Consider the following 71851-nt stretch of genomic DNA (forward strand, 5'->3'; position numbering starts at 1 on the left):
ATTCCCGCCGGGTGCAGCGGTCCTGGCAGTATCTGGTGGACTGGGAAGGCTACGGTCCCGAGGAGCGCTCCTGGGTTCCTGCCAAAGACATACTGGACCCTGACCTCATTCGTCAGTTCAGGGCCCTCCACCCTGAGAGAGCTGGTAGGAACGTCAGGAGCCGTTCCTAGGGGGGGGATTCTGTCAGGATTTGGCCAGGGTTGTTCCGGTTTTTGGTCACTAGATGCCACCATTGTGCCTTTTGACCTTTTTGTTTTCCCTTGATCCCCATTATTATTTGCACCTGTGCCTCGTTTCCCCTGATTGTATTTAAACCCTTTGTTTTCCTCAGTCCTTTGCTCTGTGTTTGTATGTTAGCACCCAGCCCTAGTTCTCTGTGAACTCTTGTTGATCCCTGTGGACTCTCTTGTGGAATTCTGTTTTTTGTTCTTGTTTGTTTTTTTGAGTAATTTTTTGAGGCTTTTTGTGCTATACCTTCCACCTTGTGGATTTACCTTTTTGTCTTGGAGGATTACCTTTGTTCTTGTGGAATTCCTTTTGAGGTTGTGGAGTTACATGTTTTCTTGAAGAACTTCACTTTTTACTTCATTAAATACACCGTCTCAAGTACTGCTGTGTCTGCCTCATCTTCTGGGTTCTGCCAACTATTCGTGGCTCAGTTGGTTAAGTGACTGTTTCTCACTCCGGAGACCTGGGTTCGTAACCGGGTCCTGACATCTACCTTTTAAAAATAAGTCCCTCTGTAGCCATTGATTTAGTTTCTTCTGGGTTTTTTTAATAAGAGGGTTAAAATTTAGTAAGCCTCTAGACTTCTGATCCTTTGTAATGGTTATGCCTAAATATGTAAGTTCTTCTTTTACTGGAATACCATAATATGGTGTCACACAATCTTTGACAGCATGAGTTCACATTTCATAATGTTAAGAAATAGACCAGACGCTTTGGAAAAGGATTGTATCACATTGATCGATATGGGAATTTGGTTAGCGTCCTTCAGAAAAAGTGTAGTATCGTCAGCCAGCTGGCTTATAATAATTTATTTACCAGCTATGGAAATACCTTGTACAGGACTATTATTTAAATAATTTGCAAGAAGTTGGGTGATTAATAAAAACAGGTACGGAGAGATAGGACAACCTTGCCTAATTCCTCTCTTTAACTCAAATCTAGGTGAGGTGCCATATTTCAATTTGATAGAGCTGTTAACATTTGCATAGAGTCTTAATAGCCTTACAGAAGAAATCCCCAAAGCCAAGTCTCTCAAGGGAGTGGAAGAGAAACTGATGCTCTACTGTGTCAAATGCTTTCTAAAAATCAAAAAATAATATGAAGCTATTCTCAGTTATTAGGTCTGTTTAGTCAAGTACGTCTAATACTAGTCTGACATTGTTAGAAATATGTCTGTTCCTCATGAAGCCAGACTGTTTCATCAATGATTGCATCCAGAACTTCTTAATTCTTTTTGCAAGTAGTGAGGCTAATATCTTATAGTCATTATTAAGAAGACAAATTGGACGCCAGTTATTGATGAGCAGCATTTCTTTTTTAGGCTTTAGGTATCAGTGTTATTAACCCCTGACTCATTGTAGGAGGGAGAACATTGTTTTTAATACTCTCTAAAAAGACTTCGAATAGGAAGGGAGCTACTTGTTCAGAAAATAATTTGTAAAATTCTGATGTAATTCCATCAACACCTGGTGATTTATTGTTCTTTAGATGTTTGATAGACTCTATAATCTCTTCAACTTTGATGGGTTCATCACACTGTTTAGATTCTATATCACTGATAGAGTGAACATTATTCAGTGAGTTAAAAAACATATCTGTGGATTCCTGACAGTACATAGAGCTATACAATTTTCTGTAAAATATAAATGATATCAATGTAAATAGCCTTATGGTCTGTGAGGGGAGTAGTACAAATATTTGTAGTAACACACTCACTATCAATACATTTGGATATAAGCCAAAAATCTTTCCTGGATTGTCTGGAGCCTGTTTTGTTACTCCAAGTGAATGATCTTTCGGCCGGAAACCTCTCTCTCCATATATCAGTAAGATCAAACTTTTCCATAAAAAGTATTAAACCCAAATTCTGATTGGTTGGCCTACCTGGGGGCCATCTATCAGTTGAATTATCTATTGTAATGTTAAAGTCCCCTCCTATCAATAATAACGAATTGGGAAATTTAGATAACCAATGAAGTATATGTTTCTCTATAGATTCAAGCAACTCATCATTCTCATGTTTGGTGTTGTACCCGTATAAGTTTACAGTAATGAGTGTAATGTCATTGTAACTGATCACAAGACAAAACAATAACCGTGTAAAGTCAGAGCAGACCTGTATGCCATTTAAAACAGTATCTTAGTTACTGTATACATAAAACATAAATTCAGCTTTCAATCTTCTTCGTAAGTTTATAAACAAAATAGGATTTCTGGTCATACAAGAACAAACTAATGAATTGAAATACCTGAGTATTCCTTTAAAATATTCACCTGATACTTGTTAGGTAAACAACATAAGGAAAATGAGAATACCATGGCTGAAACCATCAACCTGTTCCTTCTGGTGAGATTTTAGGGAGGAATATGGATTTCTGAACCGTTGATGAAACCTCGTCCTCCCACGAAGTAAGCAGCCTTCCCCTCACTTCGTGCTATCTTGATCGTTGGCCACAACTTGTTCCTTCTTTCTATGTCTTCCGGGCTGAGATGCTCGGCGAAACGCATACCATGGCTCTGAAGGAAGGCGTTCTTCCTTGCCGCTTTCCAGACAGCATCCCTGTAGAATCTGGTAGTGAATAGGATGAGGATACCCCTGGGTCTTGAATCGCTTTGCTGTTGCTTCTTGCCGAGGCGATGTACAACGTCGATGTTATCACCAACTTTGTTCTTCTCTGCAGGCAAAACTTCTTGGAAGATACGGATAGCCTCTCCTCGCACATCTTCATTCTCCACCTCTGGCAAGCCGTAGAGTCTCAGGTTCCATTTTCTTGTGTATTGTTCCAGATCAGTGAGACGTCTATGGTAGACATTGTTATTCTTTTCCACTCTTTCCACATGTTTTTCAACTTTTGCCACTCTCGTTTTCACATCATTAATTTCACCACATGCAAACTCGTCTTTTTCAAGCCTTCGATAACCATGGTGTTCGCGCCTACCATTTTCTCAATGGCGTCACACCTGGAGTTGATGAGTAAGGAGAGGGTAGCCACGATGTCAGAGTTCATGTTGGGTTTTTTGGAGGGTGGAGGTTTGCACGGAGTAACCGGTAAAGAGGGGAATTCGTCATCTTCAGCATTCGAAAGCATGATATTATCCATAGGCCAAGTGTAGTTATGACAGTTGTCTATAAGCACGTTTCTCTCTTGTTGATTAGCAATAGAACGGCTAACTTTTTCCTTTCTTTTTTTGTCACGACTTTGCATGGACATGCTGAAATAAATTATTCAATTATCATTCCAGTCACAGGAAAGGTCTTATATCTTGAACAAATAAAAATAATAATGACTAAACTTAAAAAAAAAAAACATTTTCACAATCTTTCTGAAGTTTGGTACGGAGCTCGGTAAAAAAGCGTCTGTTCAAGCAGCCATCTTGGCCAATTCCGGTTAGTGATTGTCTTATTTCACTGTAGCCTCTAGCCCTGCTCAATATGCCTTAGCTAACCCTTTAGTTCCACCTCCCACACATGCGGTGACCTCACCTGGTTTACCTCACCTTCACCACCTGGGGGCAGCCTGTCAGAAGGTCCAGGACCGAGTTGCACAGGGCGGGGTCGAGACCCAGAGTCTCGAGCTTAATGACGAGATTGGAGGGTACTATGGTGTTAAATGCTGAGCGGAAGTCAATGAACAGAATTCTGACATAGGTATTCCTCTTCTCCAGGTGGAATAGGGCAGTGTGCAGTGTGATGGCGATTGCATCGTCAGTGGACCTATTGGGGCGGTAAGCAAATTGGAGAGGGTCTAGGGTATCAGGTAGGGTGGAGGTGATATGATCCTTGACTAGTTTCTCAAAGCACTTCATGATGACAGAAGTGAGTGCAATGGGGCGATAGTAATTTAGTTCAATTACCTTTGCTTTCTTGGGAACAAGAACAATGGTGGTCACCTTGAAGCATGTGGGGACAACACACTGGATAGGGATTGGTTGAATATGTCCCTAAATACACCTGCCAGCCTACAAATTGATCCCGCTCCAGAGTACAGGCCTTGTTGCAATGCTCATTCCTTCGACGATAAACGTGAATCCGACCATCACCCCTGGTGAGACAAAACCGCGACTCGTCAGTGAAGAGCACTTTTTGCCATTCCTGTCTGGTCCACCGACAGTGGGTTTGTGCTAGAGGTCGACCGATTAATCAGAATGGCCAATTAATTAGGGCCGATTTCAAGTTTTCATAACAATCGGTAATTTATGTTGATTTTTTTTTAGATATTTAAAACATTAAATATATTTTCTTGAATTACAATGATTTCCTTTTCAGACAAAGTGGATGATACTACCTCCTATAAATATTACTGCTTATACAAATTCGTACTCCTAAAAATGTGCCTTTAGAAGTGAACAAGCAATTACCAAGTTAGTGTCTTCCTCATTATTGTCCACCTCCCCACAGAAGTGGCACAGTTGGCTCAGGTCATGTAGCAAAACATGTCAAGTAGTCTATACATCTCTACATGTATTTTTCTGAGCAAACAGGGAACAGGGGAATAGTATAGGTTTCTTGTAACATAATTATTTAAATACATGTGTTTTAGTGGCCATCTAGTCAGAAGTTGGATCAATGATAACCTTGAAAGACCCTTATGTTTATTTTATCTACAATTATATCTACAATTATAAATTGAACATACCAGTGTTGGAGGAGAGTGACTGCTATTTCTTCTCTCATGATGTTAACATCTTTGACCGTATTTGAAAAGGATCAGGGGAGAATCAATGTACCTTTAGCACATCAAATATATCTGAAGTTATCAATTTGTACAGTTTAATGCTGAAACCATAAATACATGTTATGGTAGATGTCGTATTACATGATAATCTACCATGTTCTAAAATGTAACATATACAGTCAATTACCCCACATAGCCCGGTTCCTCTCTAGGTTTCTTCCTAGGTTTTGGCCTTTCTAGGGAGTTTTTTCCTAGCCACCGTGCTTTTACACCTGCATTGTTTGCTGTTTGGGGTTTTAGGCTGGGTTTCTGTACAGCACTTTGAGATATCAGCTGATGTACGAAGGGCTATATAAATAAATTTGATTTGATTTGATATACAATATGTAGAAAACTGCTACCTAACCTGTTCACTGCTAGTAAAAGCACAACAAACATGTTTTTATTATAAACATAGAGCAACAGGTAGAAGTGTATTCCAAGACCAAAAGTAAATCAGAATCAAAGTGGTTAGGTGGTTATTGAATCAGCATTTACAAACAGCAAGGGACTTTGCAGTTATGATGCCTGCAGCTCAACTCATTCAACCAATTAGGCAACCGTACACAGCAAAGTCTTGGTGATTGTCCACTGAATCATTAAGGAGAAGACAACTTCAATATTGACACAATTGTAGATCACAGAAAAAGAAAAACAGTACATCACTTTATCCAGACCAAGAGGTATTAAGGAGCTGGTCATTTTCTGGGCCTGTAGGCTAGAATTAGAATCCTGAACATAATGTGAGCTGCAATAGGGAGGCCATCCAGGGTGCAAATCAGTGGAGGGGAATCTGAGAATGCAGGGATTCCAGCAGGGTGTGAGTTGAAGTAGTCAAATCTGGAGCTGACATGGCTCTGACTGAGCATCTTGGGGAAATCGCTAGATGGTGTGGAAGAAGAAGCAGAACGTTCATGTTAGGGCTAAAATGTAAATGACGTGATCATCTTGGATTATCTAACATCTGAGAATGGGCAGGCATTCCCTCGTATGAAGAGCATCTACATCTTGCTGATTATGTGCTGTCATCCAGGTGGAAATGTCACCTGAATATCTGATGCAGGAAAAGAGATACATTGAGTGTCCTGTGGATATGTATATGTACTGTACATCTGTGTATGTGTATATATATCTTGGTATATATATTTTTATTTTATTATTATCATTATTGTGTTTTGTGGTTGAGGGGTGGGGGGTGGGGGAGGTTGATGGGGATGGTGGAAGTGCTAGGGGTGTCCTATTGAGGGCAAAGGGACCTATTGGGGAGGGGATTCTTCTTGGAGGCACATTCAGTCATAGTTTTGTTTGTTATATTATTATACTTTTCCCCCCTTCTTTTTTCTGTTATTATAACAGTTTACTGTGATTATGGATATACACTCATGTTGACTTATATATTTGAACTAGTTTTTTTTGCTCAGAGTACAAATGTTAGATTTTTTATTATTATTACTACTACTACTGTACCTACATTCTTAAAAACAAAAACAGAAAAAGTGTAAAAAAATGTCGGAAAAGCTTTGAGGAAATAGCACGATGGGATGGGGGATTGAGGAATGGGTAGAGAGAACAGTAGAGGGCTCTGAAAACTATTATTGCTGAAATAACCACTTCCTTTTGTGACTAGAGTCTAATAGTTCCAGTGGCACACATCAGGGGGCATGATAGGTCACCAAATGATGCCAGGCCTTAGGTCACCAAATGTGCCAGGCCTTGCAGTCCCAAGATAGAAGGGGGGAGAGAATTTCGGCAGACAAGAAAATGGCCTTGCCAAAATCCTCCCTCCCTTCTAATTTCCTTAATTTTGTGGCTAGAGTCAAATACCTTCTGTGGCACACATCTAAGTAAAATACTTTCTATAGAAAAACTTTATGTAGGCAACTGAAATGAATAGTTGATGTATGTGTGTTATATTAAACAGAGGAAGGAGTAAAATGTAGGCAAGACATGTGAGAGATAATGAATTTTAGCAAATAGATTTATTTAGACTAATACACTTGAAACAAATAGCCAAACCGAAAGCTGCAGATATTACTGGTGCCTCGCCCGCGATAAAATCGAGTTAAATAATTAAATTAAACGCAGCCAAACGTGTTCAGAAATCTCAACGAGCAACAAGTTGCAGCAATGGAGAATTGAGTGCGTGCACGTTCACGCGAAAGGTGGGTGTCTGGTAGTGGGAGTTTATCAGCACAGCCCGGCCATCGACAAGTGCCAATATACCCCCCAAACACCTGCTTTTCCGGCATTATCACTTCATAAATACATAACCATACTTAGCGGACTGATGCGATGTCATGTCACATCGCATTTGGAGCTGCTGTCTGGAAGTAATTTTACAAAATGTATGAATCTATTGATCTTGTTATATACAGAAGTAATGATACATGATAGCGTGGCCGAGCGGTCTAAGGCGCTGGATTAAGGCTCCAGTCTCTTCGGGGGCGTGGGTTCGAATCCCACCGCTGTCAGGAAAATTTTTCGGATCGCGGGCTCTACTTCGGCAGTCCAGTCCAGTGAGTTTGAAATCACTACTCCTTATGGATTATATGAAACATTTTAACACAATTTCATGTTAAACGCCTTTGCGACATCTGTAGGCTAAAACGTAAACCTTTTATCGCTTTGCATTGTGGGAATCCAAACAGCAGCTCCTCCCCACGTGTCTCTGTGGAGCCAAGCAACGACAGCGCTCAGATAGCCACCGTTACTCACTTCTTTAAAGCTCGTTCAACAAGTATTTCAACATAGCAAATCCATTAACATACGTCAATGAAATAAACTGAGGAGAACGGTGAAGTGTGCAGGTGAGATCTAGCCCTTAACTTTTATTGAATACAGGGAAAACTCACCAAATCGAGGCCTGGCAAATGACTTCTAATTATATTTGATAGCTTGCAAGCTAGAGTTTCGAGCAAACCTTAGCCAACACAACCGGGTAAATTGCTAGCCAGTACTTAAGTAAACAGACATATCTGAATATTTAGCCGGTTAACCATATCATGAGATATAGCTAGTTAGCCATAATTACTTAACGTTATAGATTTTTTACGTGTTACTCGTTATTTTACGGATTCGTTTTGTTTTTAGCATTGGTTTGGCTCAAACGGTTTGATCGAATAAGTAGCTCACCAATACAGCCGCTATGCTACTTGTCACGTTGTCAATGTAAATTAGCTAACTAATGTACGGTAGCTAGTTAATTTAGCGACCTTAAACTTATAATGAACTGCGAGGACTACTCACGATAAAATGTATTACTTGGTGGTGGGCTGTTAAATGAATGGTTAGATTTCTTCAAGACGATCGATCTGAGAGGTGCTGTTTTTTTGTTTAACATTTCGTGCATATGTATTTCTTATAAACATCAGTTTGTTGGCAATGTCAATTCTTACACATTTTTTCAAAATACTTACTTTTAAGTTCGCTAGTTGGACAGGCAAACGGCGCAGAGTACTACCGAGCAACTCGTAATATCATGTACGTTACTATCACAGATTTCACCGGATGTATAATTGTGAAGCATCCGCTTGGCGTTTCCATTCGCTACCAAATATGGGAGAAGATGGAACAAAAAATTGATTTTGGTTCACACTCTGCTAATTTTCTCACCGATGAAGCATTTGATCTATACAGTTTTCTGTTCCCAAAACTATAATATGTTACGAACAGAGTGGACTTTACCCTTTGCCAAAGTTTTTAAAAGTTGTTTAGGAGTACCAAGGCGAATTGAGTTATTGCACACGCTCACTTCAGAGTAGGCGTTCCTTAACATAAATATGCTAATAGTGGTAGAACGCGCAAATAGGATCTTGCTAGCTCGTGCTTGGCTCTGCCCACCTTGCTTGGTCTGCCAACTATGACTCAAATGACCCATTTGAAACAACAGGCAACAGGGATCTCTTGGCTTCGGTATAACAAATCTTTGGTATTAGCTCTGCTGATCACATCTGCCAATCACGTTATCCGTATTTATCCTTATTTAAGATAGTAGACAGAGATCTACGTCAGACAAACTGTTATCAGTGTGTATTTTTCTTGTTGTAATCAAACTATTTAGTTATAGAAATGGATATAATGTTCACCTTTTATTTAACCAGGTAAGCCAGTTGAGAGCAAGTTCTCATTTACAACTGCGATCTGGCCAAGATAAAGCAAAGCAGTGCCTCAGAAACAACAGATAACATGGGATAAACAAACATACAGACAATAACAATTGAAAAATCTGTATACAGTGTGTGCAAATGAGGTAAGGCAATAAATAGGACAATAGTGGTGAAGTAATTACAATTTAGCAATTAACACTGGAGTTATAGAAGTGCAGATTTATTTTACCTTTATTTAACTACACAAGTCAGTTAAGAACAAATCCTTATTTTCAATGACAGCCTAGGAACAGGTAAGCCTTGTTCAAGGGCAGACCGACAGATTTGTACCTTGTCAGCTTGGGGATTTGAACTTGAAACTTTTTGGTTACTAGTCCAACACTCTAACCACTAGGTTACGCTTCCGCCCCAAAGTGTAGCCTAGTACACACTCTTTTGGTGTGCAAAAGAGCAGAAAAACTAATATGGGGATGGGGTAGGTATTTGGTTGGATGGGCTATTTACAGATGGGCTGTGTACTGCTGCAGCGATCGGTAAGCTGCTCAGATAGCTGATGCTTAAAGTTAGTGAGGGAGATATGTCTCCAACTTCAGCATTTTTTGCAATTCGTTCCAGTCATTGGCAGCAGAAAACTGGAAGGAAAGGTGGCCAAAGTAGGTGTTGGCTTTGGGGATAACCAGTGAAATATACCTGCTGGAGATCCTGCTATGGGTGGGTGTTGCTATGGTGACCAGTGAGCTGAGATAAGGCAGAGCTTTACCGAGCAAAGACTTAAAGATGACCTGTAGCCAGTGGGTTTGGCGACGAGTATGAAGCGAGGGCCAGCCAACGAGAGCATACAGGTTGCAGTGTTGGGTAATATATGGGGCTTTGGTGACAAAACGGATGGCACTGTGATAGACTGCATCCAATTTGTTGAGTAGAGTGTTGGAGGCTATTTTGTAAATGACATCGTCGAGGATCGGTAGGATGGTCAGTTTTATGAAGGTATGTTTGCAGGCATGAGTGAAGGAGGCTTTGTTGCGAAATAGGAAGCCAATTCTAGATTTAATTTTGGATTGGAGATGCTTAATGTGAGTCTGGAAGGAGAGTTTACAGTCTAGCCAGACAGCTAGGTATTTGTAGTTGTCGATGAAGACTGCTTCACAGTATTGTCTCTTGTCGATGGCGGTTATGATATTGATACTGTCAATGTAAGATGTAAAATTACTCCCAATTTAGAACACAGCAACCTTAGTAATTTAGCTAGCTTGCTACTTAACTAGCTAGTTCCAACAAGCATATCTGTTGCTAATGTCATTCTGGGGCAAGGAGCGTTTTAGCTATTAGTGTATTCCAAGTAATAATTTAAGACTACAAAAATCTAATGGACAAGTAGTGTAAATCTCATAGTCATCAAGGCAGGACCCAATCATTTAATTCAGACTGACAAATAAGAAATGCCACATTATCCCTGTCAATAGTTGGAGTAGGATGATTGCGGAGCACCCTGCCTCAGACTGTCAGGAGGTTCAATTTCTAGCTCGCAATTTACATTTATTTTCTGTGACTTTTTTTTATTCATTCTTGTCTCGCACTTTTGTCTCACATGATCTATTCAGCTCCCCTATGTCCTGCTCCCAGAGCTCAACCAAGTGCTCTTCACCAAGTTTGGGCTGGTTCACTTGCATGTGAGAACCATCCTACTGCAGTTTGAACTAGCCTTTCCGTCACTATATAGACATTGAGACCATATATGTATTTGCCTGTTGTTTTTTGTTTGTGGGTTTAGTTTTAGACAGTCTAATGCATTTTAGAGTTGAAACACTCCAACTACAGATACACATGCTTGTTTGAGCATCTCAAAAACTACATTTATTATTGAATCAGTTTAGCGGGTGACAGATTATTATTATTATTATTATTATTAGTGGGGAGAATTCTATTGTTCCTGTCAGGAGCCCAGGCTTTTGAAATAGATCAGGGGTGTAAAACTCATTCCATGGAGAGCCTAGTATCTGTGTGTTTTTGTTTTCAATTAAGACCTAGACAACCAGGAGGGGGAAGTTCTTTACTATTTAGTGACTGTAATTCATCATGGGAGGAGCGAAAACCCAAAGACACTCAGCCCTCCATGGAATGAGTTTGACATGTGCCATAGATGAGAGTTCCGGTCTCTGGACCACACACAGCTTAGATTGCATTCTGCTAAGGCACTTGTCGCTCTCTACATCAGTCAGTTACATTGGTGACCAGGGGAGGTCCTTTCGATACGCCTATGGGGCCTGGGCACATGCATGCTCCTGGAGAGAAAGGGTAATACTGCACGAGTTGATGACAGTTTGATGGTCTCCATCAGAAGTCCAGGCTTTTGGCGTAGATTGTAAAGTGCTCATTTCTGGATTGCAGTATTTTAAGATTGTGCCCCCCACGGCACTTGATCTACACTGAGTGTACAAACATGAACACCTGCTCTCTCCATGACATAGACTGACCAGGTGAATCCAGTTGAAAGCTTATTGATGTCACTTGTTAAATACACTTCAATCAGTGTAGATGAAGGAGAGGGGACAGTTTAAAGAAGGATTTTAAAGCCTTGAGACAATTGAGACATGGATTGTGTATGTGTGCCATTCAGAGGGTGAATGGGCAAAACAACAGATTTAAGTGCCTTTGAATGGGATATTGTACTAGGTGACAAGCAACACTGCTGGGTTATCATGCTCAACAGTTTCCTGTGTATATCAAGAATATTCCACCACCTAAAGGACATCCAGCCAACTTGACAAAACTGTGGGAAGCAATGGTGTCAACATGGGCCAGCTTTCGTCACCTTGTAGAGTCCATGCCCCGACAAATTGAGGCTGTTCTGAGGGCAAAAGGGGTACAACTCAATATTAGGTTCACTATATTTAGATATTTCAAATACTGCCTGAGACATCTTTGCTATGTGTCTCTGTACTCAATAAATGGTGAAACACTTTCTGATGGTGTTATTGGTTTGAATTTATATGAAACGTACATTATGGAAAACCTGTCTCGCACTGTCATGATTAGTAGAATAATGAATGGATTGGCAAGACTTTAGCTCAGACAACTTTTAGGTTAGTAGGAAAGTTTAGGTTAGTAGGAAAGTTAATCATTTAAACACTTAAATATACTCACATTTAGTATTTCATGTTCATTTCCCAACTGTTTTTTCTGTAATCCTACAGGCTCTATTCTCCGTATCTTATATTCTAATGCATCCATCATTATGCATGTCCACAATGGTATTGGAGAACACTCATCTTATTACAGAGCACTTTGTACAACTGTTTTTAGAGAAGATTATATTGCAAGGTATGCTATGTGTGTAGGCTATGCCATCTGTATTAGCTAATTAGCACATGACACACACCCCTTTCCATCTACATGCATTTATTTGGGTTTCTATGCAAAGTACAGTGTCTTCAGAAAGTAATCAGGCCCCTTGACTTTTTTCCACATTTTGTTATGTTTACAGCCTTATTCTAAAATGGATTAAGTAAATACAAATCCTCAGCAATCTACACACCCCATAATCACAGAGCCAAAAGTTGTTTGTTTATTTTTTGCAAATGTATTAAAAATTAACATACCTTATTTACATAAGTATTCAGATCCTTTGCTATGAAAATTGAGCTCAGGTGGATCCTGTTTCCATTGATCATCATTGATGTTTCTATAACTTGATTGGAGTCCATGTGTGATAAATTCAATTGATTAGACATGATTTGAAAAGGACCACACCTGTCTATATAAGGTCCCACACTTGACAGTACAGGTTCAGAGTAAAAACAAGCCATGAGGTCGAATGATTTGTCCGTAGAGCAGCGAGACATGATTGTGTCGAGGCACAGATCTGGGGAAGGGTAGCAAAACATTTTTGCAGCATTGAAGGTGCCCAAGAACACATTGGCCTCCATCATTCTTAAATGGAAGAAGATTGGAACCACCAAGACTCTTCCTAGAGCTGGCTGTTAGGCCAAACTGAGCAATCAGGGGAGATGGGCCTTGGTCAGGGAGGTGAACAAGAACCTGATGGTCACTGACAGAGCTCCAGAGTTCCTCTGGAGATAGGAGAACCCTCTAGGAGGACAACCATCTCTGCAGCAGGCCTTTATGGTAGAGTGGCCAGACTGAAGCCACTCCTCAGTAAAAGGCACATGACAGCTCGCATGGAGTTTGCCAAAGGGCAAATAAAGATTCTTTGGCCTGATGAAACCAAGATTGAACTTTTTGGCCTGAATGCCAAGTGTCACGTCTGGAGGAAACCTGGCACCATCCCTACGGTGAAGCATGTTGGTGGCAGCATCATCTGTGGAGATGTTTTTCAGCGGCAGGGACTTGGAGACAAGTCAGGATTGAGACAAAGAAGAACCAAGCAAAGTACAGAGAGATCCTTGATGAAAACATTCCCCAGAGCGTTCAGGACCGCAGACTGGGGTGAGGGTTCACCTTTCAACAGGACAACGATCCTACGCATACAGCCAAGACAATGCAGGAGTGGCTTCAGGACCAGTCCATGCATGTCCTTGAGTGGGCCAGCCAAAGCCTGGACTTAAACCTGATCTAACATCTCTGCAGAGACCTGAAAATAGCTGTGAGGCAATGCTCCCCATTCAACCTGACAGTGCTTGAAAGGATCTGCAGATCTGCAATACCCAAGAGAACTCTGATGCTGTAATCGCTGCCAAAGGTGCTTTTTAAAATTTATTTTATTTTTATTTCACCTTTATTTAACCAGGTAGGCTAGTTGAGAACAAGTTCTCATTTGCAACTGCGACCTGGCCAAGATAAAGCATAGCAGTGTGAGCAGACAACACAGAGTTACACATGGAGTAAACAATTAACAAGTCAATAACAAAGTAGAAAAAAAGGGGAGTCTATATACAATGTGTGCAAAAGGCATGAGGAGGTAGGTGAATAATTACAATTTTGCAGATTAACACTGGAGTGATAAATGATCAGATGGTCATGTACAGGTAGAGAGATATTGGTGTGCAAAAGAGCAGAAAAGTAAATAAATAAAAACAGTATGGGGATGAGGTAGGTGAAAATGGGTGGGCTATTTACCAATAGACTATGTACAGCTGCAGCGATCGGTTAGCTGCTCAGATAGCTGATGTTTGAAGTTGGTGAGGGAGATAAAAGTCTCCAGCTTCAGCAATTTTTTTTTTTTTTTTTTTGCAGTTCGTTCCAGTCACAGGCAGCAGAGTACTGGAACGAAAGGCGGCCAAATGAGGTGTTGGCTTTAGGGATGATCAGTGGTGTTGCCATCGTGACCAGTGATCTGAGATAAGGCAGAGCTTTACCTGGCATGGACTTGTAGATGACCTGGAGCCAGTGGGTCTGGCGACGAATATGTAGCGAGGGCCAGCCGACTAGAGCATACAAGTCGCAGTGGTGGGTGGTATAAGGTGCTTTGGTGGCAAAACGGATGGCACTGTGATAGACTGCATCCAGTTTGCTGAGTAGAGTGTTGGAAGCCATTTTGTAGATGACATCGCCGAAGACGAGGATCGGTAGGATTGTCCGTTTTACTAGGGTAAGCTTGGCGGCGTGAGTGAAGGAGGCTTTGTTGCGGAATAGAAAGCCGACTCTTGATTTGATTTTCGATTGGAGATGTTTGATATGAGTCTGGAAGGAGAGTTTGCAGTCTAGCCAGACACCTAGGTACTTATAGATGTCCACATATTCAAGGTCGGAGCCATCCAGGGTGGTGATGCTAGTCGGGCATGCGGGTGCAGGCAGCGATCGGTTGAAAAGCATGCATTTGGTTTTACTAGCGTTTAAGAGCAGTTGGAGGCCACGGAAGGAGTGTTGTATGGCATTGAAGCTCGTTTGGAGGTTAGATAGCACAGTGTCCAATGACGGGCCGAAAGTATATAGAATGGTGTCGTCTGCGTAGAGGTGGATCAGGGAATCGCCCGCAGCAAGAGCAACATCATTGATATATACAGAGAAAAGAGTCGGCCCGAGAATTGAACCCTGTGGCACCCCCATAGAGACTGCCAGAGGACCGGACAGCATGCCCTCCGATTTGACACACTGAACTCTGTCTGCAAAGTAATTGGTGAAACAGGCAAGGCAGTCATCCGATAAACCGAGGCTACTGAGTCTGCCGATAAGAATATGGTGATTGACAGAGTCGAAAGCCTTGGCAAGGTTGATGAAGACGGCTGCACAGTACTGTCTTTTATCGATGGCGGTTATGATATCGTTTAGTACCTTGAGTGTGGCTGAGGTGCACCCGTGACCGGCTCGGAAACCAGATTGCACAGCGGAGAAGGTACGGTGGGATTTGAGATGGTCAGTGACCTGTTTGTTGACTTGGCTTTCGAAGACCTTAGATAGGCAGGGCAGGATGGATATAGGTCTGTAACAGTTTGGGTCCAGGGTGTCTCCCCCTTTGAAGAGGGGGATGACTGCGGCAGCTTTCCAATCCTTGGGGATCTCAGACGATATGAAAGAGAGGTTGAACAGGCTGGTAATAGGGGTTGCGACAATGGCGGCGGATAGTTTCAGAAATAGAGGGTCCAGATTGTCAAGCCCAGCTGATTTGTACGGGTCCAGGTTTTGCAGCTCTTTCAGAACATCTGCTATCTGGATTTGGGTAAAGGAGAACCTGGAGAGGCTTGGGCGAGGAGCTGCGGGGGGGGGGAGCTGTTGGCCGAGGTTGGAGTAGCCAGGCGGAAGGCATGGCCAGCCGTTGAGAAATGCTTTTTGAAGTTTTTGATAATCATGGATTTATCGGTGGTGACAGTGTTACCTAGCCTCAGTGCAGTGGGCAGCTGGGAGGAGGTGCTCTTGTTCTCCATGGACTTCAGTGTCCCAGAACTTTTTGGAGTTGGAGCTGCAGGATGCAAACTTCTGCCTGAAGAAGCTGGCCTTAGCTTTCCTGACTGACTGCGTGTATTGGTTCCTGACTTCCCTGAACAGTTGCATATCACGGGGACTATTCGATGCTATTGCAGTCCGCCACAGGATGTTTTTGTGCTGGTCGAGGGCAGTCAGGTCTGGAGTGAACCAAGGGCTGTATCTGTTCTTAGTTCTGCATTTTTTTAACAGAGCATGCTTATCTAAAATGGTGAGGAAGTTACTTTTAAAGAATGACCAGGCATCCTCAACTGACGGGATGAGGTGAATGTCCTTCCAGGATACCCGGGCCAGGTCGATTAGAAAGGCCTGCTCACAGAAGTGTTTTAGGGAGCATTTGACAGTGATGAGGGGTGGTCGTTTGACTGCGGCTCCGTGGCGGATACAGGCAATGAGGCAGTGATCGCTGAGATCCTGGTTGAAGACAGCGGAGGTGTATTTGGAGGGCCAGTTGGTCAGGATGACGTCTATGAGGGTGCCCTTGTTTACAGAGTTAGGGTTATACCTGGTGGGTTCCTTGATGATTTGTGAGATTGAGGGCATCTAGCTTAGATTGTAGGACTGCCGGGGTGTTAAGCATATCCCAGTTTAGGTCACCTAACAGAACAAACTCTGAAGCTAGATGGGGGGCGATCAATTCACAAATGGTGTCCAGGGCACAGCTGGGAGCTGAGGGGGGTCGGTAGCAGGCGGCAACAGTGAGAGACTTATTTCTGGAGAGAGTAATTTTCAAAATTAGTATTTCGAACTGTTTGGGTATGGACCTGGAAAGTATGACATTACTTTGCAGGCAATCTCTGCAGTAGACTGCAACTCCTCCCCCTTTGGCAGTTCTATCTTGACGGAAGATGTTATGCTTCAACAAAGTACTGAGTAAAGGCTCTGAATACTGATGTAAATGTGATATTTCAGTTTTTTTATTTTAAATAAATTTGGTAGAATTTCTAAAAACCTGTTTTTGCTTTGCCATTACGGGGTAGTGTGTGTGTGTGTGGATTGATGAAGGGGGCGAAAACAATTCAATACATTTTAGATTGAGGCTGTAACGTAACAAAATGTGGAAATGTCAAGGGGTCTGAATACTTTCAGAAGGTACTGTATGATTGAATGTTTCTTCAAGCCTGCCGGTACAGTGCATTCGGAAAGTATTCAGACCCCTTTTTCCAAATTCTGTTCTAAATGGATTAAAAAAAAAAAAATTCTTCGCCAATCTACACACAATTTTTTTTTTTTTTTTCAAAAGTATTCAAAAGCCTGATTTGTTTGAGTGCTGCTGAGGTTTCTAGAAGGTTCTCCAATGTCCACAGAGGAACTCAGGAGCTCTTGTCAGTGGCCTTCGGGTTCTTGGTCACCAGCCTGACCAAGACCCTTCTCCCCCGATTGCTTCAAATCAAATTTGATTTGTCACATACACATGGTTAGCAGATGTTAATGCGAGTGTAGCGAAATGCTTGTGCTTCTAGTTCCGACAATGCAGTGATAACCAACAAGTAATCTAACTAACAATTCCAAAACTACTGTCTTATACACAGTGTAAGGGGATAAGGAATATGTACATAAGGATATATGAATGAGTGATGGTACAGAGCAGCATACAGTAGATGGTATCGAGTACAGTATATACATATGAGATGAGTATGTAGACAAAGTAAACAAAGTGGCATAGTTAAAGTGGCTAGTGATACATGTATTACATAAGGATGCAGTCAATGATGTAGAGTACAGTATATACATATGCGATGAATAATGTAGGGTAAGTAACATTATATAAGGTAGCATTGTTTAAAGTGGCTAGTGATATATTTACATCATTTCCCATTATTAAAATGGCTGGAGTTGGGTCAGTGTCAATGACAGTGTGTTGGCAGCAGCCACTCAATGTTAGTGGTGGCTGTTTAACAGTCTGATGGCCTTGAGATAGAAGCTGTTTTTCAGTCTCTCGGTCCCAGCTTTGATGCACCTGTACTGACCTTGCCTTCTGGATGATAGCGGGGTGAACAGGCAGTGGTTCGGGTGGTTGATGTCCTTGATGGTCTTTATGGCCTTCCTGTAACAACGGGTGGTGTAGGTGTCCTGGAGGGCAGGTAGTTTGCCCCCGGTGATGCGTTGTGCAGTCCTCACTACCCTCTGGAGAGCCTTACGGTTGAGGGCGGAGCAGTTGCCGTATCAGGCGGTGATACAGCCCGCCAGGATGCTCTCGATTGTGCATCTGTAGAAGTTTGTGAGTGCTTTTGGTGACAAGCCGAATTTCTTCAGCCTCCTGAGGTTGAATAGGCGCTGCTGCGCCTTCTTCACGACGCTGTCAGTGTGAGTGGACCAATTCAGTTTGTCTGTGATGTGTATGCCGAGGAACTTAAAACTAGCTACCCTCTCCACTACTGTTCCATCGATGTGGATAGGGGGTGTTCCCTCTGCTGTTTCCTGAAGTCCACAATCATCTCCTTAGTTTTGTTGACGTTGAGTGTGAGGTTATTTTCCTGACACCACACTCCGAGGGCCCTCACCTCCTCCCTGTAGGCCGTCTCGTCGTTGTTGGTAATCAAGCCTACCACTGTTGTGTCGTCCGCAAACTTGATGATTGAGTTGGAGGCGTGCGTGGCCACGCAGTCGTAGGTGAACAGGGAGTACAGGAGAGGGCTCAGAACGCACCCTTGTGGGGCCCCCGTGTTGAGGATCAGCGGGGAGGAGATGTTGTTGCCTACCCTCACCACCTGGGGGCGGCCCGTCAGGAAGTCCAGTACCCAGTTGCACAGGGCGGGGTCGAGACCCAGGGTCTCGAGCTTGATGACGAGCTTGGAGGGTACTATGGTGTTGAATGCCGAGCTGTAGTCGATGAACAGCATTCTCACATAGGTCTCTAGGAGTCTTGGTGGTTCCAGACTTCTTCCATATAAGAATAATGGAGGCCACTGTGTTCTTCTGGGCCTTCAATGCTGCAGACATTGTTTTGGTACCCTTCCCCAGATCTTTGTCCCAACACAACCATGATTCAAAAATGTAATTTATTGACAGATGGCTAATGAAACACATTGACATTTACAGTAGCCAGCTAGGCTAGTCAAACTGACTTTTGCTAGCTTTCAATAAATTGGCTAAGTGGTCAAGACAATTCGTATTGCATGCTGCGTATTTCAAGTGCACTCAAACAGATATTTATCTTATTTCAGTCTGGGAGCTAGCTATATCTGTTCCTCTTCATCAGACAGCAGCTTGTGTTTTCCGAAGAAACTGTTCATGTTTTAGATTGAAGCAGCCCATTGGCTGCCTTCATCGCGTGGTGTATGTTCAGGATTTCTGATTGGTTCCAAGTTTAGCTGTTTGGCAAATTTGCTAGAGCTGACAGTGTTGAAATATACTTAATGTGCAAGAATTTAAGGTGCAAACAAATTGTATAGTCATCATAAGAATGTTTTACTGTCATATACCAAAAAATGTGCTCCTCCCTTGACGGGGTTCGATCAACTTCAAGTTTTTCAGCTTCGGCCCACAACTTATACACGTTACATCATTGCACAAGTGTTAGCTAGCAAGCTAAATGGCTAAAATAGCCATGTTTCTGATGTGATGTGTCTGTCTAACGAGCTCGATGGTACTGGAATGTCAGAGTTTTGAATGATCTATTGACTGCTAGCTAGATAGCCAGTGTCACTGTTTCTGGCTCACACAACGTTAGCTATTAACAATTCCTTTAACGTTAAATTTACTACTGTCCTATTACGTCACCATATTTTGGCAGCATCACTCGGTCACACACTCACATCAGACAATGGTCACAAGCATAGTTATAAAAATGAGCTGTGTGTGCGGTACGTAGGCTGATGTGATTGGTCAAAAGACCAAATAGTGAATAATTGCTCAGAATTGGACAACCTGGCTCAACACAGCCATAGTAATGAGTAGTGACACTGTATTTACGTTGCTACTTATCTACCCCTGTTAGTTTGTCGGTCACTAAGCATCACTGTTATTCTAGGTTGGCTCTCCGGAGGTCTCCTGCTGCTCTTCTATGACATCTCCCCTTCCCCTCACCATGGCTAGCGGGGAGGACGATGACCCCGTCATACAAGAGGTGAGTGACTAGTTTCCCCAGCACTCCTGTTTACCAGTCTATTTCTTCTAAAACCTAGGTTTTATCATCTTGGCGAGAAAGATGAGTGATGGAAAGAATATGAACCCAAGATTCCTCTCTTTCTGTCTCTTTTAGATTGATGTATACCTGGCTAAAAGCCTTGCGGACAAGCTCTATCTGTTCCAGGTAGGTTCTGCATCTACTCTGCAACAAGCTGTATGGATTTGATATGTTCCTGGTTAAGATCTTGTACAGCTATCTTATCTTAATTGATCTTGTTTTTTTTCTCCTTCATAGTATCCAGTACGCCCTTCCTCTATGACCTATGATGATATCACTCATCTGTCTGCCAAGATCAAGCCCAAGCAGCAGAAGGTGTGACTGGGCTCCCTTGTTTAAGATATTTTCATCTCATATGGATATCCATCTCATTTGGACACACCTACTCATTCCAGTTGTTTTTCTTAATTTGTTACTATTTTCTACATTGTAGAATAAGTGAAGACATCAACATTATGAAATAACACATGGAGTCATGTAGTTACCAAAAAAGTGTTGAAAAAAATCTAATTGTATTTTCTATATGAGATTATTCAAAGTAGCCACCCTTCTTCATGAGGTAGTCATTTCAATTAGCAGGTGTGCCTTGTTAAAAGTTAATTTCCAATACGTTTGAGCCAATCAGTTGTTGGTAAAAGACCCAAGTCCATATTATGGCAAGAACAGCTCAAATTATTATAATTGTTTAATCCTTTTTATTTAACTAGGCAAGTCAGTTAAGAACAAATTCTTATTTACAATGACAGCCTACCGGGGAACAGTGGGCCTTGTTCAGGGCCAGAACGACAGAATTTTACCTTGTCAGCTCGGGGATTCGATCCAGCAACCTTTCGGTTACTCCCAACGCTCTAACCACTAGACTAACTGCCGCCCCAAATAAGCAAAGAGAAACGACAGTTCATCATTACTTTAAGACATGAAGGTCAGTCAATGCGTAAAATGTAAGAACTTTGAAAGTTCCTTGAAGTTCAATCTCAAAAACCATCAAGTGCTATGATGAAACTGGCTCTCATGAGGACCGCCACAGCAAAGGAAGACCCAGAGTTGCCTCTGCTGCAAAGGATATGTTCATTAGAGTTACCAGCCTCAGAAATTGCAGCCCAAATAAATGCTTCAGAGGTCAAGTAACAGACACATCTCAACATGAACTGTTCAGAGACTGCTGGAACCAAGCCTTCATGGTCGAAGTGCTGCAAAGAAACAACTAAAGGACACCGATAAGAAGACTTTCTTGGGCCAAGAAACATGAGCAATGGACATTGGACTGGTGGAAATCTGTCCTTTGGTCTGATGAGTCCAAATGTGAGATTTTTGGTTCCAACCACCGTGTCTTTGTGAGAAGCAGAGTAGGTTAACGTATGATTTCCGCATGTGTGGTTCCCACCAGGAAGCATGGTGGAGGTGGTGTAATGGTTCTTTGCTGGTGACACTGTCAGTGATTTATTTAGTATTCAATGCACACTTAACCAGCATGGCTACCACAGCATTCTTCAGCGATATGCCATCCCATCTGGTTTCTGCTTAGTGGAACTATAATTTGTTTTTCAACAGGACAATGACCCAACACACCTCCAGGCTGTGTAAGGGCTATTTGACCAAGAATGAGAGTGATGGAGTGCTGCATCAGATGACATGACCTCCACAATCACCTGACCTCAACCCAATTGAAATGGTTTGAGATGTGTTCGACCGCAGAGTGAAGGAAAGGCAGCCAACAATTGCTCAGCATATGTGGGAACTCCTTCAAGGCTGTTGGAAAAGCATTCCAGGTGAAGCTGGTTGAGAGAATGCCAAGAGTGTGTAAAGCTGTCATCAAGGCAAAGGGTGGCTACTTTGAAGAATCTAAAATCAAAAATGTATTTTGATTTAACACTTTTTTGGTTACTATATGATGCCATGTGTTGTTTCATAGTTTTTGATGTCTTCACTATTATTGTACAATGTAGAAAATATATTTTTTTAAATAAAGAAAAACCCTTGAATTAGTAGGTGTGTCCAAACTTTTGACTGGTACTGTATGAAGGACAAACCACATTATCCATCTTCCCTTGCCTGTTCTATTATTAAACAATATCCTCAGTTTATCATTTGTGTCTTTGTGTAGGTGGAGTTGGAGATAGCCATCAACACTCTGAGTCCTAACTACTGTCGAAGTAAAGGCGAGCAGATCGCCCTCAATGTGGACGGAACCACCTCAGAGGACTCCAACACCTACTCTGTGTGAGTGCACTACATACAGTGGTTGCTCCACTGAAAGTTTTGCGATTATGCTGTGGTACTTAGGGGTAATTTGTGGTTTAGTACGGTACCCTGCGTCACCACTTTATTTCTCCAGACCAGCACAAGGAGAGTTAGAGCACTGTATATGCTTTTGGGTCCTACTGTGTCTCTAACTGACAATGAATGGGCGACATAAACCTAAATAGTAACTGATAATTGTGCACAACTTCAGTATTACTTACTAAAACTTGTTACACTAAGGTTTTTATTTGATTTTGTTAGGATTATTTTGCTTTTACTGTGGTACTGTAGACCACTCCCGACCGGTCACGTTATACAGCACCTGAGTGGTGCAACGGTCTAAGACACTGCATAGCAGTGCAAGCTGTGTTGCTACAGATGCTGGTTAAATACCGGCCTCGACTGGGAGACCCATGAGATGACTAGGTTTTTGGTTTCTCTCCCTTTAAAAACAGAAATGAATCATTCTAAATAACAAACTGGCTTTATTTACAAATTAGTAACAATGTCTCACCCCATGTTCAAGATTGGCCTTTTTCTCCCTCATTTTACATTATTTGAAAACAAAATCACCTCCAAAATGTGTGTTTTTTTTTTTAAACAAAGCGATTCATTATTATTAATTTATAATTATATAAAAGCCCCTTGGATATTCTCACAGATATATTTTTGACCCTGTTATTAGCAGGACAATATATATTGGTCATGGCTCCTGAGTGGCGCACAATGGGATTGCCTTGCAGTTCTCCAGCTGTATACATGGAAAGTGCGTGAGGTTAAAGGGATGAGGGCAGGGGGCACAGGATGAGCTGCAGAGCCGGGCACAGAAGACAGACTTAGCCCATGGGGAACGGAGGAGGAGAGGTGGACCCCCACCCTGCCACACTGGGTAGCACAGAGCAACACTATAAGGGGCGTTGCACTAATAATGGTGCTGACTAAAGAAACGTTCCTGCTGTTCTAGCAGGTAGCTGGACAATAGACTGGCCTAGATGTTTTTCTAAGTTAGGTTCTATGTAGTAGTTGTAGATGATGATGATGATGTAGATGTAGATTCTTTTGGATAGTCTTTAATAAATGCATGTTTTGGTTATCTTGACCTGGACACCATGTACAGTATTATAATATTCCGTTATGGGCTATTAGCAGGACAATATACCTTTACCAACACATCTCTGTATTTTGATGCTTTGCGGATGGGTTAGAATCCTCCAATCCTCAATATGTAATTATTGGTGTAGAGTCGCGTCATATTTTTCAATATGCTGTAGGCCTACCGTAGGCGACATGAGTCTCGCTAGTGTTGTGTCGTATTTATTTAAAGAGCATATTGAAGTTAGAAGCAAAAGCCTACAACTATTTTATCACAGTTTCACGCTGCTCTGAGACAAGCATGGGGACGGGTCTTGATAAATCAATGAGATTTTTATTTTGACTGAATCTCCGTTTGGGTGTTGGTTAGACTAAAATGATGGTGTATAAATGTTATTGTAACCTTTATTTAACTAAGCAAGTCGGTTAAGAACAAATTCTTATTTACAAGGACAGCCTACTCCCTCCTCAACGTCAGGGAATTGAACCACGCTCTACCGCGTGCCCGCATGACACGGGGATCATTTAGCTTAATAGCCCAGCACTGTAGCCTACTCCCGACCGTCACGATGTACATCACCATATTTTATGTTCCCATCCTAACAGAAACCCAGAGGGTTTTTCATTTTTCTTGGAGTAAAAACACCATAATATTAATCAAATGAATTAAGCAAAATTTCTTAAAATCAGTCCCATATACTATGTATATAAATGTAAATCTCCCGCAGGTCAGATTGAATTGGCTCATATGCTGCCCACCCATGACTTTGTACACTTTGTGTTGGTTCATTTCTTAGTACTCTGTGTTAGTTTCATTTGTGTATGTCATCTGCCATATGCTGTGTCTGTGACATGCTGGTCATTAATCAATCTCCTTGCAGGAAGATGATGGACAAGCAGACGTTCACATCCATCCAGTCCACGACCAACACCTCCAGATACGCTGCTGCCATCTTCAGGAAAGGTATCTGTGTTTCTGTACATTCATATCCATAAGCACTGACATTGCTCTCCTGCGTGTGTTCATGTTAGTCTTGATATCTAAATGTTTGTCTGACTCGGTGTGATGTCACTGATGGGTTTTGATGATGTCATCAGGTGAGCTCCACATCACGCCGCTGCAGGGCATCCTCCAGATGCGACCCAGCTTCTCCTATCTGGACAAGGCTGACTGCAAACACAGAGAGCGGGAGGCCGCTAACGAGGGGGGAGACTCCTCTCAGGATGAGGCAGATGAAGATGTCAAGGCCGTTACTGTAAGGAAACACGCACAATGACAATTCACACAAAATGGCCCTCTTAAATCAATTGTTGAGCTCTGTTTTCTTTGTCAGTATTGGGATAGTCAAATTAAACCGGTCTCTTTCCTCTAGGTGAGGTTTTCCCGTCCTGAGTCGGAGCAGGCTCGTCAGAGGCGTATCCAGTCGTATGACTTCCTTCAGAAGAAACAGGCAGAGGAATCCTGGGTCCACCTGCACTACCACGGCCTCAATGTAAGGGGGCGCTCTCACACACTGTTTTATGTGACCTCTGTTCATCAAGTCACAGCCAATTTCAACTTAACACCTAGTGTGTGTGTGTGTGTGTGTGTGTGTGTGTGTGTGTGTGTGTGTGTGTGTGTGTGTGTGTGTGTGTGTGTGTGTGTGTGTGTAGGACGGGCGTTCGGACCACGAGAGGCTATACCTGTACTGCCAGGCTATGGAAGGTTCCGAGAACACAGAACTGGTGAAAACTCCAAAGTGAGTACTAACACGTAGTGTCCCTATTTGAAAGTTGCTTTTGTGTGTCAATCCTTCTTTCTCTTCCCTCCCGCTCCCTTCATTCACCCCTCTCTCTTTTCTCCTGATCCCTTCATTCATCCCTCTCTCTTTTCTCCTGACCCCTTTATTCATCCCTCTCTCTTTTCTCCTGACCCCTTTATTCATCCCTCTCTCTTTTCTCCTGACTCCTTTATTCATCCCTCTCTCTTTTCTCCTGACCCCTTTATTCATCCCTCTCTTTTCTCCTGACCCCTTTATTCATCCCTCTCTTTTCTCCTGACCCCTTTATTCATCCCTCTCTTTTCTCCGGATCCCTTTATTCATCCCTCTCTCTTTTCTCCCGATCCCTTTGTTCATCCCTCTCTCTTTTCTCCCGATCCCTTTGTTCATCCCTCTCTCTTTTCTCCCGATCCCTTTGTTCATCCCTCTCTTTTCTCCCGATCCCTTTGTTCATCCCTCTCTCTTTTCTCCCGATCCCTTTGTTCATCCCTCCCTCTTTTCTCCCGATCCCTTTGTTCATCCCTCCCTCTTTTCTCCCGATCCCTTTATTCATCCCTCCCTCTTTTCTCCCGATCCCTTTATTCATCCCTCCCTCTTTTCTCCCGATCCCTTTATTCATCCCTCCCTCTTTTCTCCCGATCCCTTTATTCATCCCTCCCTCTTTTCTCCCGATCCCTTTATTCATCCCTCCCTCTTTTCTCCCGATCCCTTTATTCATCCCTCTCTCTTTTCTCCCGATCCCTTTATTCATCCCTCTCTCTTTTCTCCCGATCCCTTTATTCATCCCTCTCTCTTTTCTCCCGATCCCTTTATTCATCCCTCTCTCTTTTCTCCCGATCCCTTTATTCATCCCTCTCTCTTTTCTCCCGATCCCTTTATTCATCCCTCTCTCTTTTCTCCCGATCCCTTTATTCATCCCTCTCTCTTTTCTCCCGATCCCTTTATTCATCCCTCTCTCTTTTCTCCCGATCCCTTTATTCATCCCTCTCTTTTCTCCCGATCCCTTTATTCATCCCTCTCTCTTTTCTCCCGATCCCTTTATTCATCCCTCTCTCTTTTCTCCCGATCCCTTTATTCATCCCTCTCTCTTTTCTCCCGATCCCTTTATTCATCCCTCTCTCTTTTCTCCCGATCCCTTTATTCATCCCTCTCTCTTTTCTCCCGATCCCTTTATTCATCCCTCTCTCTTTTCTCCCGATCCCTTTATTCATCCCTCTCTCTCTTTTCTCCCGATCCCTTTATTCATCCCCTCTCTCTTTTCTCCCGATCCCTTTATTCATCCCTCTCTCTCTTTTCTCCCGATCCCTTTATTCATCCCTCTCTCTCTTTTCTCCCGATCCCTTTATTCATCCCTCTCTCTCTTTTCTCCCGATCCCTTTATTCATCCCTCTCTCTCTTTTCTCCCGATCCCTTTATTCATCCCTCTCTCTCTTTTCTCCCGATCCCTTTATTCATCCCTCTCTCTCTTTTCTCCCGATCCCTTTATTCATCCCTCTCTCTCTTTTCTCCCGATCCCTTTATTCATCCCTCTCTCTCTTTTCTCCCGATCCCTTTATTCATCCCTCTCTCTCTTTTCTCCCGATCCCTTTATTCATCCCTCTCCCTCTTTTCTCCCGATCCCTTTATTCATCCCTCTCTCTCTTTTCTCCCGATCCCTTTATTCATCCTCTCTCTCTTTTCTCCCGATCCCTTTATTCATCCTCTCTCTCTTTTCTCCCGATCCCTTTATTCATCCCTCTCTCTCTTTTCTCCCGATCCCTTTATTCATCCCTCTCTCTCTTTTCTCCCGATCCCTTTATTCATCCCTCTCCCTCTTTTCTCCCGATCCCTTTATTCATCCCTCTCCCTCTTTTCTCCCGATCCCTTTATTCATCACTCTCCCTCTTTTCTCCCGATCCCTTTATTCATCACTCTCCCTCTTTTCTCCCGATCCCTTTATTCATCACTCTCCCTCTTTTCTCCCGATCCCTTTATTCATCACTCTCCCTCTTTTCTCCCGATCCCTTTATTCATCCCTCTCCCTCTTTTCTCCCTCAGGGAGTACCTGGCAATGCTCATGCCTCCTGTCGCAGAGGAGAAGATGTAAGTCAAACTTGCATGGTGTGTAATGTATTAAGCCATGTTGTAACATTTCAGGTATGAAACTGATGAGTCCTTGGTGTGTGTGTGTCAGTGTGAGGCCCGTAGGTCCCAGTAACATGCTGTCCATGGCCCAGCTCCGGACGCTGCCGCTCGGTGACCAGATCAAGACCCTGATGAAGAACGGTACACTAACCTTGTTACTTTTGCTCCAATAAATCTTTATTTTCCCCAAGGGAAATGTTTTCAAATCAAATGTATTTGTTACATGTGCCGAATGCAAGTGGTGTAGACTTAACTGTGAATTTGTTGCTTACGAGCCCATGTCCTCCATCTTATTCTTTCCATAATTTCTCTCTTCCCCTCTAGTTAAGGTGATGCCGTTTGCCAACCTGATGGGTTTGCTGACCCCTGGGACAGACTCCACTGCAGTGCTGCGCTGCATCCAGCAGGTGGCGCTACTGGTGCAGGGCAACTGGGTGGTCAAAAGGTGAGACGAGCAGGATTGTGGTGGACCAGGTTCACAGATCCAGATTAAATAGATCCAAAAAAGTCTTCCTTCTGGATTAATTATTCAAGATATAAATGTGTGATTTCATGAACAAAGATTATGCTTGGATACTTAAAAAAAGAAAAAAAAAGATGAACTATTGTCCCAGAAATATTTCAGGTCATGTCCCTGACAGCAGTTGAACACTCTTTTGTTCCTTCAGTGACGTGCTGTATCCTAAGAACAGCTGTAGTCCCCACAGTGGTGTGCCTGCTGAGGTGCTGTGTCGAGGAAGAGACTTTGTGGTGAGTCACACTGTTTATACCCTTACCATATCTCCGAGCAGGTCCACAGTACAATTGTGCATGTTCATTGACAAGAGGTTCAAATTTCAAGACTTCATGGTGAAATTTAAACAGGAATAAAAATGTTTTGTGTGTGTGTGTGTGTGTGTGTGTGTGTGTGTGTGTTTTATGTTCTTGTTTCTCTTAGATGTGGAGATTCACTCAGGATCGCTCGGTGATGAGGAAGGAGATTGCAGCCATCATCAAGGTAATCATCAACTGTTTTAAACAGTTCACTGCACCAGGGGTTCTACTAAAGCCACCTGCCGTGTCTCACACCTGGCCAAAGATACCCAAATCAAATACCGCTCTATTTAAAGTATATGGTGTAACACACTTCACAAGTGTTCCTATAAGTCAATCAATCAAATGTATTTATAAAGCCCTTCGTACATCAGCTAATATCTCAAAGTGCTGTACAGAAACCCAGCCTAAAACCCCAAACAGCAAGCAATGCATGTGTAGAAGGACAGTGGCTAGGAATAACTCCCTAGAAAGGCCAGAACCTAGGAAGAAACCTAGAGAGGAACCAGGCTATGAGGAGTGGCCAGTCCTCTTCTGGCTGTGCCGGGTGGAGATTATAACAGAACATGGCCAAGATGTTCAAATGTTCATAAATGACCAGCAGGGTCAGATAATAATAATCACAGTAGTTGTCGAGGGTGCAACAGGTCAGCACCTCAGGAGTAAATGTCAGTTGGCTTTTCATAGCTGACCATTGAGAGTATCTCTACCGCTCCTGCTGTCTCTAGAGAGTTGAAAACAGCAGGTCTGGGACAGGTAGCACGTCCGGTGAACAGGTCAGAGTTCCATAGCCACAGGCAGAACAGTTGAAACTGGAGCAGCAGCACGGCCAGGTGGACTGGGGACGGCAAGGAGTCCTCATGCTAGGTAGTCCTGAGGCATCGTCCTAGGGCTCAGGTCCTCAGAGAGAGAGAGAGAGAGACGAACCCCCGGACAGGGCCAAAAGCACAGCCCCCACACCACTAGAGGGGTATTTTCAACCACCAACTTACCATCCTGAGACAAGGCCGAGTATAGCCCACAAAGATCTCCGCCACGGCACAACCCAAGGGGGGGCGCCAACCCAGACAGGAAGATCCCGTCAGTGACTCAACCCACTCAAGTTTAAATTTGTTCCTCCCCTCACTAACAGTTACCCCCAGAGATATGGGACATTAGTGAAAGGAGAGACAGAGAGACAGAGGTCAGGATCAGATCAGCTCCTGCATTTTTCTGCATTTTCTTTAAAAAAAGATAGAGTAAGAGTTAGATAAACTTAGATTTTTTGTCTGGAACACATACTGGATTCTACCCTCTACAACATAACCCCTACTTCAAATCAAAACTTAAAACCTACAACCTGATTTTGGACGGAATTACGGAATCACCTGGAAGGTTCACAACTACCAAGGATTTTTACTCTATACAGCAAATTCTCTGGAAAACAACAGAAACCTGAAAACACCATCCAACCTGGAACTGAGTGAGTAATGCTTAGTCTGAAACTATATCTTATTTCCAAAAGCCAAGAAGAAAAATACACAACATTACTTTATAAGGACTGAATTCTAACATAATTCTGCCAAGCTTGATACAGCTTCAACTAGCACTGACGTGTCAAGTGAGAGGTGTCAAAGCCCATTAGCCCAACAATGGCAGGAGAGTCACACAGTCTACCCCAACCAAATGGAGAGGCCTTAGAAGCTCCCTCCCGCTGTTCAGAGGCAATTAAAATACAGTACCCTTTGCATGTAAAGAATGAGAAGTCAAGAAAAGATTACAAAATGAAGCTCCTTATGGAAAATCAAGAGACACTTTTTGCTGACTATTACAAAAATGGGAACATCAGCAACCTTATCTTCCACACAAACCATCCCCTGGCATGGCACTGCTATATTAGCACACTACCCCTCTGTTACGAGAGCGGGGATTAACGAGGGGTGGAAACTCAGAATACTTGATAACGAGGACTCTGAGTCAAGTAATATAAATATCTATAAGTCCGGAACAGTGATGGAACAGAGTAACCCCAAACAGTTTCAGCTGGACTTTCACCTAATCAAAGAATTAGCCCAACAGGAGAAGCTCTCCCTTGATAAAGATATCCCCACCCCGAGCGGGTCAAACCAGACCTCTTCATTATGTAACACCACAGACGAGCAACCCCCAGCGGAGAGTCAACCTCCCAGCACAGACTACCACTCCCTCATTGAAATGAAGGACAAATTCACCCAGCTGGAGGTAAGACAGGTGGAGCTGGAACAGCAGGTGATTACACTTCAGTCAGCACAGACCCAGACAACAGTCCAGCACAACAACACCCCCTTAACCAGACCCGGAGAGCTGGAGGTGGACAGAGACATATCTGCACTCTGGACTATGGTGAGACAACTTCAACAGGAGAAAGAGCAGAATCAGGAGAAGAACAGAGCATTAGAGGAGAGGATCAGACTGCTGGTTGAGGGGGATGGAGGAGAGGGTGAGGGGGACGGAGGAGAGGTTGAGGGGGACGGCGTGTGACAGAGAACAACCCACTAGAGAGGTGGCCACCCCCACAGAGAAGCCAGCAGAACAGCCCACCCCAGCACCTGACAAAAGTTTCGACACCACAGCAGAACAGTCCACACCAGACCCTGACCATAGAGTCGGCACCACAGCAGAACAGACAAATGAAGAACCACAAGCCCAGCGGCTCTCACCCCCTCTGAGCACCCCCCTGTCAGCCACCCTGATAGCCCTTCTGACAACCCCCTCACACCCACTGAGGACAAACACAAGACACAGATTGTACTACTTATGGACTCAAATGGGAAATATATAGAAGAAAAAAAACTTTTTCCCAAACACAGTGTGTCTAAACTCTGGTGTCCAAACACCCAGTGCACCCTCGACCTTCTGTCTGAGGACCAACTAGGTTCACCCAGCCACATAATAATACACACAGGCACAAACGACCTGAGAGCACAGCAGGAAAGGGTGGCAACAGCACTGAAGGGAGTGATTGAAAAAGCTTCTTCTACTTTCCCCAACGCACAAGTGGTTATCTCCACCCTGCTACCATGAAAAGACTTCCACCCTGCCACAATACAGCGGGTAAACGCAAGTATTTCCCGTGACTGTGCCTCAAAACCAAACGTTTTCCTGGCCCACCACTCCACCCTGGACTTGAACAACCTCTATGACCAGGTCCACCTCTACAAGGCAGCAGTGCCCACCTTTGCCAGGACTCTAAAGGACATCGCTCTCAAACGTATCCCCAACACTTCACACAGGAGCAACAGATCAATAGACTCCCCACCCAGACCAGCGAGACACCCTCCCAGATCTGCAGGACCCCCCCTGGACCTACACATAGAGGACCCACGCCAAGAGGAATTACATCCAGACCACAGTACACCCAGACACATCCACACCCCCACCCCAACCAATCAACACCCCCCACGTCAACCATGCCCACACCCCATTTAGGCCCCCTCAGATCAGACCTATGCCACTCCTGCCCACCCCATGCACCCCACCCCCGCAAAGAGGGCCTCAACATGGAAGCCACACATACGCCCAGGTAGTGAGCGGGCAAACAGTCCCAACCCCCACTCTCACACTCACCCAAGCCAATGGCATGTACCAGATGCTCAGCAGGCTCTGCTCACACTTACTGGCCTGAGGCCAAACCACGACCAACAACATTGGACACTCTATGGAACAAAAAGCCTTCACTATATTATCCTGGAATATCCAAGGCCTGAGGTCATCTGCCTTTGGCCTAAAGAGCAGAAACCCGGACTTCACCAAAGAAATCGTTAATACAGACATTGTCATCCTGCAAGAAACCTGGTATAGAGGAGATGGACTCACTCGTTGCCCTCTAGGTTACAGAGAGCTGGTAGTCCCATCCACCAAACTACCAGGTGTGAAACAGGGAAGGGACTCAGGGGGTATGCTAATTTGGTATAGAGCAGACCTAACTCACTCCATTAAATTAATCAAAACAGGAACATTTTACATTTGGCTAGAAATTCAAAAGGAAATGATCCTAACAGTGTCCTCCTGTGTGCTACCTATATCCCCCCACTAGAATCCCCATATTTTAATGAAGACAGCTTCTCCATCCTGGAGGGCGAAATCAATCATTTCCAGGCCCAGGGACATGTACTAGTCTGTGGCGACCTAAATGCCAGAACCGGACAAGAACCTGACACCCTCAACACACAGGGGGACAAACATCTGCCTGGAGGTGACAGCATCCCCTCCCACATATGCCCCCCTAGGCACAACTATGACAACATAACCAACAAAAACGGGTCACAACTCCTGCAGCAGGTGGTCCTTCTGTGGCTCAGTTGGTAGAGCATGGCGCTTGTAACGCCAGGGTAGTGGGTTCGATTCCCGGGACCACCCATACGTAGAATGTATGCACACATGACTGTAAGTCGCTTTGGATAAAAGCGTCAGCTAAATGGCATATATTATTATTATTATTATATTATATATTATATTATTATATTATTATATTATATTATATGTCAGAAATCAGCTCAATGCAATTGAAGAATCCATAGACTCTAACCACTTCTGGGAAAGTTGGAAAACACTAAACAAACAACAACACGAAGAATTAACTATCCAAAATGGAGATGTATGGGTAAACCACTTCTCCAATCTTTTTGGTTCTATAACAAAGAATAAAGAGCAAAAACATATACATGATCAAATACAGATCTTAGAATCAACTATTAAAGACTACCAAAACCCACTGGATTCTCCAATTACATTGAATGAGTTACAGGACAAAATAAAAACCCTCCAACCCAAAAAGGCCTGTGGTGTCGATGGTATCCTCAATGAAATGATCAAATATACAGACAACAAATTCCAATTGGCTATACTAAAACTCTTTAACATCATACTTAGCTCTGGCATCTTCCCCAATATTTGGAATCAAGGACTGATCACCCCAATCCACAAAAGTGGAGACAAATTTGACCCCAATAACTACCGTGGAATATGTGTCAACAGTAACCTTGGGAAAATCCTCTGCATTATTATTAACAGCAGACTCTTACATTTCCTCAATGAAAACAATGTACTGAGCAAATGTCAAATTGGCTTTTTACCAAATTACCGTACAACAGACCATGTATTCACCCTGCACACCCTAATTGACAACCAAACAAACCAAAACAAAGGCAAAGTCTTCTCATGCGTTGTTGATTTCAAAAAAGCCTTCGACTCAATCTGGCATGAGGGTCTGCTATACAAACTGATGGAAAGTGGTGTTGGGGGTAAAACATATGACATTATAAAATCCATGTACACAAACAACAAGTGTGCGGTTAAAATGGGCAAAAAACACACACATTTCTTCACACAGGGTTGTGGGGTTAGACAGGGATGCAGCTTAAGCCCCACCCTCTTCAACATATATATCAACGAATTGGCGCGGGCACTAGAAAAGTCTGCAGCACCCGGCCTCCCCCTGCTAGAATCCGAAGTCAAATGTCTGCTGTTTGCTGATGATCTGGTGCTTCTGTCACCAACCAAGGAGGGCCTACAGCAGCACCTAGATCTTATGCACAGATTCTGTCAGACCTGGGCCCTGACAGTAAATCTCAGTAAGACCAAAATAATGGTGTTCCAAAAAAGGACCACAAATACAAATTCCACCTAGACACTGTTGCCCTAGAGCACACAAAAAACTATACATACCTTGGCCTAAACATCAGCGCCACAGGTAACTTCCACAAAGCTGCGAACAATCTGAGCGACAAGGCAAGAAGGGCATTCTATGCCATCAAAAGAAACATACATTTCAACATACCAATTAGGATTTGGCTAAAAATACTTGAATTAGTCATAGAGCCCATTGCCCTTTATGGTTGTGAGGTCTGGGGTCCGGTCACCAACCAAGACTTCAGAAAATGGGACAAACACCAAATTGAGACTCTGCACGCAGAATTCTGCAAAAATATCCTCCGTGTACAACGTAAAACACCAAATAATGCATGCAGAGCAGAATTAGGCCGATACCCACTAATTATCAAAATCCAGAAAAGAGCCATTAAATTCTACAACCACCTAAAAGGAAGCGATTCACAAACCTTCCATAACAAAGCCATCACCTACAGAGAGATGAACCTGGAGAAGAGTCCCTAAGCAAGCTGGTCCTGGGGCTCTGTTCACAAACACAAACACACCCTACAGAGCCCCAGGACAACAGCACAATTAGACCCAATCAAATCATGTGAAAACAAAAAGATAATTACTTAACACATTGGAAAGAATTAACAAAAAACAGAGCAAACTAGAATGCTATTTGGCCCTACACAGAGAGTACACAGCGGCAGAATACCTGACCACTGTGACTGACCCAAAATTAAGGAAAGCTTTGACTATGTACAGACTCAGTGAGCATAGCCTTGCTATTGAGAAAGGCCGCCGTAGGCAGACATGGCTCTCAAGAGAAGACAGGCTATGTGCTCACTGCCCACAAAATGAGGTGGAAACTGAGCTGCACTTCCTAACCTCCTGCCCAATGTATGACCATATTAGAGATACATATTTCCCCCAGATCACACAGATCCACAAAGAATTCGAAAACAATTCCAATTTTGAAAAACTCTCATATCTACTGGGTGAAATTCCACAGTGTGCCATCACAGCAGCAAGATTTGTGACCTGTTGGACTACTTCCGGCGCCGACTGAGATGGCCGCCTCGCTTCGCGTTCCTAGGAAACTATGCAGTTTTTTGTTTTTTTACGTGTTATTTCTTACATCAGTACCCCAGGTCATCTTAGGTTTCATTACATACAGTCGAGAAGAACTACTGAATATAAGATCAGCGTCAACTCACCATCAGTACGACCAAGAATATGTTTTGCGCGACGCGGATCCTGTGTTCTGCCTTACAAACAGGACAACGGAATGGATCGCTTGCAGCGACCCAAGGAAACGACTACGAAAAAGAGGGAAACGCGGCGGTGTTCTGGTCAGACTCCGAAAAAGGGCACATCGCGCACCACTTCCCAGTATTCTTCTTGCCAATGTCCAGTCTCTCGACAACAAGGTTGATGAAATCCGAGCAAGGGTGGCATTCCAGAGGGACATCAGACACTGCAACGTTCTCTGCTTTACGGAAACATGGCTTACTGGGAAGACGCTATCCAGGGCGGTGCAGCCAACGGGTTTCTCCACGCATCGCGCGGACAGAAACAAACATCTCTCTGGTAAGAAGAGTGGCGGGGGCGTATGCCTCATGACTAACGGGACATGGTGTGATGAAGGAAACATACAGGAACTCAAATCCTTCTGTTCACCTGATTTAGAATTCCTCACAATCAAATGTAGACCGCATTATCTTCCAAGAGAATTCTCTTCGATTATAATCACAGCCGTATATATCCCCCCCAAGCAGACACATCGATGGCTCTGAACGAACTTTATTTAACTCTTTGCAAACTGGAAAACATTTATCCGGAGGCTGCATTCATTGTAGCTGGGGATTTTAACAAAGCCAATCTGAAAACAAGACTCCCTAAATTTTATCAGCATATCGATTGCGCAACCAGGGGTGGTAAAACCTTGGATCATTGTTACTCTAACTTCCGCGACGCATATAAGGCCCTGCCCCGCCCCCCTTTCGGAAAAGCTGACCACGACTCCATTTTGCTGATCCCTGCCTACAGGCAGAAATTAAAACAAGAGGCTCCCACGCTGAGGTCTGTCCAACGCTGGTCAGACCAAGCTGACTCTACACTCCAAGACTGCTTCCATCACGTGGACTGGGACATGTTTCGTATTGCGTCAGATGGGAATATTGACGAATACGCTGATTCGGTGTGCGAGTTCATTAGAACGTGCGTCGAAGATGTCGTTCCCATAGCAACGATAAAAACATTCCCTAACCAGAAACCGTGGATTGATGGCAGCATTCGCGTGAAACTGAAAGCGCGAACCACTGCTTTTAATCAGGGCAAGGTGTCTGGCAACATGACTGAATACAAACAGTGCAGCTATTCCCTCCGCAAGGCTATTAAACAAGCTAAGCGTCAGTACAGAGACAAAGTGGAATCTCAATTCAATGGCTCAGACACAAGAGGCATGTGGCAGGGTCTACAGTCAATCACGGACTACAAGATGAAATCCAGCCCAGTCACGGACCAGGATGTCTTGCTCCCAGGCAGACTAAATAACTTTTTGCCCGCTTTGAGGACAATACAGTGCCACTGACACGGCCTGCAACGGAAACATGCGGTCTCTCCTTCACTGCAGCCGAGGTGAGTAAGACATTTAAACGTGTTAACCCTCGCAAGGCTGCAGGCCCAGACGGCATCCCCAGCCGCGCCCTCAGAGCATGCGCAGACCAGCTGGCCGGTGTGTTTACGGACATATTCAATCAATCCCTATACCAGTCTGCTGTTCCCACATGCTTCAAGAGGGCCACCATTGTTCCTGTTCCCAAGAAAGCTAAGGTAACTGAGCTAAACGACTACCGCCCCGTAGCACTCACTTCCGTCATCATGAAGTGCTTTGAGAGACTAGTCAAGGACCATATCACCTCCACCCTACCTGACACCCTAGACCCACTCCAATTTGCTTACCGCCCAAATAGGTCCACAGACGATGCAATCTCAACCACACTGCACACTGCCCTAACCCACCTGGACAAGAGGAATACCTATGTGAGAATGCTGTTCATCGACTACAGCTCGGCATTCAACACCATAGTACCCTCCAAGCTCGTCATCAAGCTCGAGACCCTGGGTCTCGACCCCGCCCTGTGCAACTGGGTACTGGACTTCCTGACGGGCCGCCCCCAGGTGGTGAGGGTAGGCAACAACATCTCCTCCCCGCTGATCCTCAACACGGGGCCCCACAAGGGTGCGTTCTGAGCCCTCTCCTGTACTCCCTGTTCACCCACGACTGCGTGGCCACGCACGCTCCAACTCAATCATCAAGTTTGCGGACGACACAACAGTGGTAGGCTTGATTACCAACAACGACGAGACGGCCTACAGGGAGGAGGTGAGGGCCCTCGGAGTGTGGTGTCAGGAAAATAACCTCACACTCAACGTCAACAAAACTAAGGAGATGATTGTGGACTTCAGGAAACAGCAGAGGGAACACCCCCTATCCACATCGATGGAACAGTAGTGGAGAGGGTAGCTAGTTTTAAGTTCCTCGGCATACACATCACAGACAAACTGAATTGGTCCACTCACACTGACAGCGTCGTGAAGAAGGCGCAGCAGCGCCTATTCAACCTCAGGAGGCTGAAGAAATTCGGCTTGTCACCAAAAGCACTCACAAACTTCTACAGATGCACAATCGAGAGCATCCTGGCGGGCTGTATCACCGCCTGGTACGGCAACTGCTCCGCCCTCAACCGTAAGGCTCTCCAGAGGGTAGTGAGGACTGCACAACGCATCACCGGGGCAAACTACCTGCCCTCCAGGACACCTACACCACCCGTTGTTACAGGAAGGCCATAAAGATCATCAAGGACATCAACCACCCGAACCACTGCCTGTTCACCCCGCTATCATCCAGAAGGCGAGGTCAGTACAGGTGCATCAAAGCTGGGACCGAGAGACTGAAAAACAGCTTCTATCTCAAGGCCATCAGACTGTTAAACAGCCACCACTAACATTGAGTGGCTGCTGCCAACACACTGTCATTGACACTGACCCAACTCCAGCCATTTTAATAATGGGAATTGATGGGAATTATGTAAATATATCACTAGCCACTTTAAACAATGCTACCTTATATAATGTTACTTACCCTACATTATTCATCTCATATGCATATGTATATACTGTACTCTACATCATCGACTGCATCCTTATGTAACACATGTATCACTAGCCACTTTAACTATGCCACTTTGTTTACTTTGTCTACACACTCATCTCATATGTATATACTGTACTCGATACCATCTACTGTATGCTGCTCTGTACCATCACTCATTCATATATCCTTATGTACATGTTCCTTATCCCCTTACACTGTGTATAAGACAGTAGTTTTGGAATTGTTAGTTAGATTACTTGTTGGTTATCACTGCATTGTCGGAACTAGAAGCACAAGCATTTCGCTACACTCGCATTTAACATCTGCTAACCATGTGTATGTGACAAATAAAATTTGATTTGATGGTGGTCCTTCTGTGGCTCAGTTGGTAGAGCATGGCGCTTGTAACGCCAGGGTAGTGGGTTCGATTCCCGGGACCACCCATACGTAGAATGTATGCACACATGACTGTAAGTCGCTTTGGATAAAAGCGTCAGCTAAATGGCATTTATTATTATTATTATTATTATTATTATTTGATCGAGAAAAGGGCAACCAGTGAAGAACAAACACCATTGTAAATACAACCCATATTTATGCTTATTTTATCTTGTGTCCTTTAACTATTTGTACATTGTGTGTATATATATATATATATATATATATATAATATGACATTTGTAATGTCTTTACTGTTTTGAAACTACTGTATGTGTAATGTTTACTGTTCATTTTTGTTGTTTTTCACCTTATATATTCACTTTGTATGTTGACTACCTCACTTGCTTTGGCAATGTTAACACATGTTTCCCATGCCAATAAAGCCCTTGAATTGATATGGAACGGTATCAATCAAATGGAAACCACATGTTTGACTTTGTTCAATTTATTCCACTCCACCATTACAATGAGACTGACTTCCTATAGCTCCTCCCACCAGCCTCCTCTGCTCCAGAGGTTGTTGCTAGCTTTTTGTCCTCCCTGTTATTTCCAGCTCCCCCCGGAGGACGTGAAGGACTTCCTGGAACATATGGCGGTGCCTCGTATCAACCGTGGCTGGGAGTTCCTGTTGCCAAGCGACGGTTCCTTCATCAAGAAGCACCCTGACGTGGCCCAGCGGCAGCACATGCTGTGGATGGGGATACAGAGCAAGTAAGACATGACATACGCAAACACACACACATTATCACTCACTGTTTGCCTTGGTAAGGTAACATGGACAGAGACGGTTGATTTTATGTTTCATGTTTTGTTTGCAGATTGGAGAAGGTCTTCACCTTCTCTAAGGAGGACCTGGTATCCAAAAAGGACCTAGAAACAGGTGTGTTTGCTTATAGCAGCGTCTTTCTGGCATAATGTGTTTTATAATTGTCTCTAGCTAAAAACTGTTTCTCTGTCCTTAACAGAAACTGTGCACGTGAGTGGCGAGCAGCGGCTGAAGGCTGCCCATGAACGTGCACGGCATAACCAGGCCTCTCTTGAGAAGGACCTGAGCGCTCGTCGACAGGGTGGAGCCGGGGCGAGTGGCGGAACTGGGGTTCGGGTCAAAGAAGAACCTGTCAGTGAAGACGAACCCATGGACTCGTGCTCATCCGTGCACCCTAATGGTTTGGTTAACGGTTACCCCTCATCCTCTGCTACCTGCCCCGCCTTGAACCCTCATAACGGGCATGGCGGGACCCCCACTCCATCACCGTCCCCTGAGCTGAGGGACTTTGTGTGGAACACGTTCAGGAAGCAGCACGTGCTGACGCTGAGCGAAGTCAAGAGGCTGTTCAACCTCCACCTGGCCTCCCTGCCTCCCGGACACAGCCTGTTCCACTCCATCTCAGACCGCCTGCTACAGGATACTATACTGATGAGCCAATGCAAACAGATACTGGTGCCTGTGAGTATTAGACCCTGTCCCTGCTGCATGACTACCATCCCACCAGGGCTCCCTTGGGTTTTCGGTTTTGAAACTGGCATGATAGGGGGTTTGGGGTCAGTTCCTCTGGAAAACAGACAACCGCCTGTGGTACTGGAGAATTTCAGTTAAAGATCAGCCCATTCTTCCACTAGATATCCACAGATAAAGAGCCTCTCCTTGGACTAAAGAGATCAGCTTTTGGCTCCCGGCCAGATTAAACTCAGCCTGCCCGGGTTCTCTTCTCTGCCTCAATGATGGTCTCTTGCTTGCCTCAGGAGTACAGCCATCACCTTTCCTAAACAGAACAACAAACTGTGGTTTTGGTGTGTGATCTATCCCTGTAGCAGCACACCGGCTTTACTCCTGAGGGTAGCAGGTAGGAAGTAGAGAGAGAGCAGTGAGGCGATGGAGGGTTGGCCTTATCAGGTTCAGCTCTCTGATTAGAGCCTGATGGCTGTGTGATTGTAGAATCTAACTGTTCAATTATATTACACCCCACCAGACTGCACTGTACCTTAGGTGAAGCCTACATTTTCCTAATGAAGCGTGGTTCTTTAAACTTTGCTCTCATGGTTGTCTTAATGGCATAGTACTCATCAGAGAAGTAGTTGAATGAACATTGTTAGCATTAATACCATGACACTGCTACCTATTGTATACAGGTCTGAGACACTGCTACCTATTGTATACAGGTCTGAGACACTGCTACCTATTGTATACAGGTCTGAGACACTGCTACCTATTGTATACAGGTCTGAGACACTGCTACCTATTGTATTCAGGTCTGAGACACTGTGCTACCTATTGTATTCAGGTCTGAGACACTGCTACCTATTGTATACAGGTCTGAGACACTGCTACCTATTGTATACAGGTCTGAGACACTGTGCTACCTATTGTATACAGGTCTGAGACACTGTGCTACCTATTGTATACAGGTCTGAGACACTGCTACCTATTGTATTCAGGTCTGAGACACTGCTACCTATTGTATTCAGGTCTGAGACACTGCTACCTATTGTATTCAGGTCTGAGACACTGTGCTACCTATTGTATACAGGTCTGAGACACTGCTACCTATTGTATTCAGGTCTGAGACACTGCTACCTATTGTATACAGGTCTGAGACACTGCTACCTATTGTATACAGGTCTGAGACACTGCTACCTATTGTATACAGGTCTGAGACACTGCTACCTATTGTATTCAGGTCTGAGACACTGCTACCTATTGTATTCAGGTCTGAGACACTGTGCTACCTATTGTATACAGGTCTGAGACACTGCTACCTATTGTATTCAGGTCTGAGACACTGCTACCTATTGTATACAGGTCTGAGACACTGCTACCTATTGTATTCAGGTCTGAGACACTGCTACCTATTGTATTCAGGTCTGAGACACTGCTACATATTGTATACAGGTCTGAGACACTGCTACCTATTGTATACAGGTCTGAGACACTGTGCTACCTATTGTATTCAGGTCTGAGACACTGCTACCTATTGTATACAGGTCTGAGACACTGTGCTACCTATTGTATACAGGTCTGAGACACTGTGCTACCTATTGTATTCAGGTCTGAGACACTGTGCTACCTATTGTATTCAGGTCTGAGACACTGTGCTACCTATTGTATTCAGGTCTGAGTGCTACCTATTGTATACAGGTCTGAGACACTGTGCTACCTATTGTATACAGGTCTGAGACACTGCTACCTATTGTATACAGGTCTGAGACACTGTGCTACCTATTGTATTCAGGTCTGAGACACTGCTACCTATTGTATACAGGTCTGAGACACTGCTACCTATTGTATACAGGTCTGAGACACTGCTACCTATTATATACAGGTCTGAGACACTGTGCTACCTATTGTATTCAGGTCTGAGACACTGCTACCTATTGTATTCAGGTCTGAGACACTGCTACCTATTGTATACAGGTCTGAGACACTGCTACCTATTGTATACAGGTCTGAGACACTGCTACCTATTGTATACAGGTCTGAGACACTGCTACCTATTGTATACAGGTCTGAGACACTGTGCTACCTATTGTATTCAGGTCTGAGACACTGCTACCTATTGTATACAGGTCTGAGACACTGTGCTACCTATTGTATACAGGTCAGGTCTGAGACACTGTGCTACCTATTGTATACAGGTCTGAGACACTGCTACCTATTGTATACAGGTCTGAGACACACCTATTGTATACAGGTCTGAGACACTATTGTATACAGGTCTACCTATTGTATACAGGTCTGAGACACTGCTACCTATTGTATACAGGTCTGAGACACTGCTACCTTGTATACAGGTCTGAGACACTGCTACCTATTGTATACAGGTCTGAGACACTGTGCTACCTATTGTATACAGGTCTGAGACACTGCTACCTATTGTATACAGGTCTGAGACACTGCTACCTATTGTATACAGGTCTGAGACACCTATTGTATACAGGTCTGAGACACTGCTACCTATTGTATACAGGTCTGAGTGCTAGGTCTGAGACACTGCTATTGTATACAGGTCTGAGACACTGCACTACAGGTCTGAGACACTGCTACCTATTGTATACAGGTCTGAGACACTGCTACCTATTGTATACAGGTCTGAGACACTGCTACCTATTGTATACAGGTCTGAGACACTGCTACCTATTGTATTCAGGTCTGAGACACTGCTACCTATTGTGTGGATAAGGAGCAAGTCACCCTCTGAGTATCAAATCCCCTTTTTCAACCTGGCTTAGGTTCTTATCCCCCTTGCGCTCCTCGGGATGTTGTAGGATTTAGATCCTGGAAGGAGGAATGAGATGGGGAGGGGTTGGACGGAGGAAACTGTCCACTGTTAAATAGCTTCTATTATTGGCTGAGAGCACAAAGCCTATTACCGTTCCAGGAGGAGTTAACCATTAAGCCCTGGGTAGAATTTGCCTGTACACACACATCTAGGATCAGATCCCACTTCCCAAATACGGACTAAACAATAGTCAGTCAGATGAATGCAAAACTGACTTTGGATCAGCTTTCGAGGGGCAACTTTATCCTATCCCAGCAGAGGTTAATGCTTTCTGGGAGCGGAGAGGGTTGAATCATGGATTTGCTTAATGTACTTGGGATTAGAGATCCTGTTACATTTACATGTTGGTCATTTAGCAGATGCTCTTATCAAGAGTAACTTAGTCAGGTTGGCAACACAGCACGCCATCATGTTGGCAACACAGCACGCCATCAGGTTGGCAACACAGCACGCCTGTTTTGTTTTGTTGAGATTGGGAATAACTTAATCCAAAGTGTAGCTTCTTGTAATATAAGGTATCCCGTGTCTGTAGAGCCCAGTGCTATAAGACTCAGGGTCACTGCAGGGATTTCACTCCTGTCCCCTCTCCTGCAGTTTCATCAGTTGTCTTTCTCTTCATGTATTTTCATCGGTTTGGTCTCTCTTTTTCCCTGTAGTTTCCAGCCCAGAGCACGGCAGCTGCGGATGAGCAGAAGGTGTTTGTTGTGTGGGAGACAGGAGAGACCTTCGACAAGGTAACAAACAACACCTGGGGTCAGGGTTCTTCTTATAGTCAAGTGTGTAATAATTTTGTTTTCCTTTTCACTCATCATTCCACATGCCCACTGCACCCACTGGATCACTTGGAGTGTGTGTGTAACCTGTGTTTTGAAATACTCTGATCACAAGTCTGCCTTTACAGTGGCTTGTGAAAGTATTCAACCCCTTGGCATTTTTCCTATTTTGTTGCCCTTACAACCTGGAATTAAAATGTATTTTTTGGGGTGTTTGTATCATTTGATTTACACAACATGCCTACCACTTTGAAGATGGAAAATATTTTTTTATTGTGAAACAAACAAGAAATAAGACCAACTGAACTTGTTTGCATAACTATTTACCCCCCCCAAAATCAATACTTTGTAGAGCCACCTTTTGCAGCAGTTACAGCTGTAAGTCTCTTGGGGTATGTCTCTAAGCTTGGCACATCTAGCCACTGGGAGTTTTGCCCCTTCTTCAAGGCAAAACTGCTCCAACTCCTTCAAGTGTTCTGTATACCAGCGGAATCCATCCATCTTTAAATCATACCACAGATTCTCAACTGGATTGAGGTATGGGCTTTGTCTAGGCCATTCCAAGACATTCAAATATTTCCCCTTAAACCACTTGAGTGTTGGTTTAGCAGTAAGCTTAGGGTCATTGTCCTGCTGGAAGGTGAACCCCCGTCCCAGTCTCAAATCTCTGGAAGACTGAAACAGGTTTCCCTCAAGAATGTCCCTGTATTTAGCACCATCCATCATTCCTTCAATTCTGACCAGTTTCCCAGTCCTTGCCGATGGAAAAACAGCCCCACAGCATGATGCTGCCACCACCATGCTTCATTGTGGGGATGGTGTTCTCTGGGTGACGAGAGGTGTTGGGTTTGCGGTAGACAGCATTTTCCTTGATGTCCAAAAAGCTCAATTGTAGTCTCATCTGACTAGAGTACCTTCTTCCATATGTTTGGGGAGTCTCCCACATGCCTTTTGGCGAACACCATACGTGTTTGCTTATTTCTTTCTTTAAGCAATGGCTTTTTTCTGGCCACTCTCTCTCTTCCGTAAAGCCCAGCTCTGTGGAGTGTACGGCTTAGTGGTTCTATGGACAGATACTCCAATCTCCGCTTTGCAGCTCCTTCGGGGTTGTCTTTGGTCTCTTATTTTCATTTTTTATTTTTTTGCATTTTCCAATTAAGAACATTCAAAACAAAAATGAAAAGATGGTGACAGTAACAGATGAACATAATATTTGTAATTTTTTTTTTTAAATATATATATATATATACAAAAAACTAAGTCATATATTTTTTTTTTTATTAAACAAATAATGAGACATTGCATCATCTTTGGTCTCTTTGGTGTCTCTGATTAATGCCTTCCTTGTCTGGTCCGTGAGTTTTGGTGGGCGGCCATCTCTTGGCAGGTTTATTGTGGTGCCATATTCTTTCCATGTTTTAATAATGGATTTAATGGTGCTCCGTGGGATGTTTAAAAGTTTCTGATATTTTTTATAACCCAACCCTGATCTGTACTCTACAACTTTGTCCCTGACCTGTTTGGAGAGCTCCTTGGTCTTCATGGTGTCGCTTGCTTAGTTGTGTTGCAGACTCTGGGGCCCTGTCAGAACAGGTGTGTATATTTAGAGATCATGTGACACTTAGATTGCACACAGGTGGACTTTATTTAACTAATAATGTGACTTCTGAAGGTAATTGTTTGCACCAGATCTTATTATGGGCTTCATAGCAAAGGGGGTGAATACATGTGCACCCACCACTTTTTTTTTTAATTATGATTTATTTTTTTTTTAAACAAATAACCCTTTTCACTTCACCAATTGGGACTATTTTGTGTATGTCCGGGTTAGGGTTTGGCCGGGGTAGGCGGTCATTGTAAATAAGAATTTGTTCTTAACTGACTTGCCTAGTTAAAGGTTTATTTAAAAAAAATATATATTTAAAATGTAACTTAAAAAATAATAATAATAAATAGGAAAACGCCAAGGGGATGAATACTTTTGCAAGGCACTGTGTGCCCTCCCTTACTTAGTTTCAGAAATGTGGATGTGTTTGAGCTCCTTTTTAATTTTTCTGCCCCTACATTTTAAAAGATCTTCATGTTGTTGTCCCCCCCCCAGCACCGTCAGGTCCTGTATGAGATCTTCATGAAAAACTACCGGGTAAGGAGGAACGTGATCCAGACCAGGCTGACGCAGGAGCTGGGAGACCAGACTACCAAGGCCGACATGGACCGCCTGCTCAAGGTACGACTGACCTCAGAACAAAGTGTAGAACAGACTGCTGAACAGTATCTAGAACTGGCTTTAGAATAGCATCTGGAACCATCTTCAGAACGGGTTCTGGAATCTGCTCTAGAGCTGGCATTGAGTAGCTGAGTGGGCTGTAGGAACACCATTTTAAAACTGTCTGAAGAATCAGATGTGGTAATGTTAACCTGTCTGTTTGGTCCTGGCTTGTTAGGAGTGCTGTGTGAGCTTAGGAGGGATGTGGTACCTCAAGGGTACCCTACAGTCCTGACAACATTGAGGACACGCCCCTGTGGCCACCATCACCCAACCAAACCCACTCCCCCAGAGCCTAGTGGGAGGGCTCTGTACGGGGAGGCAGGGCAGGCAGACACACGAACCAATCGCAGCCCTCCTGCCCCCAGCTCTCAGGACCTGGATTGGAGGACTGAGACGTCCATCATCTGCTCCTGTCAGAACATAATGCTTGTTGTTATTGCAGCTGAATAAGTCACTTGAGCATGGTCCAAATGGAGGTGGCCTGGTGGACAGAAGACCTTCCATATTCACAAGGGCAGGAGCACAGATGTGTGTATTCGAGTGAGACAATACTGAAAAACTAGATTTACTATGCTATTATTTCCCGATCTGTACTTTAGTACCCTAAGAACAGCTCATTGTGCTCTAGTCCAGAACAGGTAAACTTGATTCAACTATTGTGGGTGGGCTGGTTAAGGGCTGAGCACAAATGTGCAGTTCTGGAGGTACTCGAAGAATTGATTAGGGAACACTCTACTATGCCATTGAGAACTAGACTATATTTTGAATTCATAAAGTGACGCTTTATTTTGTTTTTGAATTAAATTTATTTTACCAGACTGAGGTTGGTGTTCGTCAAAGGAGTTCAGTTTAGTCCTGTAGTTTTATCCTGACGGTGGCCTTTGGGGGGGGAAAAGAAACACATTTCAGTCCTTTTACAATTCAGTTTAAGGCCTTAACTAGGGTAGCACATTGCTAGTTTGAGTTGAGCTTTTTCTACTTTTGTTCCTCTTTTCTTGAAGGGAGGAATGATAACTTTGGTTTGATATTCACTCCACCCTCTGTCACTGATAAAGGCCATACAGAGCAGGACAACACCACATCGTGTTGAAGGTTATTTAACAGCTTGTGTTACACAGCTATCAATCAATAGCTGGATCAACCTATATAGCTACAGGCACTTTATACTACTGTTGTGAGTGAACTAAAAGCAGGGGTTTGCTGAGGTGAATCACAATACAGGAGTGAATTGATGTTGAAGTGATCACAATCATTTAAAACCTGAGTTTTTTTGTGCAAATCCTTAACTGTTAAACCCAAAGTTTTACCACAAGGTGGAGGTGAATTTTACTTTCACATGTTCATTTTATATTTGATACAGTTAAACTAGACAGCGCGGGTAAGGCCTGTTTCGAGTTGCAGAGAAGCACTTGGAATTGGAACCTCATGGAAAATGTGAATTAAATACTATTGAATGATTGGTTTGCGGTTATTGAATGTCTGGGAGATGAATTAATTTAAAGTTTTGTTGAATTCAAAGGATGCTAATACAATAAAAGTTAAAATATTGTTGGACATAGTTTCAGGCTGTGGAATGTTGTCCCACTCTTCAATGGAGTGAAGTTGCTGGATATTCCAGGAATTGTGAACAGATACTTGTGACATTGGGCCTGTTTCAGCATGCATTATCATGCTGAAACATGAGGTGATGGTGGCGGGTGAATGGCACGACAATGGTCCTCAGGATCTCGTGACGGTATCTCTGAATTAAAATTGTGTTCATTGTCCGTAGCTAATGCCTGCCCATACCATAACCCCACCGCCACCATGGGGCACTCTGTTCACAATGTTGACATCAGCAAACTGTTCGCCCACATGAAGCCATCTGCCCAGTACAGTTAAAACCGGGATTCATCCGTGAAGAGCACACTTCTCCAGCGTGCCATCGAAGGTGAGTATATGCCCACTGAAGTAGGTCACGCCCCTGGTGAGGATGACAAGCACGCAGATGCGCTTCCCTGATGTTTTTTGACAGTTTCTGCAGAAATGTTTTGGTTGTGCAAACCCACAGTTTCATAATTTGTCCAGGTGGCTGGTCTCAGACGTTCTCGCAGGTGAAGAATCCGGATGTGGAGGTCCTGGGCTGGCGTGGTTACACAGAGTGTTCTGTTGTGAGGCCAGTTGTACGTACTGCCAAATTCTCTACAACGAAATTGGAAGTGGCTTATGGTACAAAATTAACATTAAATTCTATGGCAACAGCTCTGGCAGACATTCCTACAGTCAGTGTGCCAATTGCACACTTTACATCTGTGGTGTTGTGACAACTGCACATTTTAGTGTGCCCTTTCATTGTCCCCAGAGCAAGGTGCACCTGTGTAATGATCATGCTGTTTAATCCGCTTCTTGACATCACACACCGGTCAGGGGAATAGATTATCTTGGCAAAGGAGAAATGCTCACTAACAGGAATGTATACAAATGTGTGTACAAAATGAGAGAAACTTTTTGTGCTTATGGAATCTTTTATTTCAGCTCATGAATCATGGGACCAACAATTTACATGTTCTGTTTATAATTTTGTTCAGTGGAGTATAAAGTATGAGCTGGCGCATACATTGTCAGCACTTACCTATACACAAAATAATTTTCTCTTAACTGTGAATAAACTGTAAGCTATAAAAAGTTGCACACTCCATATATAACCTCCCAGTAATTTATTGGGTAAAATAAAAACAATGTTTCGGCATCACTGTGCCTTCAGGTTCACCGAAACGTCAGTGACGTTGGTGTTTTTTTTTTACCCAATAAATGACTGTTGAGGTTATATATACAGTGCCTTGCGAAAGTATTCGGCCCCCTTGAACTTTGCGACCTTTTGCCACATTTCAGGCTTCAAACAAAGATATAAAACTATTTTTTTTGTGAAGAATCAACAAGTGGGACACAATCATGAAGTGGAACGACATTTATTGGATATTTCAAACTTTTTTAACAAAAACTGAAAAATTGGGCGTGCAAAATTATTCGTCCCCTTTACTTTCAGTGCAGCAAACTCTCTCCAGAAGTTCAGTGAGGATCTCTGAATGATCCAATGTTGACCTAAATGACTAATGATGATAAATACAATCCACCTGTGTGTAATCAAGTCTCCGTATAAATGCACTTACACTGTGATAGTCTCAGAGGTCCGTTAAAAGCGCAGAGAGCATCATGAAGAACAAGGAACACACCAGGCAGGTCCGAGATACTGTTGTGAAGAAGTTTAAAGCCGGATTTGGATACAAAAAGATTTCCCAAGCTTTAAACATCCCAAGGAGCACTGTGCAAGCGATAATATTGAAATGGAAGGAGAATCAGACCACTGCAAATCTACCAAGACCTGGCCGTCCCTCTAAACTTTCAGCTCATACAAGGAGAAGACTGATCAGAGATGCAGCCAAGAGGCCCATGATCACTCTGGATGAACTGCAGAGATCTACAGCTGAGGTGGGAGACTCTGTCCATAGAACAACAATCAGTCGTATATTGCACAAATCTGGCCTTTATGGAAGAGTGGCAAGAAGAAAGCCATTTCTTAAAGATATCCATAAAAAGTGTTTAAAGTTTGCCACAAGCCACCTGGGAGACACACCAAACATGTGGAAGAAGGTGCTCTGGTCAGATGAAACCAAAATTGAACTTTTTGGCAACAATGCAAAACGTTATGTTTTGCGTAAAAGCAACACAGTGAACACACCATCCCCACTGTCAAACATGGTGGTGACAGCATCATGGTTTGGGCCTGCTTTTCTTCAGCAGGTACAGGGAAGATGGTTAAAATTGATGGGAAGATGGATGGAGGCAAATACAGGACCATTCTGGAAGAACCTGATGGAGTCTGCAAAAGACCTGAGACTGGGACGGAGATTTGTCTTCCAACATGACAATGATCCAAAACATAAAGAAAAATCTACAATGGAATGGTTCAAAAATAAACATATCCAGGTGTTAGAATGGCCAAGTCAAAGTCCAGACCTGAATCCAATTGAGAATCTGTGGAAAGAACTGAAAACTGCTGTTCACAAATGCTCTCCATCCAACCTCACTGAGCTAGAGCTGTTTTGCAAGGAGGAATGGGAAAAAAATCTCTCTGTGCAAAACTGATAGAGACATACCCCAAGCGACTTACAGCTGTAATCGCAGCAAAAGGTGGCACTACAAAGTATTAACTTAAGGGGGCTGAATAATTTTGCACGCCCAATTTTTCAGTTTTTGATTTGTTAAAAAAGTTTGAAATATTCAATAAATGTCGTTCCACTTCATGATTGTGTCCCACTTGTTGTTGATTCTTCACAAAAAAATACAGTTTTATATCTTTATGTTTGAAGCCTGAAATGTGGCAAAAGGTCGCAAAGTTCAAGGGGGCCGAATACTTTCGCAAGGCACTGTATGGAGTGTGCTACTCTGTTTTTATAGCTTATAGCTGTGTAGTATAACAGAGGCCGAATTAGACCCAAAAACCTTTTTCTGACAGATGCTTTTGTTGAAAAGAGCCATTTGGTATTTCATGAAGACAATCAGTGCAACCATCTCTGAAGCATTCCACAACTTTCTGGCCATACAATGTCCAGGATTTTCAGGTGAATATATTTTATCAATGATCTCAAGAGGACTTTATTTGGACATCAGTTATTTTTGGTGGTTATTTTGTATTGCTCAATGAAGATTACAATAATGGAAAACCTGTTCTGGCTGATTTGTCACAAACACACAAGTGGGTGAACTTATGTCAGGATTACATGCCCGTTGATGTACAGATATTGATGTGACCTGAGACACGTGTTTTAATGAGAAACGGCATAGACAAACAGGACATCAGAGGGAAACAGGATCTTACACGGGTGATCAGTTATTCACTGAACCACCCGTGTTACAAATGGAGAGACCACAGCACCTCTCATCTACCATTCTGTCTTTCTGTGGTCAGTTCCATTTTTAGACCTACACAATTAAAGACCTTTGACCTGAATAAAGTTGACACTGGTCTAAGGTCAGTTTTTTTGAGGTTCAGAGGTGAGTCAGCGGGACAGGAGAGGTGCCGTGGCAGCCCCCAGTTTATACTCTGATGCATGAAAAGCATTATGTAATGTAAACCAACGTGCACAAGCCTTATCAACAACCTGTGCCAGCCAAAGTATTTTTAAATACAACAGCTAACAGTTTCTAATCTTCACTCAAAGATCAAATGTGTGATGGAGTTTTACACCATAAGGATTGAGAGTCCAACTCAATGATGGTTGTTGTTCTGACAAACCCAGTTTTAATATTAATTCAAGATATGGCAAACTAAAGCAAAGGCAATATAAAACAGAAGTGAATCATCTACAGAATAGCATTAATCATAAACATTGCACATTATTTAGATTTAAGTTACAGGGAATAATAACTGCTTCAATAGCACTTTATATACACAAAAGTGTATGTGAGAAGCCATGTTCCACACAAGGACGTATTAACAACAGTAAAGCATGTGAAACCTGTGAAGACTTAAGGGTGTTCCAAGACACTAAAGGTTGTTTCGCCTGGAGCACAGGGACACAGAGAAGGCATCCCAAAGAGTAAATACTGGGTAGAGAGGCTCAGCGAATGTGGTACGGAAGGTGTACAGGTGGGTCAATCCAGCAGAGACAACTCTGTAGAAGGACAGAGTGCCAGCCAGCCAGTCAAGATACACCCCTACTCTTTTAGAGAGAGAGGGGACATGTATGCCAGTGTTCTCATCACCATGGCAGTCAATGTAGTTGTAATGAGAGCAGTTCAGTCTCCAGGACTTGGCATTGCATCCATGCCAGTTGTCATCAAACTTGTCTTTTCTATTGATTCCTTTGTATGCCACTCCTATACTGACCCACTCCAGTCTGCCTCCCAGTAGCATCTCCCAAACAAACCCTCTCTACACAGCACTTGTTTTGAGTGGTCAAATCTTTCAGGATGGTTAGGATATGGCTTCTCCTCCCTCACCCGCGTCAACTTTCTGTTCCCTTCAGACAGCAAGAGCAGTCTGTGTGCTGTGTTCGGCTCCAGTGTGAGCTCACAGTGATCTGATTGAAAATATGAAATTGGTTTAGAAAAAAAAACACCATTCAGAGAACGTCTATCAGTTTTTCCACTCAAACATGCACTGAATGTTAACTCTATGTATCGTTTTCCACAAGAGAAAAAAAATATTGTACAATGTTAAAAATTGGTTCTCAGTTTGTACTATTGTTTTGCTGACTTCACAGCCATATTGTCCACATCGAAGTTGAGCCTGCTCTCTTCAGCAATGTCCATTCTGTTGAAAAATAGACAATGATTTATTGGCACATGCAACCGGTAGGGGAAATATATTATGTTACAAAAATTGAATTCATTCACCCAACCACATTCATTTTTACTTTCGTTTTTCCAGTTTACAGCATGGATCATCCAGTAAAGCTGAGAACAGATTCACTCCTGAGTCTCCTGGGTAATTGAAGCTCAGGTCCAGCTCTCTTAGTTGCAAGACCTCAGTTAGAGTGTATCTTACATCCCATGTGTACTGACCTCAGTCTTCAGTTGACAGTGTAGATTTTCCAGTCCAGCAGAGAGCAGCTTAACTCCTGAGTCCTGCAGGTCATTGTGACTCAGGTCCAGCTCTCTCAGGTGTGAGGAGTTTGAGCTGAGAGCTGAAGCCAACGCTTCACAGCATCTCTCTGTGATGTAGCATCGATTCAGCCTAAAATACAAAATAGTTGATGGAATGTTTTTCACTGTTAAAATGACCATGATATTGTAAAAATAATGATCTATCCCAGAACTGAATGAATATTGACTGTAGTATCTGTAGTTTACAGTGTGGATTCCCAAGTCCGACACAAAGCAGCTTCACTCCTGAATCCAGCAGGTTATTGTGACTCAGGTCCAGCTCTCTCAGGTGAGGAGTTTGAGTTGAGGTCAACTCTTCACAGCATCTCTTACACTGATTCAGCCTAAAATACAAAATAGTGTAGAACAACAAATACATTGGGTTACTCAATCTGAGCAAGTATCATTTCATATTCTGTGATTTTGATCTGGTATTACAGAGCTTTTTCTGGATGCTTTGAGTACTGGCAGCAGCCTTAGAAGACCCTCCTCTGATGTGGAGTATTTCCTCAGGTCAAACACATCTAGCTCCCCTTCTGAAGACAGCAACACAAACAACAGAGCTGACCACTGTGCAGGTGAGAGTTTGGCTTCTGAGAGACTTCCCGATCTCAGGTAGCATTGGATCTCTTCCTCTAGAGAATAGTCATTCAGCTCTTTTAGACAGTGGAACAGATTGATGCACCTATTTGGAGAGAGATTCTTTCTGATCTTCTCTTTGATGTACTTGACCCTCCATGCTGGTTGAGCTGCTTCCTGATTCTGTCAGTAGACCGTGTAGGATAGTCTGATTAGACTCCAGCGAGAGGCCAAGAAGGAAGTGGAGGAATAGGTCCATATCTCCATTCTCACTCTGTAAGGCCTGATCAACTGCACTCCGGTGTAAGTCGGTCAACGTTTTGTGTCCAAATGATGATTTTCGGAGTTTACTGGATTAGGATCTCTGTTGGACCAGTGGACTTTTGTCGCCATTCTTGAAAGTGAGAAACGCATACAAAGCAGCAAGCAACTCCTGGATGCTCAAATGCAGAAAGCAGTACACCTTCCCCTGGTACAGTCCAAACTCCTCTCTGAAGATCTGTGTGCACAATCCTGAGTAGATTGATGCTTCTCTGTTATCAATTCCACACTCATTTAGATCTTCCTCGTAGAATATTAGATTACCTTTCTCTAGTTGCTGGAATGCCAGTTTTCCCAGCGACAGGATGCTCTCCCTCATCCACAGAGGATCTACACTTCGCACTCCAAAGTACTTCTGATTCCACTGTTTGGTCTGAAAAATCAGGAAGTGCGTGCACATTTGAGTCAGAGTTTTGGGGATGTCGGCACTCACTGCTTCATCCAAAATTCTCTCTATAACTGTGGCAGAGATCCAACATAACACTGGTATGTGGCACATGATAAAAAGGTTCCTTGATGACTTCATGTGTGTGATGACTCTATTGGCCAGGTTCTCATCATTGATTCTCTTCCGGAAGTACTCCTCCTTCTGAGGGTTGTTGAATCCTCATACCTCTGTCAGCAGGTCAATATACTGAGAATGGATCTGATTGGCTGCTACAGGTCGGGAGGTTATCCAGATAAGAGCAAAAGGAAGCAGATTCCCCTTGATGAGGTTTTGTAAGCAGCACGTCTACCGAAGTGGACTCTGTGACGTCACAACAGCTCTTATTGTTTTAGAAGTCTAGAAGAAGTCTGCACTCATTCAGACCATCAAAGACAAACAAAACGTTGCACTTGTCAGAGGAATCAACGTTTTTTATCACCATGATAAAATTACCAAGAAGCTCATTCAAACTGTGCTTGTTTCCTTTCATCAAATTCAGCTCCCGAAAAGGGAACGGGAATACTAACTGGATGTCTTTATTTGCTTTTCCTTCAGCCCAGTCCAGAATTAACTTCTGCACAGAGACTGTTTTTCCAATGCCAGCTACTCCCTTGGTCATCACACTTATGATTGGTGTGTCTTGTCCGGGTAACGATTTAAAGATGTTGTTGTATTTGATTGGTGACTCTTGTGTTGCTGGATGTTGTCTCGATCTGTCTCACTTCATGTTAACTGTTGACCTCTCCACTTTCACCCTCTGTGATGTAGAGGTCTGTAGATCTGGTTGAGACGTCTTGTTGGATTTCCTTGGTCCCCAATTCGCTCAAATACATTTTCAAACTTCTTCTTCGAGGTAGATTTGAGTTTCTCGCCAGACCATAGCAAGCTCATCTGAATAACCAAACAAGTCATAAAACATTTAGGCTACATGTCAAAATATATTTTATATGGTGGTTAAGGCTGCCCCAATCACAGATGTATAGCGACTGTTAGTAACTCTTCTCATCTGTGGAACCATATGGACAAGGTCAGGTGTTCCCAAACTGGTTTGCACCAGGAACACCCTCATAATATCCGAACACAACTCCTACTTTAGCGTGAGATAAAAATCAGTTTTACTATGACTTCTGCGGTGCACGTCCGGACATATCAAGTCTTGTCAAATGTTGCCGTTTTAAAGCCAATTTCCTGACATTGTATTCATTTGCCTTGGGGAAGAGGACATTTTGCAGTTTTAAACCTAATTTATTGTAATTCAAAACTTTTTGACATGGGGCAGAAAAAAATTATTGTTCAAAATAACCTTTTGTGTGATTACAAGAAAAATGTTGTGTATGGAGTACTGTGGATATCAATATCCCATGAGCCAGGCTTATGTTGTGCATGTACACTGCTTTGGAATGTATTCAGACCCCTTGACTTTTTAAACATTTTGTTATGTTACAGCCTTATTCTAAAATGGATTAAATACACATATTACCCCATCATGAAAAAGCGAAAAAAGGTTGTTTTATTTTAGAAATGTTTGCTAATTTATTAAAAATGAAAAACACTAATATTTTAATTATATAAATACTCAGACCCTTTGCTATTAAACTCGAAATTGACCTCAGGTGCATCCTGTTTCCATTGATCATCCTTGAGATGTTTCTACAACTTGATTGGTGTGGTAAATTCAATTGATTGGATATGATTTGGAAAAGCACACACCTGTCTATATAAGGTCCCACAGTGGACAGTGCATGTCAGGCCAAAAACAATGCCATGAGGTTGAAGGAATTGTCTGTAGAGCTCCGGGACAGGATTGTGTTGAGGCAAAGATCTGGGGAAGGGTAGCAAAACATGTCTGCAGCATTGAAGGTCCGCAAGAACATAGTGGCCTCCATCATTGTTAAATGGAAGAAGTTTAGAACCCCCAAGACTCTTCCTCGACCTCGCGGCCCGGCAAAACTGAGCAATCGGGGGAGAAGGGCCTTGGTCAGGGAGGTAGCAAAGAACCTGATGGTCACTCTGACAGAGCTCCAGAGTTCCTCTGTTGAGATGGTAGAACCTTCCAAAAGGACAACCATCTCTGCAGCACTCCACCAATCAGGCATTTATGTAAAGTGGCCAGACGGAAGCCACTCCTCAGTAAAAGACACATGACAGCAGCTTGGAGTTTCCCAAAAGGCACCTAAAGGACTCTCAGACCATGAGAAACAGATTCTCTGGTCTGATGAAACCAAGATTGAACTCTTTGGCCTGAATGCTAAGCGTCACTTCTGGAAGAAACCTGGCACCATCCCTACAGTGAAGCATGGTGGTGGCAGCATCATGCTGTGGGGATGTTTTTCAGCGGCAGGGACTGGGAGACTAGTCAGGATCGAGGGAAAGATGAACGGAGCGAAGTGCAGAGAGATCTTTTATGAAAACCTGCTCCAGAGTGCTCAGGACCTCAGACTGGGAAGAAGGTTCACCTTCCAACAAGACAACAACCCTAAGCACACAGCCAAGACAACGCAGGAGTGGCTTCGGGGCAAGTCTCTGCATGTCCTTGAGTGGCCCAGCCAGAGCTTGAACTCGATCGAACATCTCTGGAAAGACCTGGAAATAGCTGAGCAGCGATGCTTGTCATCAGACCTGACAGAGCTTTAGAGGATCTGCAGAGAAGAATGGGAGAATCTCCCCAAATACAGGTGTGTCAAGCTTGTAACGGCATAGCCAATAAGACTCACGACTGTAATCGCTGCCAAATGTACTGAGTAAAGGTCTGAATAACTATGGAAATGTGATATTTCAGTTTTTTTATGTGTAATACATTTGCAAACATTTCTAAAAACCTGTTTTTGCTTTGTCATTATAGGGTATTGTGTATAGATTGATGAGGGGGGGGAATTAAAATTAATTTTAGAATAACGCTGTACCGTAACAAAATGTGAAAAATGTCAAGGGGTCTGAATACTTTCCGAATGCACTCTAAGCCCTTTTGTTGGCCGGCAGAACAATGTCCCCCCAAAAATAAAAATACAATTATAATTGGGGGTGGCTCATTCATCACTAAACCCACTGATGCCAACTACTTTAATGATTGGCAAGGTTAGCTCACTTAGGCATAACATGCCAACAACACATTCTGAACCCACACAACCATGCAAAACTGACCACATTATGAAAGACAAGTATTGTCATTTAGAATTCAGGAAAGTGAGTGTGGAAGAGGTTAAACATTTATTGTTGTCTATCAACAATAACAAGCCACCTGGGTTTGACAACTTGGATGGAAAATGGCTGAGGATGATAGCAGATGATATTGTCACTCCTATTTGCCATCTCTTTAATCTAAGCCTACAGGAAAGTTTGTGCCCTCAGGCCTAAAGGGAAGCAAAAGTCATTCTTCTACCCAAGAATAGCAAAGCACCCTTTACTGTCTTGAACAGCTGACCAATCAGCCTGTTACCAACCCTTAGTAAACTGTGGAAAAAAGTGTTTTACCAAATGCAATGTTTTTTCACAGTAAACAAATTAACAGATTTTCAGCATGCTTATAGGGAAGGGCATTCAACATGTACATCAACATGTACAGCACTTACACCAACATGTACAGCACTTACACAAATGACTGATTGCCTGAGAAAAATGTATAATAAAAAGATTGTGGAAGCTATTGTGTTTGACTTCAGTGTAGATTTTGGCATTATCGATCATAATCTGCGGCTGGAAAAATGTATGTGTTATGGCTTTACACCACCTGCGATATTGTGGATTGAGAGTTACAGAGGGTATTCTTTAATGGAAGACTCTCCAACATAATCCAGGTAGAGTCAGGCATTCCCCAGGGCAGATGTCTAAGCCCATTACTTTTTTCAATTTTCACTAATGACCTGCCACTGGCTTTGAGTAAAGCCTGTGTGTCTATGTATGCTGATGACTCAACACTATACATGTCAGCTACCACAGCAAGTGAAATCACTGCAACACCTAACAAAGAGCTGCAGTCAGTTTCAGAATGGGTGGCAAGATTTCACACTGAAGAAAAATATAAATGCAGCATGTAAAGTGTTGGTCCCATGTTTCATGAGCTGAAATAAAAGATTCCAGAAATGTTCCATATGCACAAAAAGCTTATTTCTCTCAAATTTTGCATATATATATATATATATATATATATATCTATATTCCCAGTCATGTGAAATCCATAGATGAGGGCCTAATGAATTGATTTGACTGATTTCCTTATATGAACTGTCACTCAGTAAAATCTTTTAAATTGTTACATATTAAGTTTATATTTTTGTTCAGCATAGTTGGTCCTAATTGTTTCAAAAACTAAAGGATTGTATTTGGGACAAATCGTTCACGAAAACATTAAACCTCAAATAAATCTAGTAATTAATAATGTGGAAATTGAGCAATTTGAGGAAACTGAACTTGGGGTCAGGTACCACAGAGGGATTTAGGAAAATTCCAATTGGCCCAGAACAGGGCAGCACGGCTGGCTCTAAAATGTACAGGGAGAGCTAAAATTATCAATCTCTCCTGGCTCAAAGTAGAGGAGAGATTGACTTCATCACTACTTGTATTTGTGAGAGGTTTTGACATGTTGAATGCACCGAGCTGTCTGTTTAAACTGCTAAATCACAGCTCAGACACCCAGGCATACCCCCACAAGACATGCCACCAGAGGTCTCTTCACTGTCCAAGTCCAGAACAGACTATGGGAGGTGCACAGTGCTACATAGAGCCATGACTACACAGAACTCTATTCCACATAAGTAACTAATGCAAGCAGTAAAATCATAAAAAAATATATTTTAAAAATTATGGAAGAGTGGGACTGAAACAACAAACAGACACATGCATATAAACACATGAAAACATATGCACTATACACATATGTACACATGGATTTTATGTTGTAAATGTGGTGGTAGAGTAACAGTGGCCTGAGGGAACACACTTAATGTGTTGTGAAATCGGTTGTGAATGTATTGTAATGTTTTTAAATTGTGTAACTGCCTTAGTTTTATTGGACCCCAGGAGGAGTAGTTGGGAATCCATAATAAATACAAATACAACCCCTCTGAATCAGAGGTGCTGCCTTAATCTACGTTCACATCATCGGCGCCAGAGGAGCAGTTGTTGTTGGGGGTTAACTGCCCTACTCAAGGGAAGAATGGCAGATGCATCAGATTTTTTGAGAGGATCTAGCCTCCGACCAACAAAGACTTGAATTGTTATGTTTCTCCAGCAAGTCAGCCAGCTCCTTCTGGTTCATGTTCCTCAGAACGTGCAGTGTGGTCTTCAGAGCCCCTTCTCTGGCACTGCTCTCCTGCTTCTCATTCTCAGTATGTTTATCTGTGTAATCTTTACAAAGAATCCTCTGGAACCTCTTCAATTCATTCTTCACAAAAGAGATGACATTGCATTCAAGCAATTGCAACAAACAATTCAAAATGACATAAGAGTACTAAGTCAAAACAGTCTTGGAGGTAAGAATCAAGGTTTCGAAGCCATTTTCCAGCACGAGCAAATTAAGACAACCCACCTTAAATATGGAGAACAGGTCCATTTCATGACTTGGGGCAGACTGACCATTTGAAATTTATGACTCTGACTTCTCATATTGGTCTCTGGGTACTCTGTGTAGGAAGGAACAAGGCAAGTACCGTCGCTAAGCTTTTTTATATCTGGAAATCGCACTCAGATTTCTTAAAATGACAACAAGACTTTTTACTCTTGTTTTGGAGGAAAGCCTCCAGTCCGGAATTCTACAGGCTCTCTCTTTGACTGGTCACTCTTCATGGATATACCACTGGGTACAGGGGAGTCTGGTCTCTCCTGCTGGACCCTGTTAATCACCAGAAAAGACATCTTCAAATAGGAGACAGTAGACTTACTTTTTAAATGGGTCTGTGTTAGTATGTCAACATTTTGAGAGACAACCTGGTCCTGAAGCACTTACCTTTGGTTAGTTTGAAAAGGTCCTTCTCTGAATTCTATAGGTTCTCTAATGGACTGGTTACTCTTCATGGACACACAGCTAGGTACAGGGGAGTTGGATTGATCCCTGTCAAAAGCATAATATCGACATCTGTTCAGCAATCAAGCTACAAAATATAAATAAAATAAAAACGAGAAAATACAGGCTATTCAAATGTTTCCAAACCAAACTAGTTACCTATTTTTAGGAGTGAATGGTCCCTGTCTAATCTCTATAGGTTCTCTCTATAGGTTCCCTCTTCATGGACACACAGCTGGGTACAGGTGAGTCTGGTCTCTCTGGTTAGATTTTGCTTTGATACAATATAGAAACACTATTGATCACAAATGTATTTCCCATGATGATAAATAGTGAAGGATATGGTACTTGGGGATGTTATCAATACATAGAAAACATGCTATAAACTCAATTCAATCCAGCACAATCAAAAACACTCCTCTCACCCCATGTGTTCATCAGAGTTGTTCTCCCCAGAAATACTCATTTTGGAGGCAGGGTTTCTCTCCTCTCCTCCCCCAGAGAGACTCCTGCTATTACCGGCCTACAGTAAGCACATGAGTACAAACATGAAGACTTAAAAGTGAATGAATAGTTTATCAGAAAGTTAACCTGCAGACATTTCACTCCTTCAGCAAAAAGTGACACTGAAGTTCGCCATTTGTTTCTTTGCACCATATTTGCTTATCAAATATGGTGCAAATGGGGTGGCAGGTAGCCTATTGGTTAGAGCGTTGGGCCAGTAACTGAAAGGTTGCTAGATCGAATCCCTGAGCTGACAATGTAAAAATAGGTTGTTCTGCACCTGAACAAGGCAGTTAACCCACTGTTCCTAGGCTGTCATTGTAAATAAGAATTTGTTCTTAACAGACTTGCCTAGTTAAATAAAGGAAAAATAATAAATTCAAGCAGTTGATTTCTCAGTGAGAGACCGTATCTTGTTCACCAACAAGTTTGTCAACATTCCATTCAGTGCCATCATTAGTAAGCATAAAATAAAACAGAGGACACCATGAGGAAATGCCTTTGTATTACTCTAAGTCTAGTTTCCTTGAATTTACCTTGAACCCCATCCCCCACTCTCAAGAAGACATATTACCATATTTATGTACTGGTAGAAATCTAAGTGCAAATTCATAATAGCATTTTTAGACAGAGGATGATTGCTTTGTGTGGTTGTTTGTAGGCCTATGCCATCAAACAATGTACTTAATCTCCAGATTCTTGTCTTACTTGGCATTTACATTAAGACTAGCCTGACCTTTAACCCTTGTATAAGGTGCCTAACCTGTGAATCAGTCACTAATATGTAGACAAACACACATACAAACAAAAACGTACTGTCTCCCACCCTGCTGTGCTCTCCATTATGTCCCTGTCACAAAGTGAGAATTATGTCCCGGTCTTGTGATGATGCTCCATCCTGTATGAACCGCTTTGTTCAGATTACATAGATAATAATAGCTACCACCTTGACAAACCACATGACATTGCAGTTATAATAATGGACCAATAGAGACACGGAATCCTCTGAGTTTGCATTTATCACAAAGATTACACATGTACTGTATGTATTTACAGTACCATTCAAAAGTTTGGACACACCTACTCATTCAAGTGTTTTTATTTGTCCTATTTTCTACATTGTAGAATAATAGTGAAGACATCAAAACTATGAAATAACACATATGGAATCATGTGGTAACCAAAAAGTGTTCAATAAATCTAAATATATTTTGGATTCTTCAAAGTAGCCATCCTTTGCCTTGATGACAGCTTCACACACTCTTGGCATTCTCTCAACCAGTTTCATGAGGAATTATTTTCCAACAGGGAGTTCCCACATGCTGAGCACTTGCTTGCTGTTTTTCCTTCACTCTGCAGTCCAACTCATCCCAAACCATCTCAATTGGGTTGAGGTTGGGTGATTGTGGAGGCCAGATCATCTGATGGAGCACTCCTTCACTCTCCTTGATCAAATAGCCCTTACACAGCCTGGAGGTGTGTTGGGTCATTGTCCAGTTGAAAAACAAATGATCATCCCACAAAACACAAACCAGATGGGAAGGTGAATCGCTGCAGAATGCTGTGTTGGCCATGCTGGTTAAGTGTGCCTTGAATTCTAAATAAATCACTGACAGTGTCACCAGCAAAGCACCCCCACACCATCACACCTCCTCCTCCTCCATGCTTCATGGGGCGAACCACACATGCAGAGATCATCCTTTCACTTTCGGTAGTCTGCGTATCACAAAGACATGTAGGTTGGAACCAAAAATCTCAAATTTGGCCTCATCAGACCAAAGGACAGATTTACACTGGTTTAATGTCCATTGCCCATGTTTCTTGGCCCAAGCAAGTATCTTCTTCTTATTGGTGTCCTTTAGTTGTTTCTTTGCAGCAATTTGACCATGAAGGCCTGATTCACACAGTCTCCTCTGAACAGTTCATGTTGAGATGTGTCTGTTACTTGAATTCGGTAAAGCATATATTTGGGCTGCAATCAGAGGTGCAGTTAACTCTTATGAATTTATCCCCTGGGTCTTCCTTTCCTGTGGCGGTCCTCATGAGAGCCAGTTTCATCATAGAGCTCGATGGTTTTTGCGACTGCACTTGAACTTAAGTTCTTGTAGTTTTACGCATTGACTGACTTAATGTAATGACGAACTGTCATTTCTCTTTGCTTATTTGAGTTGTTCTTGTCATAATATGGACTTGATCTTTTACCAAATAGGGCTATCTTCTGTATACCACCCCTACCTTATCACAAGACAACTGATTGGCTCAAACGCATTAAGGAAAGAAATTCCACAACTGAACAAGGCATACCTGTTAATTGAAACGCATTCCAGGTGACTGCCTCATGAAGCTGGTTGAGAGAATACCAAGAGCGTGCAAAGCCGTCATCAAGGCAAAGGGTGGCTACTTTGAAGAATCTCAAATATAAGTTGATTTGTTTAACACTTTTGGTTACTACATTATTCTGTGTTATTTTGTAGTTGATGTCTTCACTATTATGCTATACTGTAAAAAAAAAAAAAAAAAATGCAAATAAAGAAAAACCCTTGAATGAGTAGGTGTGTCCAAACTTTTAAGTGGTACTGTATCTAATACATTGAACAGGAGTTACTAACAGCACTTCTTATACAGTGGCTAACTACATAAAGTTTTAGAAAATAAAATCCCTGTGCTAGTCTAAAGTGCATCTCATTACAATGTGATTTTACAGTGATGTCAACGAAGGGGGTGTTTATCATGATACATTAGGATAGCATGAGTTAGGCAGCAAAAACAATTAACCGGACCATCTGACAAACCATCGGAAAAATACTTAGTTCATGAAATGTCAACATTGTATTTGGAAAGCACAGTAATATCATAGCACATATCTGAGTTCTGGTATAGCCTCATTAGATGATATTGCTAACTACTACATCAATCATGTACATACAACTCAGTCTTCATACCCAAATACTTGAGTTTTTACATTTTAGGATCATGCTAACTTTTTTGAAGACATACAGTACAAATCTGAGATGTAAATTCACATAATTTGTCTTCACTCATCACCAAGAGTAAGAAACAGTGGCGTTTGAGGCACAACGATGATAAAGTTACCGTTTTGACCATCAGCCTCAGACATTGTCACTTTAAAAGGATATGTAGCTTTTGATTGAACAGTGCATAGAGGTACCATGGAAAAGCACTAGTCCACAGAAAGTTTCCAGAGGTTCCTGGTTCCTGAGAGTAGAAGAACATTGCCCCTAGACGCTAATCTAAGGGCAACATGGCTCAGGTAGGGCAGGTTGATTGAGGCAGAATGATGTAGACTGAATGTTAGGCACTGTTTGTTCCATGCAAAAGAGCTGGTATATCAGCTGATGTTTGTTGCCTTTCTCTGGCTGCTCCAGCATCCATAGATAGAGATGAGAACTTAAGAGTTGGTAATCGATTCAGCTGCAGTTCCACCAGATACAGACACAGTACATCAGTTACCAGGCCTTACAAATAATCTATAAGGTGCTTGCTTAATCGCTCACCTCCAACAAGAAACAACTGCATGTGCAGCGCAAAAGCAGAGCCATTTTTGCGTGTTTACTACGAAAGCCATACTAAGCCAACTGCCAGGGCTTTCCTCTGCTCTCACTCAGGTCCTCTTTTGTTTTCTGGATGCAGGTAAATATCTCCTTGAACAGAGCCTTGTACTCAGGCTGGTGAAGTTCATCCTCCTGGCCCTTTGTGTCTATGCCTGTAGCCTTGCGAAGGGAGGCTGGGGCTGGGCTTTGTGGGCAGTCCGAGGGGGCTACGCTGGGTGTCTGGAGCTCTTTGTGGTTGTGCTGCTGGTTTGGGTACGGCTCCCCCTGGTGGCAGAGCCGCAGCAGCGCATCATATTTTACCTGCAGGGCGCTGTACTGAGCGTCAACCTCGTTGAGGAGGGAGATCCCGCGCTGCTTCACCACCTCTGAATGGCGGACGCACGAACGCTCATGGCTCTTGTCTACCTCTGACCCATCACCCCGTGGTGACCTCAGCTGCTTCTCGCTGTTGCATCTCTTCAAGATGTCACAACCTTTCGGGTTGGAAAGGTAGCTGACGTCCATCACGTCTTCCTCGCTCTCTCCATCCTCCCCCACCCCCCTCTCCTGGTTCAGGGGGAAGAAGAGGGTATTGGGCAGCATTGTCAGGCTGACCCTTGACCTCCAAGCTTTGGTGGCATGGTTGGCTCTCCACAGCTGACGAAGCTCCTCAGCCTCACACTCCAGCTCCGCTAGTCTGGCCTAGAGAGAGCGAGAGAGAGACAGAGAGGATTCAGTAATGTAACTCTTAACTACCATTTCACTACATACAGTAGGAGCAAACAGATTGCATTGGCTTAAAATTATGCTCTGTGTGAGTTGCTTCTCTTCCTCACCTGGCACCCCGCCATCATTCCCAAGCGCTGCTCCAGCACCACATTCTCATTGGCTAGCAGGTCTGCATCTTGCTCCGCCCCCTCCCTCCGAGCACGTTCATTGGCCAGCTGGGTCTGTAGAGAGCGGAGCGATTGCCGTAGAGACTCCTGCTCCTCCTCTAGCCACGAGAGGTCAGAGGGAGACCAGCGGTCATCAGATTGGTCACCAGAGTTATAACTTGAGTATCTGAGAGGGGTCAGAGGAAAATCTAACTTTCTTTTTTTTAAGCATTGGGAAACAACTTTTGTTTCAGTCCAGACTAGCAGTTACACACCTAATTAGTCTTAAGTTACTGATAAACTGCCAACAAGTTATTCAAGCATCCGTTTGATGAATTGGTAGCAAGATATCCTGTATCAAACAGACTAATCAGAAGTGATCTTTCGTGCAGGGCAGAGATTAGTGTCCTTACAAGTGGACTATGACCTTTGGGTGACAACTGTGACCACGTTTCAGTTAAGTCAGTAGGGAGAGAGTACTATAGTCTGCTTGGCATGTGTTTTGATCAGTGACCTACGAGCTTCGGCCTGGATTAAAGGAGGGGCCAAACCCTAACTGGATTACACAGTCTGAACTGCTACTGCCTCAGAGGGCTGGAAGAAGGCTAGAGTACTAGCAGTAGTACTAGTCTCCTTAACCAGTGTGAACGGCAAGAGGTAACACAGAGACAAATCACACCACTAGAGCAGGGCCAAGAGGGACTTTTGGAAGTCAAAGTGGAATTGTATGAATGCCATCTAGAGTAGGTTTTAGGACCTTAGTTGCCATTAGTTCTGTTCTAGATGGCCTTCGGGTGGGTTAGTCTTCTCTACGTATTTTCAACAAAAAAGTGTTTACCTACAGCTTAAAAACAATGAATAATGCACAAGCTATTGAGTTCTTAATGCATAAAATGTTTATCAATTTAGCGTCATTTTCCATTTGATGAATCTGACCTTATTGTGCCATGTCTATTTAACCCCATGCAGACCTGACTGATCTATATAGCTTTATATTACGTCAGAAGATTAGGTGAAGGAGAGGGTGTAGAGGAGAGTTCAGAAAGGAAGTCAGGAAGTAACAGAGAGTAGCCAGACACCAGCTCCAGTAAGAGGATAGCACAGATTCTATTGTCGACAGACAAGTGCTGGCCCACTTGTTAAAGTATGGGTCTATTCCAGCTCAAGGAACAGTACAGATTGTCCAGATCTAAAAATCGGTGTGTTGAGTATGTTATGTTTGTATTTCATGAGTGCAGTGATCTCACCTCTGTGTGTGTTGCAGGTCATTCAGGCAGTACACACTCTGCGCCCCGTAGGGCCGACATGCCTCTGTAAGGGGTTTCCTATTGGGATTGGCAGGGGCGGTCTTCAGATCCTCTACCTGACATTGAAGATCCTCCATCTGAGTCTGTAGAGCTTCAATCATCTCAGTCAGCCTGGAGAGAAAAAAAATGATCCTCACACATTTAGCTCTCCTCTCACCAACACATGTCTTCTATTCCATCTCTAATTATCTGGAGAAAGACTCCGTCCAGATTCTCCAAACCGCCATGGATTTAGATGAATAGGATTAGCATAAGCATTGGCTAGAGGGAGTTTCCACCATTGTTAGATCCATGTGAGAAAAGTGTGCGAGAAGGGTGAAGAACTGGGACACAGCCTCAGGCTTTAAACCCAACAACAGGCTTACCCCTGGATCTTGTGCTGGGCGGCCCTGTTGTCCTGTACCAGGCGGGTGTTGCTCTGCTCCAGCTCTCTGGAAGACTGGTCAAGCTGCTCGTAGACCTTAGCATGCTGGTCATTCACATGCCTCAGGAGGTCCATCTGCTTAGTCAGGTACTGGAGAAGGAAGATGGAGTAGAAAACCAGGACTCAATATCATCACATAACCCACCTTAAACTTCACAATTTTACATGGAATCAAGATTACACCATTGTACTTGTTCAAGTCAATACGATTGGTTTTAAGCCAAAGCATACACATGATTTATTTTGGTTGCTTATCAAACCATGAACGAGATCAAACTTGCAAGAATCAATGACAACTACCTCCTGTGTGGGCGACTATTATTGCTTTGATAGCAACATGTCTGTACTAGTCTCTGCTGGGCCAAATGAGTATTAGTAAGAGCGCAACACCTCTGGTGAGGAATATAGAACGGCACCAACACATAGTAAAGGTCAGGCTCTTCTTGTTAAGACAAGTGGATTCAGACTGAGGTGCTAAAGACACGAGCACAGTGGTGCTGGGATAACATAACTATCATTCTCCCTATACTCTTCTTTCCATCAAGCCCGCTCTTCTCTCGCTCAACCTGTTCTCAATGGAAAAGGGCAATCTTATCAGGGTAAAACAGGGAGAATGCCATAGACAATATAACAGCTATATCTATGAAGAACGCTGTGAACCTTAAGCTCATTAAGATCATGATCAGTCACAGAAAGCTAAACTAAAAACACCAATTCAAACCAATACTACTACACTAAATGGGAGCTGTACATTATCTTGCAATGCTATTCAGTTACAGAACGTATTATTTGGAATTCTGCATGTTAATCAATCATACTATTATAAAAAAAGTGGCAATTATCTAGTGTTTTTCCGAGAGTGAGAGAGGTCAATGTTCTCATAAAGGCAAGATAACATTACAATTTACAGCATCAGCTTCCTCCTGTGCGGTTTCTACATGCAGTCAGGTCATGAAATGGATGGCGACGTTAGAGAAATTCATTCTGTCAGTCAGCAGTTTCAAAGATGAGGGGAAGGATTTAGGAGTTGACCCTACTCAAGGAAATTAAATCCAGAGGTCATACGGAAGTGAGTGGCTGTTGCTGAGCATACAAGATGTTTTCACTGGTGATAAGAGAGAAACCACAAATACGGTGAATGTGATATTTAAATACAACTTAACTGGTTAAATATTTAGATTCCCTAGCATTAAGAGGCTATTTAATCTCTAGTTACTATAAATCACAACAATTCAATGGTGGCTATGCGAGTGTGTCAAAGGTTCAAAGGTATATATCCCCCCCCAAAAAAGAGGACAACTGATATGGGCCAACTTTACCTTTCTTGGCCCTCTGAAAGTTCACTGGACAAGGTGAAAAGCATTGTTGTTTTCAAAGGAGTGAGAGCCCCACTGTTTGATAATGGTGGCGTTGTAATCTTGAACATGGAAAAACAAAATACTAATTCCCTGGAGCTTTACAGTATCGAAAGACAAGGACTCGTATATAGACTTTGCAGTCTTGACAAAACCATTTCAGTCAAAACGTCTGCATTATACATTTCACATTCTATTCCATTACCTTTGTGCTTCTAGGGTCATACCCTACATGAGCAGATCCAGCAGAGAGATTAAGTAATTAATCAGGATCCGACCCACTAATCTCTTCTTCAAAAGGAAGTTAATGGGGTGGCAGGTAGCCTAGTGGTTAAAGCGTTGGACTAGTAACCGAAAGGATGCAAGATTGAATCCCTGAGCTGACAATGTAGAAATCTGTCGTTCTACCCCTAAACAAGGCAGTTAACCCACTGTTCCTAGGCAGTCATTGAAAATAAGAATTTGTTCTTAACTGACTTACCTAGTTCAATAAAGGTCAAATAAAACAAAAAAATTGAAGCCTGCCTTTTGTAAATCTGGAACACTTGATTTTATTTAGGAATTTTCAACACGCAAGGAACACACCAATGCCTAACGGAAAGGCCTCAGGTTTGCAAACGAGTGCTTGATTACCTGGACACTGTGTGCTACTGCTGGGCTGGAACAAAAGCCTTCAAACACTACAATAGCTCTCTGAAAGTGCCGCAGCATGTGGACACACAGTCCCTCTGATTGATCAAACAGAGTAATCGCTACCCTGGTAGTTACAGCTTGATTGGTTAAAACCCTTACCTCTATCTCCTGTATCTGTTCCTGATTGGTGGAGTACATCTGCTGATGACACTGCTCCAGCTCTCTGTTCCTGTCCAGCAGGGTCTTCCCCAGCTCAGCAGCCAGGTGGAGGTCTGCATGGGAGGAAAGAGAGATCACAGAATATAAATAACTTATCAAATGAATGGTTGGGCAAAGATGAAGCCATTAGTGTGACAAGACCTGGCAGAGACATCTAGAGCATCTATGGCTGTGTCTCAATTCTCAATGTCAGGTGGGTAAATTGATCTGGCAGACACCCTACCTGCATTTGTGGGTTAAATACATGTTACTTGTGCTGCCCTTGATTTACAGTAGTTTGCTTACAATGGAACATGATCCCAAAAGGGATATATCAAGTACACCTCAAATATATTTGTGATATGTAAGCTATTTGACACAAGTCAGGAAATTTACAATCAGAAAGGCAAAAAATAAATCTTCCTTAAATCACTGTGGCCTAAATCATGCGTTGTGAAATGGTCTCTCATTTACAGGATGTGTGCCAGATAAGAGATTAGATTAGAGATAAGCATGAAATCTAAATGGAATATCTTCTAATATAGAGAGCACCACTATATATTTCCCAATTTCCTTTCCTTATATTTCTATTCCAGAATTCATTAATAAATGGTCAATAAAATATATTGAACTACACAAATTAGTGGAACAAAACCTTATTATATGCAGAGTAACCTCTGCAGCATGGGTAAAATATGCCCACATCTGTTTTTCAGCAGGAAAAGAAAGCTACTGTAGGTTGAATCTAGCTGCCATGAAAACCAGATGCATCAGATTGCTGGCAACTCCACTAAGGGTGTGTTAACCATAGACGATAGAGGACTCATCTTTGGATCTATGCCATTATACTGCCTGTGACAGCGCCATTGAGGCAATCTTCATTTTGAAGTAGTCCATTTTCTTCACGATTGTCTGATCCCTCCTGATGACCCAACAGGGTCACCAGGAGGGATCAGTCAATAAATTTGTTAGTCCCAACCAGTTGACTAGGTTAAAATTGTGGAAGCCCTCAATGGTGCTGCCCATGCAAATATGGCAATTTGGCCACTAAATGCCTTTATCGTTCTCTATGGCGGTAACCTAGAAGTAAAATATCGCATAATTTGGTCAACTGCGTAATTAACTCCCTTGGTATACGGTCAGTGCTATACGGAATCATTGAGATGTCCCTACCCTAAACCATTTAACATTTCAACTGCAATAGGGTAGGGACGTCCCAAGGGTTCGGGATAGCACGTACCCTTGGTCTACATGCAGAATCTGCCCACGGGAGATTACATGCAGAGAAGAACATTGAAAAATCTGTAGAAAACAATGGATGCATTGTTTAAAATGGTTGGTTTCATCCGTGGCAGTGGAATGGTAGCATCGGGTGTTCCAATTCTGCTTGAGATAACCCAGAAGTCCCACAATGTTTTCTGTCGCAGTACAGTAGGCTAGAGTTAAACCTACCAATGTGTCCTTTAAAATACATTCGTTAGTGACACCTGCACCTGCCCTATGAAAAAAAGGGGTGCACCAGGCGCTCATTGATTCCACACCAGCTAGAAAATAATTCATTAGCCTAACGCTGCCGGAGTGTCAAATTGTGATCACTGCCAGGTTGTTGCTGTCATTTGATACGCACAGCACATGTGAGCCCGCGCTTTCACAGTCTGGATCATGGATAGAATACAAATATTTACCATGCTCAAGGTCCTGGTTGTCATACCAAGGTTCTTCCTCCTTGATTTCGAATTCTTCAACCTCAATCATATCTGTAAGCATCTTCAGTCACAATGACTCACCGACATCAATAGCTTTCACTGGAATAGGAGGCTATTTTCGTGGAAAATGCATTAATCTGCCTTTGAGGTGTTCAATTTGAAACAAAGAATACGCCAAGTGCGTTTCCCCTCATCAGCTGTCCAAAGCCGATGTCTACTCACCGGCTACAACTACAGTATTATGAAACTGCCTAACCGTCCCACAACACACATTACCACCCGGTGTGGTGAAACACCTCTATCTTTTGGAACATGACCATACGAGCGTTTGTTTCAAAGAACGCTCCGTAAGCCACGCCTTAGTGGGCAGAGCCAGGCATGTTAAACGTTTAAATAGAGAGAAAAGCCTCTCATTTTAAAATATGTCCACGGTGGTTCTGTTTTGCCTAGTTATGAGAATATATTTGAGACCAGTGTATTACAGTTAATTTTCGTCTTTGACTCAATAAGTAAAATATATTTGATTAGTAAACAGGGAAACGAAGAGTCCCAGACAGTTCGAAATATATATATCTATAATATTTTGTTTATTGTTAAGGTTCTTCAGGCTAAAGGCTCCTGGAGGCACCTTTTTAGGGGTTCTGCCGGTATTGCAATCTGAGGAGCCCCTAAAGCCTCCAGAACGTTTCCTTTTTAGAGTGTAGACGATTCTGTGCTTCCAACTTTGTGCCAAAAGTTTGGGGAAGGCCCTTTCCTGTTTCAGCATGACAAGGCCCCCGTGCACAAAGCAAGGTCCATACAGAAATGGTTTGTCAATATCGGTGTGGAAGAACTTGACCGACCTGCACAGAGCCTTGACCTTAACCCCATTGAACACCTTTGGGATGAATTGGAACGCCAACTGCGAGCCAGGCCGAATCACCCAACATCAGTGCTCGACCTCACTCATGCTCTTGTGGCTTAATGGAAGCAAGTCATCGCAGCAATGTTCCAACATCTATCGGAAAGCCTTCCCAGAAGAGTGGAGGCTGTTATTACAGCCAAGGGGGGACCAACTCCATGTTAATACCCATGATTTTGGAAGGAGATGTTCAAAGAGCAGGTGTCCACGTACTTTTGGTTATGTGGTGTAACTACTCTGTTTAGCTTGACTTCCTCCACCCATTGCAAGGCCAACAGTACTGCCATCAGCTCCACCGTATATACAGCCCAGGTGATCTGTAAGTAGTTTTGGCCCATCTGTGTAAATGGCCACAAAATCCTGATATACAGTATCCAAACATCTATTAAACTACATGGAGGCAGGAGTAGCTATGGACAGACAGTGTAAAATGAAGCATTTAATATGTTTTAATTTTTCACCCCTTTTTCTCCCCAATTTTGTGATATCCAATTGGTAGTTATAGTGTTGTCCCATCGCTGCAACTCATGAACGGACTAGGTAAAGGCGAAGGTCGAGAGCCTTGCTTCCTCCGGATTTATTTGTATTAAAACGTGTTCCAGTGCAACATGCCTAGCTCTGCCCACAGGGGCGTGGCTTACTGAGCGCTCTTTGAAATAAGCGTTCGTATCGTCGTATTCCATCAGATCGAGTTATGCCACATTCACATGCTAGACGGAACTAGATAACTTAGAAATGTCGACTTGCTAACTGGTTGAACGTGGCACGTGTGTAACTACAACCAATTAGCAAGTATCAAATTTCCAAGTTCCGACTAGCACTTGAA

General features: G+C 43.0%; 2 protein-coding genes, 3 long non-coding RNA genes, 1 other non-coding gene and 2 pseudogenes across 8 annotated transcripts; 3 read left to right on the forward strand and 5 right to left on the reverse strand.

Moving 5' to 3' along the window:
- Positions 1 to 5036: 5036 nt before the first annotated feature.
- LOC118397145 (uncharacterized) lies at positions 5037 to 9427 on the reverse strand. Its single transcript, XR_004828355.2, has 2 exons — positions 8360 to 9427; positions 5037 to 5825 (listed from the first exon to the last, which is right to left on the reverse strand). It is a non-coding gene; the product is annotated as an uncharacterized LOC118397145 (long non-coding RNA).
- Positions 7333 to 7414, forward strand: trnal-aag (transfer RNA leucine (anticodon AAG)). The gene has a single exon. It is a non-coding gene; the product is annotated as a tRNA-Leu (tRNA).
- LOC118397135 (DNA-directed RNA polymerase III subunit RPC5-like) lies at positions 7582 to 47173 on the forward strand. Its single transcript, XM_035791626.2, has 20 exons — positions 7582 to 7750; positions 19902 to 19997; positions 20133 to 20183; positions 20295 to 20372; positions 22162 to 22277; positions 24272 to 24354; positions 24489 to 24646; positions 24764 to 24883; positions 25044 to 25129; positions 27188 to 27232; positions 27324 to 27415; positions 27599 to 27719; positions 27943 to 28024; positions 28212 to 28271; positions 38854 to 39011; positions 39119 to 39180; positions 39266 to 39747; positions 43234 to 43311; positions 45452 to 45577; positions 45795 to 47173. Exons 2-20 carry the CDS (start codon positions 19935 to 19937, stop codon positions 45849 to 45851), a joined length of 2118 nt encoding a protein of 705 aa, XP_035647519.2. The 5' UTR covers positions 7582 to 7750; positions 19902 to 19934; the 3' UTR covers positions 45852 to 47173.
- On the forward strand, positions 40410 to 43225 carry LOC127910005 (uncharacterized). Of its 3 annotated transcripts, none has more exons than XR_008073479.1 (5): positions 40410 to 40460; positions 40737 to 41346; positions 41469 to 41590; positions 41683 to 41864; positions 42326 to 43225. It is a non-coding gene; the product is annotated as an uncharacterized LOC127910005 (long non-coding RNA). The 3 variants fall into 3 exon arrangements; XR_008073468.1 differs by having other exon boundaries at positions 40440 to 40490; XR_008073457.1 differs by lacking the exon at positions 40410 to 40460 and adding an exon at positions 40470 to 40520.
- Positions 47174 to 50955: 3782 nt separating the features above from the next.
- Positions 50956 to 51808, reverse strand: LOC118360991 (stonustoxin subunit beta-like; annotated as a pseudogene).
- Positions 51532 to 56282, reverse strand: LOC118361452 (protein NLRC3-like; annotated as a pseudogene).
- Positions 56283 to 59103: 2821 nt separating this feature from the next.
- Positions 59104 to 59865, reverse strand: LOC118397151 (uncharacterized). Its single transcript, XR_004828357.1, has 3 exons — positions 59731 to 59865; positions 59515 to 59619; positions 59104 to 59400 (listed from the first exon to the last, which is right to left on the reverse strand). It is a non-coding gene; the product is annotated as an uncharacterized LOC118397151 (long non-coding RNA).
- Positions 59866 to 61076: 1211 nt separating this feature from the next.
- Positions 61077 to 70476, reverse strand: LOC118397156 (cerebellar degeneration-related protein 2-like). The gene is made up of 6 exons (XM_052472873.1): positions 70104 to 70476; positions 68380 to 68492; positions 66174 to 66322; positions 65749 to 65919; positions 64463 to 64688; positions 61077 to 64328 (listed from the first exon to the last, which is right to left on the reverse strand). The coding sequence occupies exons 1-6, from the start codon at positions 70183 to 70185 to the stop codon at positions 63663 to 63665; spliced, it is 1407 nt and encodes a 468-aa protein (XP_052328833.1). The 5' UTR covers positions 70186 to 70476; the 3' UTR covers positions 61077 to 63662.
- Between the last annotated feature and the right edge of the window lie 1375 nt (positions 70477 to 71851).

The sequence above is a fragment of the Oncorhynchus keta genome, chromosome 2, assembly GCF_023373465.1.
Source record: "Oncorhynchus keta strain PuntledgeMale-10-30-2019 chromosome 2, Oket_V2, whole genome shotgun sequence".
NCBI classification, from domain to species: domain Eukaryota; kingdom Metazoa; phylum Chordata; class Actinopteri; order Salmoniformes; family Salmonidae; genus Oncorhynchus; species Oncorhynchus keta.

Coding starts and splice junctions, on each gene's coding strand:
- LOC118397135 (XM_035791626.2), top strand. CDS start 19,935: ATGACATCTCCCCTTCCCCTCACCATGGCTAGCGGGGAGGACGATGAC. Junction 28,025..28,211: donor GTCGAGGAAGAGACTTTGTG/GTGAGTCACACT, acceptor TGTTTCTCTTAG/ATGTGGAGATTCACTCAGGA. Junction 39,012..39,118: donor TGGATGGGGATACAGAGCAA/GTAAGACATGAC, acceptor TTTTGTTTGCAG/ATTGGAGAAGGTCTTCACCT.
- LOC118397156 (XM_052472873.1), bottom strand. CDS start 70,185: ATGCTTACAGATATGATTGAGGTTGAAGAATTCGAAATCAAGGAGGAA. Junction 66,323..68,379: donor AACAGATACAGGAGATAGAG/GTAAGGGTTTTA, acceptor TTCCTTCTCCAG/TACCTGACTAAGCAGATGGA. Junction 64,689..65,748: donor GACCTGCAACACACACAGAG/GTGAGATCACTG, acceptor GACCCCTCTCAG/ATACTCAAGTTATAACTCTG.